This window comes from Rutidosis leptorrhynchoides, chromosome 10, assembly GCF_046630445.1.
Source record: "Rutidosis leptorrhynchoides isolate AG116_Rl617_1_P2 chromosome 10, CSIRO_AGI_Rlap_v1, whole genome shotgun sequence".
NCBI classification, from domain to species: Eukaryota; Viridiplantae; Streptophyta; class Magnoliopsida; order Asterales; family Asteraceae; genus Rutidosis; species Rutidosis leptorrhynchoides.
In genome coordinates this window covers 254,844,097-254,905,044 of record NC_092342.1, presented here as the reverse complement: position 1 = coordinate 254,905,044, position 60,948 = coordinate 254,844,097, and the positions used below count along the sequence as shown (strand labels likewise).

General features: G+C 37.4%; 3 protein-coding genes across 3 annotated transcripts; 1 reads left to right on the top strand and 2 right to left on the bottom strand.

The window, feature by feature from the left end:
* Positions 1-7,620: 7,620 nt before the first annotated feature.
* LOC139870969 (uncharacterized) lies at positions 7,621-8,376 on the bottom strand. The gene has a single exon (XM_071858728.1). The coding sequence runs from the start codon at positions 8,374-8,376 to the stop codon at positions 7,621-7,623; it is 756 nt and encodes a 251-aa protein (XP_071714829.1).
* An 8,784-nt stretch (positions 8,377-17,160) lies between these two features.
* On the bottom strand, positions 17,161-19,104 carry LOC139873263 (probable ribosome-binding factor A, chloroplastic). Its single transcript, XM_071861196.1, has 3 exons — positions 18,626-19,104; positions 17,815-17,988; positions 17,161-17,460 (listed from the first exon to the last, which is right to left on the bottom strand). The coding sequence occupies exons 1-3, from the start codon at positions 18,998-19,000 to the stop codon at positions 17,314-17,316; spliced, it is 696 nt and encodes a 231-aa protein (XP_071717297.1). The 5' UTR covers positions 19,001-19,104; the 3' UTR covers positions 17,161-17,313.
* A 232-nt stretch (positions 19,105-19,336) lies between these two features.
* Positions 19,337-22,220, top strand: LOC139873037 (peter Pan-like protein). The gene is made up of 8 exons (XM_071860971.1): positions 19,337-19,467; positions 19,562-19,628; positions 20,066-20,251; positions 20,364-20,594; positions 20,724-20,816; positions 20,895-21,082; positions 21,374-21,567; positions 21,869-22,220. The coding sequence occupies exons 2-8, from the start codon at positions 19,611-19,613 to the stop codon at positions 21,973-21,975; spliced, it is 1,017 nt and encodes a 338-aa protein (XP_071717072.1). The 5' UTR covers positions 19,337-19,467; positions 19,562-19,610; the 3' UTR covers positions 21,976-22,220.
* The last annotated feature ends 38,728 nt before the right edge of the window (positions 22,221-60,948 follow it).

Genomic DNA, 60,948 nt, shown 5'->3' with positions numbered 1-60,948 from the left:
CTGCCCCACTCTCTGCACTTAACAATCAAACAGAGGCCATCAAATCCCTCACGGATAAGATGGAATCTCTTGCTAAACAACTCGGAGAACTGAAGACGCAGCCGCAGCAGGTTAACCAAGTTCAAGCTTGTGTTAATTGCACCAACCCGCAACCTACTGAAGAATATCAAGCAGAGATGTTTGCTATTTCCACCAGACGGATCACTTCCGATGACGAGTCTTCACCACCAGCCGATGATGTCGAGATGGGTGTCGAATCACAGTTTGTAGACGACCCAGAAATGGAAGAAGAGGATCCCAGCGAAGAAATAGAGGAAGAGGAGGAATCTGAAGAGGAAGAGGAAATGGAAGACGTAAAAGAAACTGCGACAATACCCGTTCCAAGCACTGAGCATCATGAAGAAATAATGAGGCTTGAGACGGCAAATCACAGTTTAATCATTCGCTTCAAGAAGAAGACCGATAAGGCTGAGATTAAGGACATAGAAATTGATCCTGCAAGTATCAAAGTGGAGAATCAGAATACTAAAGAAACCCGTTCATCAGACGCATCCTCAGAGGAACAAGATACCGATGATGACGAGGAAGAACAACATGAAGACATTCTGAATAACTCGCACTCTCCAACCGAACCAGGTCAAGGGGAGCCGGACTCTTCCTTAGATCGAATTCCGGTTATATCCACACACGCAGACATGATTACCTTCATCAATGATACCGATGAATTTGAAGACATTCTCGAAGCCATCCGAAAATCAACCATTGATTTCTCGCTACGCTTAACCGAACAAATTATGGCTATCCGAGAAGAACACCACCTCTATCTCCGAAGAGAAGACAATGATGTTGAAATCCTAGAAGAACGCATTCAAGACTTTATCAATTCTCTTCACGATCATATCTATCACGAAGAAAGGCAACGAGAGCACAATTCAGTGGTTCGCATTATCCTTGAGACAAGATTCTATCGAGATCAGAAGATCATTTACTCTAGGGTTTATAACGCCTTAGCCGGATCTGCACTTCCGTTCTCACGAAACCAACGAGCACTACTGACTCTCATCCGGAAGCATATGGATCTTTACACCGGACGCCCGACTTATCACTCTGATTTGCAAATGATCGAGGATATTCACAGCTTTTTCGCTCTTTTGGATAGAGATAATTTTGAAAGCACACCAGACAGACTAGTGATTTACGTAACAATTGATCACCACGCTGATCTGATTATCAAAGAGTTACGAGACGCTGTTATAGAAGAAGCAAGGCAAAACAATCCGTTCTCTCATCTTGAACCATATCGAGTCAACATTCCCACCTATGTTACGAAGCAGCTATCACGTATCTTTCACGAATCCACAGATCCTAGTTTCACATTTAAAGTTTGATGTCGGGAGATATACTCAAAGACTGTGAACCTAATACTCGGATCAGGATTGCTGTTCACTTCTTTCCAGCTTCGTCTCTTAACTAATTTGTGCAAAGCAACAGACTCTTACTGTGGAGATCACCGTTTCGAAGACTTCAAAATTCTAAAGATACAGTTTCTGACATTGTTTGAAGACCTCTGAAATGAGCATCCCATAAGAGAAATCATCAACACCAGCACTACTTCTATGATTGACATTCATGGGTCAACCAGCAGAGCTGTGGACCATATTCTCATCGGACTTCAAGACTTATCAAGAATCGAAACTGCGCACTACTTATCTTTCAGAAGATCTTCAAGAGAAGTACCGGATCTGTTACCACTATCGGTCCGACACTTTCTCAGGATTTATCCACCAAGACTCACATTCCCTCAAGAAGACTAAGATCACAACCATCAGCGAGGGATGTTTGCATTTTGAAGCATCACTACGGTCGAGCCAACGACCTTAAACAAAAGCGCTTCTCGGGAGGCAACCCGTGCAATAAAGTAGAGTAGAAGAATAAAGGATGAAAAATGAGCCAATAAAGACGCAAGGATTGGAAACCAGCCGCATCTGCTAGGGGTATTTCTTTCTTCTCACTACTAGCTCAAGATTCAAACTATGCCACATCCTAGCTTATCACTAAGTGTGGGATAACACAAATAAAAACACTAGACAAATATTCCCAAATCTTCAACTAAAACTCCTAAGTGTGGGATACACTAGGAACATTGAGGACAATGTTCGTCTAAGTGTGGGATGTTGGTATCTTTTTATGCTGTATTATAATAATCCATTACGAAGATTCCAAGTCCTTAAGCCAAATTTCAAAAATTTTGCAAAAGAAACCCTTTTCAAACGAGTATTTTTGAAAACCTGAAACGTTTGTCAATAAAAATGAGGCTTAAGTAAGGTGGAAATCTTGTTAGATTAAAATCTCTAATAGAGCATTGCATGACTAAGGCATTATCGACCAAAATTGATTATGGTGAGGCACCCCAAATAAGACCAGCATTCATCTTTAATGCTTCACTATTTTCCGTTGAGAGTGCCGATGTCTGTGCTCAGAATCAGAACTTGCTTTAGATCTACATCTCCAAGAAGTGAAACGTGATTCGGTTGTAATCAAAATAGCTAGCCATTTGTCAAACATAAACCTTCCACACCTCCACTACTTCTACTCCACCACCACATCCACATCACTATTTCTCGAAAAATTCAGAAAATGAGATTCCTTCCGAAAACTCGATGTTATAAACCTCTCTAGTATCATGGCAAAGGTCTTGAAAAAGTTTACCGGCTAAAAGTGTCTCGAGATGAAGTCTCCTAGAAAAAAAAAATTTGAATGATTTTCAAGTTCTGAAAAAAGGAGCAGAACTATATAAGAGAAACGCCGAAGAGAACTCGACCGAAAATGATTATTAAACGAAGAAAAGTTCAAAAGTGCTTCTCAAAATACTTCAGCACTCCTATCTATCCGAATAAAAGTCTGTATAAAGACTACATCACCCTTTATTTCAACTTCACCACCACTCCAAAATTCCTTTCCCATCATTGACAAATGACCTATAAAAGTTGAGATTACTACCGTTCTCGCATTAGCAGCAAGGATTTGAGTCTTTATCAAGCCTATGACGATGGGTGCAGCATGACTGGCTATGAGTGTATTCATTTCTTAGATCTATAGGGAACCCTAAACACTTGAGTGATTTCAGTGACCCGTGAAAGCTAGCCTATGTCATGTAACCTCCTCGCATGCTGGCAGAGATAACTTCAAACCTAATATAGATGACTCACCTTATCTTTTTGCTCTTATAATAAAAGCAATCGCTTAGGCTATTATAAAAGAAACGCTGAAAAGATTCTTAAAAAATGAGAGTTTGCTTGAGGACAAGCAAAGTCTAAGTGTGAGATATTTGATATCGGCTAGGAAGTCACGTTTTTACCCCGGTATTAAGGCCCAAAAACAAGAAAGATTCGAACTTTGTCGGCAAAATACCCACTTCATCGGTTAGAATTGAAGAACAAGTAATTACGAAGGTGGTACAAAAAGAATCAAGAGAATCGGAGCTAAAATGAAGATTCTAGAGCAAAAACGGTGAAAGACAAGAAATCAAGTTACGATCCAGGAAATCAAGGCTGACCAGCACCAAAAACGGCCTGCCATACGGCCTGTCATACGGCATGCCAGTATGGGGTACGGCCTGCCAAACGGCCCAGCAAACGCCCCGAAGAAACGGGCTGCCAAATACGGGCCACCATACGGCCTGCCATACGGCCTGCCAGCCGTATTTTGGCAAAATCCTAGTCTATTTAAAGGGTCTTTGTCATTCATTTCAACACACACTTCAATTCACTTCTTTCTCTCTCTTGTACAATATTAGTCATACTCTCAAGGCCTTCGACTCCGTGCTGGAAACCTAGTACCCGGAGAAGAACGCTGAAGATTGTATTAGGAGCGGTCTGGAGTCTTGAAGTTGTCACTTCTGTATTCGGAACTCGTTTAATCTACTAGTACTTCTATCCTTTATCTTATATAATGTTTTATGATATTGTTGCCATGATTAGCGAGTAGTTATCTTTAGTGTTTGCTATGATGTAAGCAGTTATAATGCCGAAATAATATTATGGTCTGTGTATGCTGTTGAAATGCTTTTCGATTATGCTTTAAACTCAATCGCTTTTCCAACTAATAGAACGTAGTTATATGCTCTGTTATTGGGAAGTCGCGAACCCTGATTCAGAGTACACTATCTGTGTCATCCCTTAGTAAGAGAAGTCTATCGGATACAATGTAAGATCGACCGAGGCACACCGGTTGTAGTAAGTCTATCAAGCTTTGGATTCCGACTGAGGACTCTTTCGTAGTGAAACATCTGACTAGACCCTTAGTACATTGTCGGTCCTAGACCATGCTAGTGTAGTCACCAAGCATATAAACTTCGTACGTGCACGCTGAAGCACGGCGGTTGTTGTAAGCTGTACCTCTGTTAAGTAAGGCCATGGAACCCGGTTAGTGTTGACCAGTACACTGCACCATAACGCGGTCTCAAGCATTGCACCCCGCTTGAGGGATTCTTAGTTAATTAAGGAACTGTTTGTTTAGACACATAAAGGATTAGACCGTTAGGATAACCGAACGTGTTCATGGAAGTCAGCTTGACTTGGCCATGGTGTTCTTAATGGTTGAACTCTTTTTAAGGGCCTAACTATCTTTTACCAATCATTAACGAAAGCATTGAAGCACATCACGTCTCTCGGATATGGTAAACCATGTATTCTATTATGCTTAAGAAATTTTAGACCATTTTGTAATGTTAATACATCACTCAACCGAGTCGCTCAATTGGATGAGCCGTCTGAACGTGTATGCCTGTAGTCAGACTGCACGGGCGTCGGGGGTAAGGGACGTTGCTGTCTATTCAGAATCTTCAAGCCTAACGCAGTACCCAGTGACATGTCTTATGACAGGGGCGTTTAGGACCAGTGTAATGAATACAGGGCCTCTGCTTATTCATGAGCCAGCATTCCATAATCTCGGCAGAATAACTGATGAAATCATAGTATGCACTCACTTTAACCTTATCTGAATTACGAATTTTATTGCATTTACTTTATCTGTCTTATTAAATTAGAAAATCCAAAAATAAATATTCACTACTCCCTAACTATCTTAGGCTTAAATATAGGTTCGATTCTACTGATATCTCAAAAATACGACTCAGTCATACTTCCCTTACTTATAAAGAGTAGTAAGATTTAGGTCCCGCTAAATATAAATTTAAAACAGTACCTTCCTCCCACGAGTGGCTGATCCTGGCGAGCCGCGGCCTGACGACACCGCGCGAATAAAAACCGTCCCTTTCAGCCATATCACTTCATCAACAGCTTCATCTACAGGTTATGAATCTTTTAACTTTTTTTCGATTACAACTTGATTTTTGGTGTTAGGGTTTTAATTCCATTTTTACATAGACAATAACGGGATTACTTCATGCTTTTTCAATTTTATGAAGTTTTGGACATATTCTAAATCGATTTCCATCTAAAATCAGGTTTGATGTAGCCTTCGAATACTGATTATTATTATTTTTTTATTATTAGTTTTTGTGCTTTGTTAGTCTGATTTCGTACTTTTAGATTTTTATTTGTTAGGTTTAGATTTTTATTTAGTATGTTTACTTGGTGTTTGTTGCCGATTATGATGGTGGTTTTGTTGGTGCGATTTTAATAGTTGAATTTTTAATTGCAGGGTTGAAAAGGACGATGATAGAGAACACAATTTTAGCCTGATACTATTCAACGTAAGTTTTAGACTTTGTATAAGCAATTTGAGGTACTTTTATCTGATAATTGTAACAAATCTACTGTGTATTTTTTGTTATTCATGCCATTATCAAATAATTATAATTTAATTGGATATAAGGATCATGAATTATTTTGGAATTATAATTTTAGGTGATAGAGTTGACTGAAATTGGAAGCTTAAATAAATATAAGTGATATGAACTTTTGTTGTTTTTTCTTGGTATTCATTTCTTTACCGAACTGATGTGTAGATGGGAATCAATGAACTTGGTTAGACCGATGATTTAATCACATAAGAACTTGACGAGAGATTGATAAAAGCGCAAGTTCTTTCTTTTCAAGATGAATCGTATTTCAATCCATTGAAGAAACAATCAAGGAACGTTTGACAAAGATCCAACTCATTGTTTAGTTTATGGGTAATCTGGTATGTACAATATTTTTTTATGCAAAAAGTAATATAGTTTTAATCTTCGGTTTTTTACAAAGATCCAACTCATTGTTTACATAATAATAATAGAACATGATGGTAAAAACTTTGCTAATAATATTGGTTAATTGTATGATAGTTTAGAATGTCTTCACCCATGAGGCCTTACATGATGCATCACTTGGTGCTAAAGAACATACAATAAGTGTTTACTGTTGTAGTAAGGAACTTTGCTAAACATTAGTTTATATGCTAACTTAGTTTGCATTAGTTTATGTGCTAATTTAAAGATAAATCATAGAACGTAGATAAAGGAACAGTTGATTCCAGACTTGGAGTTGTGCTGGAGATGATGGTGGTATTGTTTCATGTTATATTGTATTAAAACTTTGATTTCTTTAGATGTGGTAATCTTTACCCATTACCATTTTATAAGTTTGATTCCTTTAGATTGGTTATTGTTTGTGGGTTATGTTATGTAGGTTTCTTGACTTTAATTCAAGATAAATATTGTAGCTCTATTGTAAAATCGCATATTCATGTTTGGAAATCCAAAATAGTTATAATTGTACAAATAGAATGTTGCGGACTCAACTAAGGCCTGCAACAATTAAAGCCATAGATCTAACAGTAGGATCGACTTTTACATTTTAATCTTTAGTTGTATCTTAATAGTTCGTTTTTGCAACTTTAACCAAAAGCTTGATATCCAATTGTGTATACCAGTGTTGTGATGGGCAGTTGCACAAAAGATTCAAACTTTGTGTATGATCTCACTGATGGGAAGAGGATTGAACATACAATTAAGAAACAAAAAGACAAGGTACTTCATTTGATTTTAACATATTTAATTATATAATTCATTGTATGGTACTTTATTTTCTTTTTTATATTAGATCAACTAATAGTTTTTTATATATATTATGATTAAAAAATAATTTTATATATCTAATTACGGGTTCTTTTTGAGACATAATAATCTTTTATTATTTAGTCAATTTTTGCAGGGCCGGATTAAAATACAGATATAAGCCAAACTTCTATCCATTAATCTGGTGCTATCCCTGTTTCGTAAAAGAAAGGTATTGACAAAACGGTTCTTCGTGTGGTTGAAGGGTTTAAGAAGATGGCTTGACCCGTTAAAGGTCGTTTGTAAGTTCCATGTACTATCTATTCTGAGTAATAGCTGATTTGAGCTATAAATGATATAGTTAGAATGATATTGTTCGTTAATATGTTTTTTGATTTCTATATAATGTTTTTAATTAAATTAATTTAATGAAGATGTTTTAGATTGTTTTTTTTTTTTCGAAAAGCAAGCTTGTATTAAACAAAAGAAACAAGGAGTCGGGGAGGGCAATTAGACCCGCCCAAAAGTACAAGACAAAAAACGAGGAGAAGAGTTTGTGAGGATTCAAACTCATACACACTTAGGAACTAATGAACACAATTACATACAAATACACACAATTACAACGAAAAGTAGGAGCTCGGATTAGTCAACCAAGTAAGCCAATCCAACTTCCTACCGCGCATACGATTGGAGATCCACTCGAAGGACTTTAGTTGTATTTCGCTTAGTGTCACCGGAGCGGTCCAATTCTTATCTCGAAACACTTTGTTATTGCGGTTCTTCCAAATGTAGTATGCTCCGACCCACTCGATTGCCTGCCACACCATCTTACCAATACACGACATATTACAAGGAGAATTGCCACGTAGGATCTCACCGATGCTAAGATTCGAAAAATTTCCCAAACCACACCAACTATAGATACGATCCCAAACGTCCAAAGCATGCTTGCAGAAAATCAATGAATGATCAACCGATTCCAACTCATCATCGCAAAGTGGACATCTAAGGGAGTGTAAATCAATTCCCCGCTTATCGAGTTCGCACCTTACCGGTAATCGTTTTTTGATTGCTCTCCAAACGAAAACCTCAAGTTTTTTTGGTACTAACCGATTACGAAGAGATTCCTGATTCATATTCACCGAAGGCAGCACGTGATCTTCAATTATTCCTGTAAGTTCACGAACAGAAAAACAACCCGAAGCCGACAAGGACCACGACCAGCTATCTACCTTTGAGACGTCCATCACAATACTCGTGCATATATCAGAAAGTTCGACAACCTGTTGAATCAGCCTACCAGTTAACACCCGCGACCAGTCCCAGTTGAGTCTTCGTACAGCAGCATCGTTTGATTCCACGATCCGATCCATTAAACTGCAATGCTAGTTATTTTCTAACCTGAAAAGTCTTGGGAACCGCTCACCGAGTTTGGAAGTTCCAGCCCAGCAGTCGTTCCAAAAGCTAGTGTTGGCACCGTTTCCAATAACCCGCTTGAACGAGTTTCTGAATCCGACGCCAAGACCATCGATGAGAGAACCTGTAACAATGATATTATGCCAAGTGCTTGAATACGAGGGCAGCAGGTTAGCCGACCCCGAATCCAAACCGCCATCAGACCTGAAAATACTTTTAATAATTTTCACCCACAGGGAGTCGGTTTCGGTTTTAAACCTCCACCACCACTTCCCCAAAAGTGAAAGGTTTTTGTGTTTTAAAAGCCCAATATTTAACCCCCCTTATCATAAGAAGAAACAACCGAGTCCCATTTAACCCAATGGATTTTTTTCTCGGTACCCGACCCGCCCCAAAAGAATTTTTTTCTCACACTCTCTAAATAATTGAGAACACACGGCGGGGCACGAAACAATGAGAAATAATACAACGGAAGACTATTTAGGACCGATTTGATAAGGACTAATCTTCCTCTAAAAGACATCGAACGCATCCTCCAATCCGAAAGTCTATTCTTGATTTTTTCTATCACCGGAGACCAATCCTTTAATTTATTCATTTTAGACCCGATAGGCAACCCGAGATATGTAAAGGGGAAAACACCAACTTTGCAACCAATGCGATTAGCTAAAAGAGTGAATTCATCAATACCGACACCAACCCCATAGATACAACTTTTGTGGAAGTTGACTTTAAGACCCGAAGCTAACTCAAAGCATTTTAGGAGATTCCGGAGACTATAAACGTTTTCACGATTCCATTCACCTATGAAAAGTGTGTCGTCCGCATATTGGAGATGCGAAAGTAACACTTTATCATTCCCGACTTCCACACCCGGAGATGCGAAAGTAACACTTTATCATTCCCGACTTCCACACCCTTAAAAAGCCCTTTGTCCGTAGCCGCCTTTGCTAGTATGTTTAAACCTTCCGCCGCCAAAATGAAAAGGAAGGGAGAAAGTGGATCGCCTTGCCTAACCCCCCGGCTTAGCGAGAATTCCTCGGTTGGCGAGCCGTTAATGAGAATCGAAATCGAGGCGGAACTTAAACACGAATAAATCCAATTACGCCATTTTGAGCCAAACCCCATGCTTGTCATAATATCCATGAGAAAACTCCAATTAAGGCAATCGAAGGCCTTCTCGAAATCTACCTTAAAAATCACACCCTTTTGTTTAACGGATTTAAGATATTCAATACTTTCATTAACGATAAGAGCACCGTCTAAAATGAATCTCCCTTTGATAAAAGCACTTTGCTCGGAACCAATAAGATCAGGAATCACTTTCCTTAGTCGATTAGAAAGAATTTTAGCAATAATCTTGTAATAGCTCCCGATTAAACTTATCGGACGATAATCCCCGAAACACATAGGATCTTTTTTCTTTGGGATCAAGGTGACAAAGCATGCATTGCACCCTTTTGAGAACTCGGACTTCTCCCAAAACCATTGAATTGCATTGATGACATCCGCTTTAATAATATCCCAATATTTCTTGAAAAAGCGCAAATTAAAACCGTCCGAGCCGGGTGCTTTTGTGCTTCCACATTCAAAAATGGCATCATGAATTTATAATTCATCAAAGGGTTTCTCAAGTTGACTCGCATCTTCAATCGATATGGACGGATAATTCAGATCTTCAAGACTCGGTCTGTACAAATCAGGTTCAACAAAAAGTGATTTGAAATGGTCATGGGCTGCTTTTTTTATACTAGTGGGCTCATCAACCCACTGCCCGCTAACTGAAACACCACGGATATTACGCCTACAATTATTTCGGTTGATCACCGAATGAAAATATTTGGAATTTTCGTCCCCTTCGAGAATCCATCGGACGCGTGCTTTTTGTTTGAGCATCTTTGTTTTGAGTTCCTCTTTATGAAGCCACTGTTTTCGTTTGTCTTGCCATTCGGATATCTCGCTGCAATTCAACATGCCCATCTCGGCTTTTAATTCAAGATCAGTGGCCGAAGCTTTTAATGAATCAATCTCATTATCAAGTGTGTTGAATTTATCTTTGCTCCATTTTTTCAGCGCCTCTTTCACTAACTTAAGTTTGTTTCTAAGAACACAGTCAAGTCTATTGCCCGAGACTTGAACATCCCACGCCTCTTTGATGATGTCATCAACCCCGTCTTCATCAAGCCACGCATCGAAAAGCTTAAAAGGTTTTGGACCGAAATTTTTAACCTCGTCGTTTAACATGATAGGACAATGGTCAGAATGTTTTCTTTCGAGGGCGGTAGCCGAAAGAGTTTGCCACAAATCCATGAATTTTTCGCAAACAAGGAAACGGTCCAGCTTACTAAATTTGACCCCGTCGTCACTTACTCTTGTGAAAATTCTACCTCCTAATGGTATATCAATGAGACTACAGTTTTCAATGAGATCATTGAACCAAGTTGCACGATAACAAATGAAATCACAGTTTAAGCGTTCACTCGGATCCCTCACTTTGTTAAAATCACCGCCAATCAACCATGCTTCATCCCTGTTGTTACAAATTAAATTTTCGAGTGATTTCCAAAGTAGCTGCTTGTTGTGATCATCATGTGGACCATGAATGTTAAGAATATTTAGCTTAGCACCATTACCTTTCCACACACCTTTTATCCCAATAACAGAATCTATATTAATTATATCTTCTGCAACGAATTCATCAGTGTCCTAAATCAGTAATTGCCCCCCTACCTTACCAACCCTAGGCCTTTGAATAAACTCACAATTAGGACTTCCCCAAAGTGAACAGATCCATCTAAATTCAACCGAGAGAAGTTTGGTTTCCTGGATTGCTAGGAAATGTGGTTTTTCTTTAAAAATCAAGTTTCGTAGCCACCCAAATTTGTCTTCAACCCCACCAATTTTAAAGCTTCTGATATTTATGGAAATTATCTTCATGGTAACAGATAGTTCGAAACAAGGGTGAAAACAGCCGCTACTGAGAAGGGCGTGCCTTCCATTTAAGCCCCAATTTTGTCCCATATTCTTTAATGACAACAGAATCATTCGAATTGAAAGAAGAGTCAGAACGATTACCTTTATTGACACCAGATGATTCGCTAGCCATGGAGGATTTCACTTTACACGAGGTGCATTTGGATCTCAATGGCTGAGAGGAATTGGATTTCCTAGCAGAAGATTTGATGTTTAGCATTCTCGATGAAGACTTCCACTTCCTCAGATTCGACCAACAGCAATCAGGTTTCTTATGAGTAGAATTTTTCTTTACCAATTTATGTCCAGAGGTCTTCTTCTTCGCTAATTTTCCTTTATTCCCAGATGTGAAATTCGATTCTTTTAACCCTGTCCCAATTGCACCTGAGTTGTTACCACCGATATCTTTGCTTCTAGGCCCAACAGATGGCCCGCCCAGATAAATATTAGACCCCATGTTATTTATATTGACATTGGGCCCGTTGGGGATTACATCAAAATTAGGAGAATGCCTAATGTCATTACGGCCCAATCCATCAGGCGAGTTGTTTTGTAAACGTGCACCAGTCTTGGGAAACGGAGAGGCACATGGGGACGTGGGGGTATTAGGGTTACTGCACAAGCCGTTATCTTTTGCACCCCCAATGCAGACATCATTAATGTTATCTTGGAATACGTGCTCAGTACCCACGTAACCAGACTCTTCATCTTCATGCACCATTTTCACCGGAGAGAGTGACTGATTTACCTTCTTTGCCGGAGACATCGTCGGCGTCAAAATTTTGACCGACGGGAGCTTTTTCAAGGATAATTTCTTCATCGTAGTCAGAGTCAGAGAACGAATCTTCAACGAATTCATCATCTTCTTCGTCATCCTTCTCACTGTTATCAAATGTGTCAACCACAAAATTATTGCCAATACTGTCCTTATCATCAATGGATTTACAGTCTTCTTCGTCCCTTATATCTAATCCCACCTTTAGATTCAAGTTTTCTGAAATGACAACTTTGAAGATATCCATCTTAGTTTCCACCATAAAACACCCATCAATCACTTTTGAATCGTTTGTAAGAATTAAGACACTGCCTGCTAATAAGTTTTGATGATCCTGGGTGATCTCGCAGTTTGCCGTATCAAGAACTTGACCCCAACGACTTGCAATATTCTTGAAAGTGGTAGTGTTCCATGAAGTAATTGGAACCCCGCGAATATCCAACCAGGTGAGACGATTAGACACATACCAAGGGGTTTTGAGTTGTTGAACCATACTACACCACTTGTGAATCGAGTGGTCTTTGTTGTCGATGACCCTTTCAGCTTCGATGGACGAGTAGAAAACCCATAAAATGTCAAGACCACCAAGATACTTGATATCACAATTTTTCATACCCTCGGCATCGCACAATTCTTGCATCACTTGAATATATTTCCAGTCATTTAGCTTACCAACAATTGTTCTTTTGAAAAAATGCAAGTTGTGACAACTATCTCGAATGCGAATCTTTGAAGTAGGATTATCCACCATGGCATTACTTCTCCTATCAGTTAACATGTTTCTAAGATCTTTGGGGGGAAGAGTTCTACGTAGATCAGGAGCAAAGCCATGATTCCCCAGAACCTCGTTGAATCTTCGCTCATCTCTACCCTGGAGAACCGACCTGTTAAGTGGAGGAAACTGCTCTTGGAAAGAGGTTGTTACGATGGATTGCCTCAGCAGGTCTGGGATTTTTCCTATTGAACGCCTTAAACACCCTAATTGGATAATCTTCAAAGTGTAATTTCCTTAACTCCTGGAACAGCCCATCTTCATCCCTAACGTTGCCAAATCTAACAAAGGCGAATCGTTGCCCACTCTTTAGCCTTTTGCCTGCCATATACACATCCCTAACATCTCCAACCCGTTTGAAAGAACGCCATAAATCCGTCACACCCCAACTTTCCGGAAAATTGAAGAACATGAACGAGGTTAATTGGATTCCAAAAAACCTTGTTAATCGATCCTCTAGTCCGCCGTTGTAGTGTTCTCGAGTTTGTTTCATGCCTGCCCATTTGTTTTGATTCTCTCTCCTCACTCTCTCTCTCTCTTCTCTCTCTCTCACACACCCCATTTTAAAATTCTCTATATTGTTAGAGTTAGATTGTTAGTTGGAGGATAACTGTAATCATGGTTATAATCACACACACGAATTTTGATTAAGGCAGTTTCTCAAGCTCTTGAACCTAATGGGTTGTTATATTTGTTTTAGATGGAAGTAGATGCATTGAAGGCGAATATCTTGATTGTAAGAACCATTACTAGTTAACTTATTGTATGTTATTCTATTAATCTACTTTTATCTAGATGATTATGTTTTTTTTTTTTTAGTTCGTTTTTAGGTCCCGTTGGAGATAATGCGGAAGATGAAGAAACTGTAATCAAAAAAATTTGAGGAAGGTGAGCTGGGAGCATGTTTATGTGTTATTATAAGCTTAATTTCTTGATGTAATTATGTCATTGTTAGAAAGTAGTGGATAACTAGGAGCATGTTTATGTGTTATTATAAGCTTAATTTCTTGATGTAATTATTTGTCATTGCTAGAAAGTAGTGGATAACTAGTATATGTCATGCATCTAGGTTTATGTCAATAGTGGATACCTGGTATGTGGTCTTTTAACTAGTTACTTGGTAAAGTATCATAATACGAACATTTTCAATTTCACTCGCGTTGAAAATATGAAATATTTAAAAAATTTCCGTTGCCGGGTTTTGATCCTAACCAACTAGACTACAACGGATTGTTGCAAGCTGAGCTAGTTAATTGTATTTAGAAAATCAGCATCTACCCATAATCGTTGAACATAGAAGTAGAACATATACGTAAACATGCAATACACATACTCTTCCAACATAATGTAAAGTTTGCTATACGTGTATGGAGTAATTGATTTTCTTGTAAAATTCACCTCCCCATAGAACTACATTCTACATTATAACGGAGGATATTAGTTTTTCTAATGCACCAAAAAACTTTTACGGAGTATATGTATACATATACATATAGATGGCCGTCTTATTAATTTTTAAGTTGTGCGAGATCTAAATAATGGATCATTGTAAAAGTTAATTTTATCAATGCATATAAAAAGATTATATTATACTACTAAACAATAGTCATTATAGATATATAGTCATTATAGATAGAAAGTGTCCAAAACAATATCAAGATCGGAAGACTTTAACTCGTCAAAAGTAACATGAAAAGGTCCCTGACCAATCGAATAATTGATCAACTTTCAAGAATTCTAAGAAAGATTCCTCAAATTTTTTTTTAACGGCAGACGTCTCTTTTTGGTGACTACTGTTTGGGGCAGTCAAATATCACATAGTAATACTTTTTTTTTTTTTTTTTTTTTTTTTTTTGCTTTTAAGATCTTTGATTTAATAGAATGAGCAAGTAGAAGTATTAACTCATTTTGGAATACTATCACCAAGATAACGATGATACATCTCATAACTCGTGATATTTCGCAGTCCTTTAAAACAGGTTCAATATCTTTTATCATTTAACAATTTAATCTAGAGCTTTGTTACACATATTCTATGAACTTTTATTATATTAAATTAGTCCAACAAAATATTTAATTAACTTAAGCTCAATTATTATTTAGCCAATATAAAATAAGTACTACGTATTTGATTTCACTTTAATAACATAAAATATGTATATGTAAGGGGTTTTTTTTTTTCAAAAAAAAATTGGGCCCTACCAAAATTTTAAGCCATGGCGGTTTCTTATCTTGCACACCTTATAAAACGACTTCGATTACTTATTTTGCACACCCTGTAAGACTCTACGCATAGTGTTCATATTATGCTCTTCATTTCTCTCCTTTTTTTCCTTTCCTTTTCTACACTACGCTAATAAAAGACGAACACAACATGTAACTATCGCTTTACACTTATGCAGGTATTCCTTTTTCGAAGTGTAAATACTGACCAATGATAACCCCAGAGACATTTTGACATTTGTACATCCAGATTAATCTCCAATTATCGAAGAAATCACATATCACATACTCTCTGTATATAATAAGATAAGAGAACAACAATTACTATACTCTCATCTCTTACATCTTACACCCGATCAGTCATCCCCCTCGTTCTTAAGATTTATTTTTTTGTTATTTACACATCATTACAAATTACAAAGTGCATTCGCGAATCATGCGCTTACTCAAGACATGCTATCTTAAAAACTGACCTACGGAGATAGAAAAAGAAACATAAACTGCTGCTGGAAGAAAGGAATTGACAATTTGGACACGTGAAGGAAGCAATTGGTTGCAACTTGATAGTTGATAAACAGCCTTGAATCCCGATACTGCACAAAGTAAAGCAGAGTCATCAACTTAAAGCACAGCATCAATGATTTCACAAGAGATCAAATGTGATAATGTATAATGCGTCTTAGATATCAAACATTTTCTTGGGTAAATTAGCTACTTGAGTAGCAAACTTGCACCATTGGAGTAAGAATTACCAGGTTATACATTAAAAATATACTAAGAAGACACCACGTTCCATATGGTTGTAATATTAGATTAACCATAAAACAACAGGGAAACAGTAATAACAAAGATGGCTCTAAGAGCTATTAGAATTCCAATGAAGATATTTGACATAATAATGTTACAATTTTCTGCTTAGGTATATAGTATATTGGTAGCGTTTGTCCTTTGGCTCCTCGTTCTAAGAAAGACAAAAACAAGAAAAAGAAGGATAGAGTTTCATTCGTACTTCGTGATGAAGATGAGGAGGTTCATTTTCCAAGGAATAGCGGATGATCTAGCAGACAGTGGAGTGATTCTACCTTATGTCCCGGGTAAGATTCTCAACGGTAACGCGGCTGAGGTTAGCTCCTTCAATTTCTATTCTAGGAGAGGTAAGGGTATACACACTGACAAGGTTGACGGAATGACTTCCCGTCCTGACGAGAGGAATAAAAAACGCTCGTCCAAAGCCGGTTAATCGGATTTAGTCTGTGTTGTCGCTCATGGGGCTATTTTTGTGGTTTTTGTGCTTTGATCATTTTGGCAGTTCTGATCTTCAGTTTTTGTGTTTTGATAGGTTAGTTTGTGTTGTGTGGTTTTTGGCATAGTTGGGCTCGTATTGAGTTAGTGGTTTTTTAGATTTGTCTAGGTTGGTTACTCTCTTCAAGCCTATTGTCGTTTAGTTTGTTTTCTTTTCTTGTACGGTTTAGGATTCTTTCATCTATTGATGAAGTTTCCTTTTATTTTAATAGTATTCGTTATTTTAGCCACAAAAAAAAAATATATAGTATATTAACCGTTGATGCATAATCACTTTCTAGTTTTCATTTGAAGACGGTAATTTAAACCTAATGTAATTATAATTTGGTTGATAGGAGTTGTATGTTACTGTATCTCATAAGGGTCATATCAAAAAAGTTGATTAGTCGGAAAATAGGTCTAATGAGTCGACAAGGTAAAACAGATAGAAAGTTGTCCAAAGTCTATTAAAAGTGCACATAACCTTCTACATAATTGTACTCATAGATTTTAATTATATATACATAGAAGTATTTTTATAACCATACTGAACACGTGAAAAAAATCTTTATATTGTTAGAAATTAACAGCAATGTTTGCAAGTACCAAACCTGACCCGACCCATTTTAACGATTAGTAAGGATGACAATTTTCAACCTAAATCCATTCTGATCCATTACCCAACACTCATGACCCGCCCATCTTACCAAGCATAGTTTTAATGTATGAGGGAAACACACACCATGATTCACATAAATGATAAATGTATTGTACACATTCAGAATTGATTGATGATGAGAACTAACCATAGGAGAGGAAGTGTGCAAACAAGCTTAGTTCGGAAGAAAAAAGCAAAATACCACGAGCCAACTACTTCACATAGATGATGTCATCATCAGGTTCATCATCCTCCCAGTCTTCATCATCTTCATTTGAATTGGTTGACTCATTTTGATCACCCACTAGATTTTCTACAGTCTTCTTCTCACCCTTAATCTTATCTAATATAGCAATCACCTGAACATAAAAATCAGTTATCAAATGGATTGAAAAACATGAATACATATGAGATATTAGTTGCTGATCCTCCTATATTAGAAACCCATTCACCATTACAAATTGCTACATCAAAGCCCTATTGATGTAACGTTCCTACGAGGATATACAATACATAATATATATGTGACAACATGCTGCAGTATATAATGCTATGCAATAAAGCATTAACAATAAATTAAACTAAGTCAAGGAAAATTCAACATAGGAAGCAATAAAAGAATTAGAGAAATTTCTACAAACTTTTTTATAAGGCATGTTATTTGTTTCGACGACATACATACAACTAATATTCAATAATTCATAAATTCTTACCCTGCTTCCTCTCTCTAATGATTCATCTTCGATAAAGCGTATCTCAGGAGTCAACCGTAGTTTCATACGCTTGCCCAATTGACCACGAACATATTTTGCTTTCGACTTTAACCCGGACATGGCTACCTCCTTTCCTCGTTCATCACCAAAAACAGATACATATACCTTAACCACCTACACAACAGAGAGAACAAATGGCCCCCAAATGAGTAACCAAAGTCGTAAAACAACCGTCACTCATTGTAAACGGGTATTAAGGTTGCAAAAAAAACACTACTAGAGGAGTACTTGGTCGAGAAACGAGTACTAGGCAACTCGAGGAGTACTCGAATGTTGACCAGACATTGACCGATTTTGACCAAGTTCTGACCACTTTTCTGAGTAATCTCAAGTTTTGATCCCGAATTTGATTACTTGGCTCAAAGTTCTCCAAAAATCGAGTACTCGCCGAGTAAATTTCGAGTTATGCTACCTTGACTTGTTTCCTAACCTTATTTGGTTAAGTGCATTTAGCACAAGCCCCAACTTTATTAATACTGAATATCGATTAAGTTGTAAACCATATGTTAAGATTTATTGTATATTTACAGATACACAAACTGCTTCCAATAAGAACTCAAATACTATAATTATAATAGTAAGAACCATACCAACTAATCAAATATAGAATTATATGCTTCAAATTATTAGTTTTCAATTCAATATTACCAATTCATTCAATCAATTACACAACAATCAAACCCTAATTGTAGTACTCAGTGATAGTATCAAACATATATATCAAATTCAACAAAAATCTATATTAAAATACCTGTAAATCTGATGAGATTTCAACATCACTAATGGTAGTAATAGAAGACAAGTAGCGGTCAGCACCAAGAGCAGCTTCAGGCAGGATAGCGTACTGTAAAACCTGGTCAGTCAGCAACATATCAGAAAGCTCTCTCTGTATCTGTTTGGCCACCATTTTCACTCTCCTTTCCTTCGCCATACAAATTATTAAATTGTTTGTTTTTTTATATGGTGAGTGAGTGAGTGTGGTACTGAATTTCGCAATAGGGAAATTAATTGAAGGTGTTGATGAAGGTAGGGTCGGTGGAAATACGCGGCAGCATGTTGCGGTGGTTGATGGCGGTGGAAGATGGTGGTGATTGGTGGTGGTAGTAAGGATAGAGTATGGCGGCATTACAGAATTAAATAATTGTTTATCTTCGTTAATTTGAAGCAGATATAAGAAATGAAATGAAGAAAGGAAGGATTGTTTGTAACTGTCAGGATGAAGAAGTTAGTAATATCTTGTTGCCTGGAATCTCGTGTACTGTTATTGCAAATAACTCCTCCAAGATTTGACAAATAGTCAATAGTTTCCTTAGTTTGCTCTCAGTATGAGACCCGCCTTCACGGCCAAATGCTGGGTGGGCCTAAATTCGGGCCCAAAACACAAGGCCCAGAAATAATCGGATCACTCTCTAAACCTAGCGATCCATCCAGCACACCATTAACCTCCTCCGTATACCAACTCCCCATCTTCAACCTGCACGTCGTTAATCTCCTTCATCATCTCGTCATCTTCAAAACCCCTAATTTATCGTCTCTCCTAAACCCCCTTTCAAAACCCTTCACAGCCGCCTCTCTTACACTCATCGAATTCATGTATGTAACTCTATTTTCATGTTTACTTTTCATCAAATCATATTCATCTTTCTTAATTTTTGCATTTACCAATCACTTGTATGTTTATATGCAGTTTGAGTTTTAGGGCACCGATTTAATCACTTATATTTATCTATACATAGATGGCTCGTTTCCGTAATGTAAGTAATTTCAGCTATTAAAGCTTTTATTCTTTATTAATATATGCACGGATACTAGTTTACTGTTATGCTAATCTGGATTTGTATAAATCTGAATTGAACTAAAAAAATTAACCTGAATAGCCAATGGTTTTGACTTTATTTTGTCTTAATGGTTCGTCTAACAATTACAACAGAAAAAGAGATAAATTGATTCACATTTCATATAAGCTAACTATTTTACAGTGATTTAATCGACTATTTATCCTACTAAAGTAACGAATTAATTCTGTTAGGCCGTCGTGAGTTGGTCACACGGCTTTCATTCTGTTAATTCTGTTGTAAGCATTTACATATAATGAATGTGGATTATATTATATAATAAGTTAAAGTTATTATATATATATATATATATATATATATATATATATATATATATATATATATATTTGAATCAGAAAAAGAAGATGGGATTTGTGAAGCCAGCAAAGAAGCAGCCACCACAACAGAACGTCGATCCTGTAACTGGTGATAAAATACCAAGAAGTTTTGTTTTTTCAAGGTTGAAATTACCTGGTTCTCTTAAACAATTGCAAGCCGATTTGCGTAAAATGATGCTTCCGTATACCGCTTTAAACCTAAAGGTAGGTATAAACTTGTTGTTATTTATTAATGTCCGACTGTATGTATGTACTGGTTTATTTTAATTAGTTAACCTTTTTTTTTTTTTTTTTTAATTGGTGGTTTAAACTGCAGGAGAAGAAGCGTAACAACCTTAGAGACTTTTTGAATGTTGCAGGGCCAATGGGAGTTACTCATTTTCTCATGTTATCAAAAACAGGAAGTTCTCCGTATTTGAGAGTTGCACGAACGCCACAGGGTCCCACTCTTACGTTTAAAATTCAAGAGTACTCGTTAGCTGTCGATATTGCTAATTCTCAGTTACGTCCAAGAGTTCCGAAAGATTTGTTTAAAAACTCACCTCTGGTAACTCCCTAGTTTAAGTACATACTTACTGTCATCGTTATGATAAAGTTGTTTTTTTTTTTTCTATGTGGATTGCAGAAGATACCATTAGCTACATATTTAAGGTTTTACTTTTTTTTTTTAATTCAGATTGTGTTGTCTGGTTTTGGGACCGGGGAACAACATTTGAAGCTGGTGACTATCATGTTTCAAAATATCTTTCCTGCCATTGACATTAATACAGTGAGTGTATATCTTTTTAAATTATGTTTGTGTGTGTATCTATAGCTTCTTTTTATAATGCTGGAACACATATTGCAGGTTAAACTATCATCATGTCAGAGAATTGTGTTACTTAATTACAACAAGGACACAAAGCTTATCGATTTTCGGCATTATTCAATTAGATTGCAACCAGTTGGTGTGTCTCGCAGAATAAGAAAGTTTGTGCAAAATCATCAAGTGCCTGATCTCAGAAGCCTTCAAGATGTGAGCGACTTTGTCACAAAGTACGTACCCATCTCTTGCTTGTTATTGTACAAAGTAGTATACATTTCGGTGATTCATTTGAGATGAAAAGAAGATAACTTATTTTGTAGATACGCATATGCCACTAAAAAAATCTAAAAATAAAAAGGTTCAAGGAAGTTCACTCCCATAAAAAATAAAGTTATCTCAGTGGTTTTCTTTCTTATAGTTTGTTTGTGCGTATCAACTTGAGTGAGATTTCAATGGAAATTATACTGATGGATTAATATGATGATCTTTTTCTGATGCAATATTGAATTTTTGTTAAAAAGGGCCGGTTATGGATCCGAAAGTGAAGGAGATGATGAAACGGCAACTGTAAGCTTAGCATCTGATCTTGGTAGAATTAATAAGGCTTGTACTAAAAGTGCTGTGAAGCTTCAAGAAATTGGACCCAGGATGACTCTTCAGCTTATTAAGATCGAGGATGGATTATGTGCAGGCACTGTAATTTTTAGCGAGCAAGGTAACTTATTACTTGCCTAATCACATTACATACTGTATTAGTTATCGTTATTTTTTTTTTCTTTTTTATTTTCTTCTTTTTTTTTTATTTTTTCTTTTTTTTTTATTTATTTTTTTATTTTTTTTATTTTTTATTTTCTTTTTTATTTTCTTTTTTTTTTTTTTTTTTTACTTTTTTTACCCAACTTACACTTGGCTATTAGTATTCAACTATTAATAAGTTGTCTAAATATTATTAAGATAAATTTGTGATCTGCAAATTGCCTATATTACTACTCAGGATTTTCTTTTGTTTATTGCAGGAATTAGTGGTGAGAAGAAAGAGGTAACAGAGAGTGTGGAGCAGGACATGGATGGTGATGATTCAGAAGGAGATGGTGAGGGAAGTGAGGAAAGACAACTCAGATGAATAGCGTAGAATATTTATCTTTCGTGTATTAAATTATCAGATTCACAATACAAATTAATAGGGTATGTTGTTCATTCGCTGCATTAGGAAGTGAGGTATGCAGAACCATTTTTATTTTTTTTTTTTGCAGCTCCTTTCAGGATTTTATTTGAGTGTTGTTTTTTTTTTAGCTAGACACTATAAAAGCTAGTGTCTTCTATAGTCAGCTAAAAGAAACTGATTTTTTGCTCTCGTAAACCGCAATTCATGCCTAGTTTACAAAAGCATGTCGTTAGAGTTAGAGTTAGAATTAGAATTATATGAAACTAGATTTATGAGCTCGTGCGTTGCACGGGGACTCATCCGCAAATATTATTGGTTTTAAACTTATATATGAAATTATGATATTATAGAAAAAGTGTCAAAAGTATTGTTGTGGTTGAATTAGTAAAATATGTTTATATAACCCGCGAAATCGCAGGATTTTTTAAGCAAAGACGTTGAAATTGCATTAGTAGTTAAAGAACTATATAAATCTTGTATGCGTAATTGTTATTATTGTTACGAAGAAAATTCTTTTAATCTGTGTTCAAAAGTAATTGTGAGCGTTCGCGTAAACTAAAGGGTAACATGTATGAAGATTAATTTAAGATCAGATATTTAAGAATGTAATGTACTTACACGTATGTGAAATTACAGTCAACACTTTTGCAAGCGTTAAACCCATAGGTCATTAGTTGTACTTACACAAAATCAATGATTAGAAGAAAGATGGTATCGAGATTGCAATGATCTTGGCTTTTTGGATATGGAGGACACTTTGCATAACACTACAATGGGGCAAAATGTCCCATTGACCTTCTTAAATGTCCCATTGACTTCTTAGATCTTCATTTGACATCAAAGTGAACGATTGTTGATGTGGCATGGCCATCCATTAAAGACATAGCAACACTCAACCACTCAAGACGGCTGACCATGATTATTCAAACTCTTATGGATCATAATCTTAACCGCTTCAACTGCATTACTAATCAATCCCCATGTGCGACCACCACTTGCACAAACACCAACATAAAATAATCATTTTAGCAATGTCTTATTTTTCAACTTCTGTTTTAACAACTATTTATAAGTAAAATGATAGGTTAGTGCATTTGATTTGTAAACATGCAACATACAAAGTTAAAGAGGGAATGGGTCAGATAGGTGAAAAATGAGTCAAACGAATAAAAAACGGCTTATTGCATTCGAGTAAGCACATCATGTTTGTGTTTCTATCGTAAGAAAAGGAAACGATACATGAAAATATGAAACACACTCCTCTGATTGTACATTTATAAAATATTTATTAAAAGCACCATATCTCTAAGAGATGAAACAGATGCAGAGGTTTCAATTTTGGCCCATTTACGTCAAATTTTAAGACATTTGGATGTGTTTTATTTAAAAGGGGTCAAACGGGTCAACCATATAATCTCTTATATCATTCATTATTCCGGTGCAAGTCAGCAGAGGCGGAGACAGGGGGATGCATGTGGATGCTTTGCATCCCCCAACTTTTCAAATAAACGAATTATAGTGTGTTAAAAATTGTATATTAGTTGTCAATATCCCCCAATAATAAACACAAGCATCCCTAAAATATCTCATAATTGCGATGCATATATGAAAATTTTATGTTGATATTTAATTTTTGTGAAATGCATCCCCCATACGGGAATCCTGGCTTCGCCTCTGCAAGTCAGGACACCAAATCATTTTTGAATGTTTGCATCCAGCCCAGTAAGTCTACACCAAATCATTTATAATTCAATCTTTTGGTTTCATACCATTTGACCTCAATGACACATTTGAAGCCTTTCACATTTAACCGAACTTTTCATTTAAAAAGAATCATTTGTAACATTAATTGGAAAACTAAGAAATTAATATACCTTGTATAGATCCATTGACATATGAGGGTAGCTTGATGTAAGATCATCAATAGTATGTATAACACCCCGCCAAAATACCATCTGACGGCGTGTTAATTCCGGTCCCACAGTTAACAGTTACGCCCTCTATATGAGACGTTTAAAGCAATCGCATTTAATTTTATTTAAATTAATAACTTTCAAAAACAAAAGTCAGAAATCCCAAAATAGAAACACTGTTGTGATCGTAACCACAAGCCAACAGTATTTAAACAGTATAAAAGTTTTAAATGCGAAAGTAAATAATGTTCTTTAAAATCAAATGCTGACTCCACGGCCAGACATGCAGCAAACACAGCGGAAGCATACCTCTTAAGGACCTGAGAATACAACACGCAAAAACAGGTCAACAAATAATGTTGGTGAATCTACAGGTTTAAAGTAACGTAACAATGTCTGAAAAACAGTTATCAGAAAAATAGTTTAATTTCATTGACCACAAGATTCTATCGCAAGCATAAACCGAGCACCTGAATACTAGCATTAACCCGAGTATAGAAACCACTACACCCGACCTTACCACGTAAAATGTTATACATTGTTCATATGTATTAAATGTTCAAAGTAAATGCACCACTGCTTTTATAGTGGGTGAGGTTGTCAACCTAACGGATCCGTCCATCTAAATTGTGCCTACCAAATGGTATTAAAAGTATTCAAGCTAGAGGCTTTTTGAACAAACTCAATATGCATATGTGTAGTACTCATGTCAATATAAAGCATTTGAAAATGTAAATATAACAGCGTGTATTCTCATCCCTGAAAACATGTAAAAAGCGGGACTGTAGACTCACCTTCGAATAAGCTCGGAATGAAAGACAAATGACTTGTACGGTTTAGACCCGAGTAGTGTAACCTAAGTATACGTATGTAGGTTGGTCAATATATGTATCTTATATAAGTGTGGTTTCATAGTGTACGTTATCTTATTGCTCGACTCGACGCGATTTAAAGTAAAAGTCAACTATATCATGCAAGTCAAACAAAGTCAACCGAAGTCAAACCGAAAATCAAACTTGGTCAATGTAGTCAACTAAAGTCAACATCAGTAGGTTCATGTCAAATATTGGTTAACATGTCAAAACTAAGTCATACAATACGTTTTAGGTCATGAATAATCATTTTCACAATATCAGTTTATCGTCATGCACCAAATTTACGAACACGTAGCACACTTAGCACAATATCTCATAGTACAAAATTCAAGTAAATATGACAAACTCCAGATCATAATTAGACTCAAAATCAATTCCAAAAAGTCTGGCCAGGGACTCATACGACAATTAAAAGTCAGGAATCAGAAGGAATACATTTGGGGTTTGCCAGGTCAGTTTCTGACCGCGCACTGATTTCATTTCGGCTATAACCGGAGTTAGAAACATGAAATTGATACAAGACCAGTGGCCATAGTTCAAGGACAAATCAAAGTAACACATATCAAAAATCTAGCCACTTTTGTTTAGCCAATTTGTACAGTTTATTCGTGCAAGTTGAACATTCAGTTTTCAGTTTAAATCAGAATTCACATAAAGTATGGCTCTATTGTGCCCAATGCATAAGGTTTCAGAGATTGACATAAACTAACAATTATTCACATATCATATTAAGTTTTATTTTCCAGAAGCATACATGCTCAATCAATATACAAAATTCACAAAGTACAAAACCGTGTTCAATTTACAGATTCAATTCCCATTTCGTTAGTCACATTCGCATACGATTATCTGAAGATCTAGATACAATTAGCCTATGATATCTACATGAAAGATGAAGTAATTCACGTCTATTTTTCAAATATGCAAAGCTTCAATCACAGAAGTTAACACATTTTATCATACAAGGTTATTTTCATGCAAGTGCTGTATAAAAGTTCATTTACACTAATTCTAGCATATCTCGGGCTATACATAAGCAAACGACATGATAACCTAGTCTAACTTGAGTGTTTTTAAATTATCTTTCCAGTGGTATAAGTCTCACATGCCAATTCATTTTCTATCAATACCAGATTTCTGATCAAGCAACAATAACACAACGATAATTCAAATCGACATAACTTAATCATACGGAAACGAAATCAAGCGAATCCAAAGCCTAAACTCAATAGTTTTTCGCAAGGAATCTGATTATAACATAATAATTAACATTTGAAAAACTTAAAATCACTGATCATGCAATAACAAATTCGTTTTTAAACCCTAGCGCATCAAACAATCAAAATAACGATTACAATTAACACGTATGCGTATAGACTTGAGCAATTGACAACATAACTATGAAACTTTATAAAAATCAGATTTTTAAGAATTAGGGTTCATGCAATTATACCTTTGATCGCTAAAAGAATTATATCAACGCGTAGAGGAGATCGAGAATTGCAACTTTCGTGTTCAAGGTTTAATCTAAAAATCAAAAATTTATGGTCGACGGTTTTGGGGAGATGGAGAGAAGAAAACTGCGTTATATTTTTATTAATGCTATTTAGGTTAAACACAAGCCTTAAATACTAGCCCTAATTATCCTAAATTGCACATAAGTCCCTCCACTAGTCAAAAATTAACAAAATAAGGGGGTGAGGGGGAGGGGTCGGCCGAATGGGGCCCACCATGGGTTCCCGGGATCTCATTTTGTAATCCAGTGTATTCGTGGTCCGTTTTAAGTGTCGTTTTGTCGTACCGAAGGCCCGGAACGCTAATCCGATCGTTAAACGCAACCAATCGCTTAATTTATTAAAATCCCAATAAATTAAATATTTTAAAAAGTTAATAATTAATAAAATTAATTATTAAAATAAACCCGAGCATTTCGTTGCTCAAAAATCTATTATCAAAATCGTATCGTTTTTATCGTATTTTATTATCCGAAATATTTATTTGAATTAATATCAACCCATATCAATTATTGAAACCCTCCAAAGGTCAAGTACGCATTTAATACATGTAAACACATAAAAGTTAAATAATCGCCGTTAAATAAACTAACGGAAGGTTAACGAAAGTAACGGAAAAATCAGGGTTGTTACATTACCCACCTGTTATTGAAAATTTTGTCCCGAAATTTTAGTGATCGTCCGCTGAAGTGGTTTCCTCGGGAAACAATTGCGGATACTTCTGCCTCATCTGGTCTTCACGCTCCCACGTGAACTCTGGTCCTCTTCTCGCGTTCCACCGAACTTTAACGATAGGAATTCTGCTTTGCTTCAACTGTTTGACCTCTCGGCCCAAGATTTCAACAGGTTCTTCAATGAAATGAAGTTTGTTGTCGATACGTAGTTCCTCTAAAGGAATAATCAAATTATCATCGGCTAGGCACTTCTTTAGATTGGATACATGGAAAACGTCATGAATACCGCTGAGTGCTTGTGGTAGTTCCAATCTGTAAGCTACAGGTCCAACTCTTTCTGTGACACCGCTAATTTTTTTTTTTTTTAAACGTACGTGGCGGAAGCATTATATTATTTAAATAAGATATCAACATTTGTACAAACCGATATCACGTGTCATTACAACAAATTCCATACGTAACTGAAAAAGACGTAAATACATTAAGTTTTCAAAAGAACATAGTTCAAACTATAAAAGACCACATCAGAGTTAACCCTGTCAAACATAACATCACCATGCCTGTCTTCTCCCAAAAGCACTATCTACAAAAGCTATCAACCTGCAGGGAGGAGATGGAGGGGAATTAGCACGAAGCTAAGTGAGTACGACTAACTACAGACCATAGCATACATAAGTGTTATACTAATCATGTCACAATAGTCTAACACACAAACATCACCCAAGTGCCGTCTACAGAGACTCTGGCGGCTCGGCCAAACCATTAACCACCAGCTGATCGGACTGGGGTTTACCAGAAGTTCCTCCACCACCGTATGTATATACATAATCCACACGCGACGGACGCGTCATTCACATATATATACACCACGGCTGTCTAGGCTACCACAGAGGAACCCAACCCGCAGGTTGATCTCTCCTACCGAGGCTACCACACAATAGGGACGGACTGGGCTCCAGCAGACAAGCATCAACTAACATGCAGTCATCACAACAACTAACTAACCACAACAATAAGTATATCTAACAAGCATGGCAATCATAATATAACATGCTTCTATATACTATATTCTCCAATTAGTCCCACTCACCAAATACCAGTAAACAAGAAGGTGTTCAGCTATCTAATCACTGAACCTTCTCTTTCTCCTTTTCTCCTGAGAAATACATATACACGAGTTAGTTTATGTCCATAAATACCAAATTACACAATACAGAAAATTTTGTCAGAAAACTGTCCGCTAAAAATTTTCTGCTTAACACTTATGCACTTTCAAAATTTACATCCTAAACACCAAAATACAAACGGGCAGCATAACGGCTAAAAATCAACACTTAGGTAAAATATTATGCCCTGGACACTCAGTCGGTCGACTGATGTAACATCCCGCCTTTTTCCGTTTACCTTTCCGTTATACTATTTTAAACTCCGTTATATGTTTATAACATCTCCCGTTAATACGCGTTTTAAATTATCTCGTTTAGGTAATTCACGCACCCGTTTCCAAAGTTGAGGGACTAAGTTTGACAAAGGAGCAAAGAGGTGACTAGGTCAAATAGTCAACACTCTTCCTCCTCCATTCATTATTTCTTTTCTTTTCCATTTTTCTCTATTACTTTCACAAATTCTCTCAAACACCATTTCAAAGATTTATCATCTAATCAAAATCTAGCAAGCTTCAATCTAAACTAATTACATATTTGGAATCCTCTCATCTTCCTCTTCGATTCCATACCGATTTTATCAAGTTTGGGTAACTTTCTAAAATCACTAGATTTTGTGTTCTTGATGTTTTTAACTTATAAAGTTGTTAATTAGTGTCTATGGCTCAAGTCTAACATGATTATATGATTTATATGCTCGATTTCGTTATTTGAAGTAACTAGCTTGAATATGAACTTTGGTGTGTTTGATTTGGTAATTTGGTTGCTTAAATGTTGTTGTTATGGTAAAGTTCAAGTATTAAATGTGTTACTAGTAGCACTAGCTTCAATTTGATGTGTGGGTTGTTTTAGAAAACTTCATAAACTTGATTATTGGTTTTGGTGGATTTGGATTAGGGTTTGATGAACTTGAAATGAACTGTTGATGCTTTGAATGACATGAAATGTTATTTGTAAGTGTTAGGTTGTATTGTATGCTTGATCACCTTCGAAACGGCATATCATTCATGTAAATTGGTTGCCGAATCATCGAATTTCATTTATGAACTTGAATGCATTTAATGAGGAGCTTTGAATGTGATTTTGGTTGTTGTAAATGTAAAAGTGATTGATGAAATGTGTTTAGTTGTTTTCCTTGTCAAAATACCTTTCCGATGATATAAGATACATGCTTTGGTTGTTTGCGGGTCATAAATGGTGATTGTTTGAAGTTAGGTTCGTGCATAAAACTTAAAAACTGACAGTTTTCTCTGCACAGGTAATGGCGCGGCGCGCCATATACCCGCGCGGCGCGGCGCGCCAAAGTAGGCTGTCTAACTTTGTCCATTTTTGGAAAATGTTTGCTATGCTACGCACCTCCGATTCACATGTAACTTGTTCTAACATGCTCATATATGATTAAAAACCTCAGAAAAATAGTTCGGGACCCGACCCGAATGTGTTGACTTTTTCGTTGACTTTGACCGACCAAAGTTTGACTTTTTGTCAAACTTAACCAAATGATTATGCAACATTCCTAACTTGTTTCTATACTTGTATCTTGCATGAAACTTGACAAATTGATTCACATGCTACGTAATCGAGTCGTAACGAGCCATAGGACTAATCGAACATCTTTGACCTTTTGTGTTTACCGTTGTTGATACGACCTGTTTGTTTAGGTCAAGGCTGTAACATCCCGCGTTTTTCCGTTAAATTTATTTTTAACACCGTCTTTTTCTTTTAAATAATACCTTTCGTTATTTAAATTCGTAGTTTCCGTTGACTAACGTTCATAATAATTCCGTCATTTAATTATAACATCTCTTGTTAACTTGCGTTTTAAAAATATTCGATCGGTTAAATCCCGCACCCGCTTTGAAACTCGAGGGACCGGAGTTGCCAAATGGGCAAACTAGTTGACTAGGTCAACTAGTCAACCCATTTCCTCCATTTCCATCATCTCCCTCATCCCTTTTCTCTCCATCTCAAGAACACACACACAAACCCATTCCATTCATTCATCATCTAAATTCAATCTTGGAAGCTCACAACAAATCCGATTACATATTTGGAATCCTCTCTTCATCCTCTACAATTTGATACCAACTTCATCTCGTTTGGGTAACATTTCTAAAACTCTAGATTTCTCTAAATTCGTGTTTTTGATTTGAAATGGTGTTAGTTAGTGTCTATGACTCGAGTCTAACATGAATATATGTTTGGTTTGCTCGATTTGTTGTTTTTGGAGTAACTAGCATGAACTTGAAATGGGTGTGCTTAATCCTTGATTTTGGATGAGTTAATGTTGTTAGATTGTTAAAGTGCATGTTTTAATTGTGTTACTAGTATCACTAGCTTCGTTTTGATGCGTAGGTTGATTAAGAAAACTTCAAAAACATGAATATTGATTTTGTGATGTTTGACTAGGGTTTGATAGTTCTTGACATGAATTTTTGGATGCTTGAATGCCATGGAATGTTAATTATTAGTGTTTAGTTGTAATGTATGTTTCATTACCTTCAAAACGGCATATTATATGTGTGAATTGGTTTCCCGAAACTCAAATTGCATTTGAAGAACTTGAAACCTTAAAAATGAACGTTTAATGATCACTTGATGAGTTTTCGGCTATTATAAATGATGTTTTTGTTTGGTGAAACATGTTTAGTTGTGTTCCTTGTCAAAAGAGCTTTCCAACGGTATAAGATACGTCTTCTAGTTGTTTACGGTTTGAGTTTTGCGTTTGTTTGAAAATTGACCAAGTCTTGAACAAGTGAAACAGGCCTGGGACCAGGCCACGGCCATTGTCGCGGCGCGACAGGCCTGGCCGCGGCGCGGCATATGCCGTGCCCAGCTTCTGTCCCACTTGTCCATTTTACCAAAAATGTTTGGGATGTTCTAGACCTCCAATTCACTTGCAACTTGTTTTAACATGCTTATATATGAATAACTAGCATAGAAAATTTGTTCGAGACTCGACCCGAACATGTTGACTTTTTCGTTGACTTTGACCCGACCAAGTTTGACTTTTTGTCAAACTTAACCAAATACTTATGCAACCTTTCTAACATGATTATTTACTAGTATCTTGCATGAAACTTGACAATTTGATTCACATGCTAATATAATCGAGTCGTAACGAGCCATAGGACTAATTGAACATCTTTGACCGTTTGTGTTTACCGTTATTGATATAGCCTATATGTTTAGGTCAAGACTAGCTTTGTCTTTGCACGCGTCTACTTGTTGAAGTACTTTATTAACTCTTGCACTCAAGGTGAGATCATAGTCCCACTTTTACTCTTTTTGAACTTATATTGGGATGAGAAAACATAAACGATTCTTTTGAACTAAGTGAACACAAGAACGGGAAAACAAACATTCTACATACGAGTTTAGAACAAAATCCTCAATTCGATTATCATTAGTTACACTTGCCGGGTGTAAGCGAGAACTTATGTTATATGGCCATATGGGTTGACAACCCTCATCTTTGACGGTTCGCTACCGTCTACGGATGAAATATATTTTCGAGAATCAGTGTTTGTTCTAGCACTAAGTGATGGGGTATACAATGGAAGGAATGTTAAGCTTTGATAATTGGGTGCTCGTGAAACAAACTTTTGGAATGTATTACTATTATTTCATTGATGCAAATCTTGTGGTTCACTTGTACTTACTTACTTAAACCTATGATTTCACCAACGTTTTCGTTGACAGATTTCTATGTTTTTCTCAGGTCTTGCACGATATGTGAAACATGCTTCCGCTTACTAATTGATACTTGCATCCGATGTCGAGTATACATGCATTTCATGGAGCGTCTTTTGACTTTACTTTAAACCGTGTCGCCTAGATTTCAATCGTATCTATAACGTTGTAACTTAACTTTTGGTTGAACAATTCTTGTAAACTTTGAAATAATCTTTATTTTGAAATGAAGGCGACATATTTTGGTCAAACGTTATCTTAAAGACTTATAATCAGGTAATGGGACCCACGTAGCCGACGCCGTCACTTGACGATTTGTCGGGGTCGCTACAGGTGGTATCAGAGCCTTGGTTGTAGGGATTTAGAGTTCATTTGTGTTCACCCCGAGTCATAGGGTACATAGGTGAATCTAGACTACAACCGGCATATAGATTGAAGTAGGAATTACTTGACTATTTGTGCATTTATACTCGAACTCTTCTATCATATCTAACTCGTATTCGATCTTGATCTTACGTTGATAAATTTTGTTGACGCGCCATCTTGACTTTATAAAGTAATGTTAAATGCACATGTAAATCAGGGTAATATAATTTCCGGGATTATATTACGGTGATTCACATGGACGTTCCGACATTATGACATAAAGAATTTAAGGCGAGTCAAGGAAAAATTTCCTCTTTATCTTGATTTCCACATCACGATTAGTATTATTGATAATACTAAACAACGGTATTCTTGTGTCATGAAGGAACAATGGCTCACCAAGGTCAACACAATACCCCTCCCGAAACTCTCGAACAAGCTCTTCAACGAATGATAGCCACCGCTGTGGGAGAGGCAGTGGCCGGTCACTTCTCCAACAACAACAACAATCATGGGGTCGGTAATTCAAACGGGGGGTGCTCCTACAAAAACTTCATGAAGTACTGTCATAACCCGTCCTTAACCATAAGAACGTGTTAGATAACGTATGATTTCATTGCGAGGTATTGACCTCTATATGCGACATTTTTAAAAGAGAAACTGCATATATTATACATTACAAACCATAACCATTATTTTTGTTACAAGATTTAGACAATAAAAAGATGATTATCGTTTAGCGATAATCTTCGACTTACAAACTTTACATATAATGATAACAACACGATTTCGAGCATATTTTACAACACAAATCCTTGGGTATGCAGTTTTATTTTTGACACAAATATGCGTACGCAAGATCCTGCTCAAATTCAACATAATGCAGCGGAAGCTTTAGTAATCACCTGAGAATAGACATGTTTTAAAAGGTCAACATAAAGTTGGTGAGATATAGGTTTAATGCCGGCAGCAATATATATATATAGACCACAAGATTTCGTATATAAACAGTTTAATAAAAATATTCTAAGTGGTTGAGCACTTGGTAACCATACTTAACATTTAATCACGTCGCATATTCCCTTTATTATGAAATCTTACTACACCGTACCAAGTGTAGTCACGAAACGAAGTACTGTGCAACCGTTGAATACTGGTCGTCCAGTCCGGTTGGGGTTGTCAGGCCCGATAGATCTATCAACAGGATTCGCGTTTACAATACCGCTGTAAATAACAGTTACCAAGCTACAGGGAAGTATGCCAGTGGTACAACTCAACGTAGAATATATTTTTCAGTTACTTGTGTCCATAACGTAAAACATAAAAATACATGTATTCTCATCCCGAAATATTTAGAGTTTAAAAGTGGGACTATATACTCACTTTCGTCTTGAAGATATATATATATAATTTGACTTGGTCTCCGGTTGATATCACGAACCTATCCATATATAATATATCAATACCTTTTCTTTTTAAACAAACGTCACATATATATACTTGTTATACTTTTAATACTTTGAATAATTCCTTAGTCCGTAGTTAGCAGTTCGTTGTTAGTAATTCAATTTTAATGGTTCATTTTTAGATGTTTAATATACCCGCAATGAAATAAATAAAACCCCCAATGAAATAAATAAAACCCCATCGTATATGTATTGGTCGAGATTAATCTTGACCCATGGTACCGGTGTTGTCAAATGACGTGTTGCGTACATAAAGTACCGGTGTTGTCAAATGACGTGTTGCGTACAATCATGGGATCTTATGATTAATCTTCTCGTGTTGGTTACGGGTGATCCTGAACCATATAAAATTGAATTATAAGTACATATATATAAAATATCATGTTAACTTAAAAAGATGTGATTTATTTAATTTTTTCCCAATTATTTTCGTGGCTAAACTAGTCTTGGATATCCGATTTTATTTCGGTCATAGTTTCTTCGTTACAACTCCGTTTTCGTTGATTCAACTTGCCATCTCCTTGGATCGAGTCCCTCTTTAAGACTATGAACTGTAAATACCTTAGTTTGTATTCAAAATCACACGGCATAGGTCAAACTTTAGTGAAACTTATGAAGTTAATCATTTTCCATCATGTAAACAACCTCAAATGATTATTTTTCTAAAAATACTTATACTTTGAGTTAAATCATGAAATTTTTATGTGTTATCATATTCATAGTAAAAATCATTTTTCCAGAAAATAAACCTCCAATTCAAAGTTTAAGATGGTTTTTAATTATCCAACCCAAAACAGCCCCCGGTTGCACTCCGACGTCGTAAATTCAGTTTTTAAGGTGTTCTTTGAAAAACCAAGTTATACCTTGTTAAGTTAGCATATAATTAAGATATGTTACAGGTCTTGAAGTATTTTAAAAGTTAAGTTAGAAGGATCTATTTAGTTTGCGAACAAGTTTGAAATCATTCAAACTATGTTCTAGTTTATAAACTCTTATATATATAGCTTTAAATATATGAATTGAAAAAGAGTTGAAGTAGAGTTTTTACCTCAAGTTTAAAATGTAAAGTTGCTGGAAAGAAGTAGTAAAATAAAAGTTGAGAGAGTTCTTGCAAGTGTGTGTGAAAATTGGAAGTAAAATTTGGAAAATGAATGTGTAAAAATGAGTTAGAAATGGTGCTTATTTATAGGCTTGAAAATTTGGTTTTTAGTGAAAATATCTAAGATAAGTTAAAATTTATTATGTCATGAATGACATATTATTCCAATAATTGAAGATTTCTATTGGTATATACCAATAGTAAATACTTCTAGAAGCTGTGTATAGTACCCTAGATATACGTATAGGATTATTGAGGAAACGGAACGAGAATTCAAATATAACTATCTTTTGTAAATATACTTATATTGTTTTATGTATAAAAGCCCTTTAAAAATGATTAAATACATTACTTATACGATATATGTATAAACATTATAAATCATCAGTATTTATGTCAAATAACGTTACGTAGGTTATTGTTTTGAAAACTTAAGTTAGTAGTTTCAAAATATACTTATGACTTTTTGCTATTAATACAAAATGAGATATTAAAACATCCTTAGATCATGTTAAATATGTATGTATAATTATCATATATTGTATAGTTCGTGATATCATCGGTCAAACTAGACGGTCAAACGTTGTGTAAAACTCTTTTCAAAAACATAAGTCTCAACAATTTGGATTGCTTATCATGTTGGTAAGGTTTAATTTATGTAAATATTAATCTCATAAGTATAGAACGATCGGAAAAGTGCGGGTCGTTACAGTACCTACCCGTTAAATAAATTTCGTCCCGAAATTTTAAAATTGTACCTATTTTGCGTCATCGAGAAACAAGTGTGGATACTTTTGTTTCATCTGATCCTCTCGTTCCCAAGTAAACTCAGGACCTCTTCGAGCATTCCAACGAACCTTAACGATCGGTATGTTGCTCTGCTTGAGCTGTTTAACTTCACGGTCCATGATTTCGATTGGTTCTTCGATGAATTGTAGTTTCTCATCGACATGGATTTCTTCAAGAGGAATGGTGAGATCTTCCTTTGCTCCACTTCTTAAGGTTCGAGACGTGAAAGGTATTATGTACTCCGGCGAGTTGTTGCGGTAACTCGAGTCGATAAGCTACCGGTCCAATGCGTTCAATAATCTTGAACGGGCCTACGTATCTTGGGTTCAGTTTACCCCTTTTGCCGAAACGTATTACACCTTTCCATGGTGACACTTTTAACATAACCATGTCACTGATCTGAAACTCTAATGGTTTCCTTCGAACATCGGCGTAGCTCTTTTGGCGACTACGGGCTGTTTTCAATCTCTCCTTGATTTGTACAATCTTCTCAGTCGTTTCGTGTATGATCTCGGGACCCGTTAATTGTCGATCTCCTACTTCATTCCAACAGATAGGAGATCTACACTTCCTTCCATACAATGCTTCGAATGGCACAGCTCCAATGCTCGCATGATAACTATTATTATACGAGAATTCTGCTAACGGTAGATATTTATCCCATCCGTTTCCAAAATCGATCACACATGCCCTGAGCATGTCTTCAAGAGTCTGAATTGTTCTTTCACTCTGCCCGTCGGTTTGCGGATGATATGCGGTACTCATATCCAAACGAGTTCCTAGTGCCTCCTGTAGTGATTGCCAGAACTTTGAGGTAAATCTACTATCACGATCAGATATAATGGAAATAGGTATTCCATGCCTTGAAACTATTTCCTTTATATATAATCGTAATAATTTCTCCATTCTATCCGTTTCCTTTATAGGCAAGAAATGTGCAGATTTGGTAAGACGATCAACAATTACCCAAATAGTGTCGTATCCCCAGGCAGTCTTTGGTAACTTCGTGATGAAATCCATGGTAATACCGTCCCATTTCCATTCTGGGATTTCTGGTTGTTGAAGTAATCCTGACGGCTTTTGGTGTTCTGCTTTGACTTTGGAACAAGTTAAACACTCCCCAACATATGTTGCAACGTCTGTCTTTAAATTAGGCCACCAATAATGCGTCTTAAGATCTTGATACATCTTTCCAACTCCAGGATGTATCGAGTATCTTGTCTTATGTGCCTCATTCAATATCAACTTCCTTAATCCACCCAACTTCGGTACCCAAATACGGTTTGCAAAATATCGAATTCCGTCTTCCCGTATAACGAGTTGCTTCTCATACTTCTTCATTATTTCATTTCTTATGTTTTCTTTAGTAAGTGCTTCTCGTTGAACTTCTTTGATTTGTGAGTTGAGATTCATGCGAATTTTTATGTTCATCGCTCGTACTCGAATTGGTTCTCGTTCCTTTCTGCTTAGAGCATCGGCCACCACGTTCGCCTTCCCGGGATGATAACGAATTTCACAATCATAGTCGTTTATCAGCTCGACCCACCTACGTTGCCTCATGTTCAGCTGTTTTTGATCGAAAATATGTTGAAGGCTTTTATGATCAGTAAACACAGTGCATTTAACCCCATGCAAGTAGTGTCTCCATATCTTCAATGCAAACACGACTGCTCCCAGTTCTAGATCATGCGTCGTATAATTCCGCTCGTGAATCTTTAATTGTCGGGATGCGTATGCAATAACTTTCTTCCGTTGCATAAGAACGCAACCAAAACCTTGTCGCGAAGCGTCACAATATATTTCAAAATCATCGTTCCCTTCTGGTAACGATAAAATAGGCGCCGTAGTCAACTTCTTTTTCAGTAATTGAAATGCACTCTCCTGCTCAGAAGTCCATTCATATTTCTTCCCTTTTTGCGTTAACGCTGTCAACGGCTTAGCTATTCGGGAAAAATCTTGAATAAACCTTCTATAATAACCGGCTAAACCCAAAAATTGGCGTATCTGCATTGGTGTCTTAGGAGTCTCCCATTTTTCAATGGCTTCAATTTTTGCTGGATCAACCAGAATTTCTTTGCTACTAACAACGTGGCCAAGAAATTGCACTTCTTTCAACCAGAAAGCACATTTAGAAAATTTAGCATATAGCTGTTCTTTTCTTAACAACTCTAATATCAACCTTACATGCTGCTCATGCTCTTGCTCACTCTTGGAATAGATAAGAATATCATCAATGAAAACGATAACAAACTTATCTAAATATGGACTACAAACTCGATTCATGAGGTCCATGAATACAGCTGGCGCATTCGTCAATCCAAACGGCATAACCAAAAATTCGTAATGACCGTAGCGTGTCCGAAAAGCAGTTTTCGGTATATCTTCTTCTTTGACACGTAATTGATGATAGCCCGATCTTAGGTCAATTTTCGAGTACACACATGATCCTTGGAGTTGATCAAATAAGTCGTCAATTCTCGGTAGTGGATACCGATTCTTGATAGTTAACTTATTTAATTCACGATAATCTATACACATTCGGAAAGATCCGTCTTTCTTCTTGACGAATAAAATTGGAGCTCCCCACGGTGAAGTACTTGGTCGTATGAATCCACGATCCAGTAATTCTTTTAACTGACTCTGAAGTTCTTTTAACTCGGACGGTGCAAGTCTATATGGAGCACGGGCAACCGGTGCAGCTCCTGGTACAAGATCTATTTGAAATTCTACAGATCTAAATGGAGGTAATCCCGGCAACTCTTCCGGAAATACTTCAGGAAAATCTCTTGCCACAGGCACGTCATTGATGCACTTCTCTTTTTCTTTCTTTTCGACTTTATTAACATGTGCTAAGATAGCATAGCACCCTTTCTTCAAGCACTTTTGAGCTTTCAAATAACTAATGAGTTTTAGCTTTGAGTTACCCTTCTCTCCATAAATCATTACTGGCGTTTTATTCTTACGAGGAATGCGAATTGCCTTCTTGGCGCACACAACTTCAGCTCCTATTTTGGACATCCAGTCCATGCCGACTATTACATCAAAACTTCCTAATTCTACGGGTATCAAATCAATCTTAAATGTTTCTCCGGCTAAATTTATTTTACAATCACGGCAAATTTTATCGGCTTTAATTAGTTTACCATTAGCTAACTCAATCATGTACTTAGCATCTAGAGGTAATGATGAACAATTCAATTTAGCGTGAAAGTCTCTACACACGTAACTTCTATCAGCACCAGTATCAAATATAATAGATGCGGATAAGTTATTAATGGTAAACGTACCCGTAACAAGCTCCGGGTCTTCACATGCCTCTCTAGCATTAATAACAAATGCTCTCCCACGTGCAGGTCCGATATTCTTCTCTGGATTCGGGCACTGGCTCTTATAGTGACCTTGTTTTCCACACCCAAAACAAGTAATGGTAGCCAAAGCAGTTCTATTTGCATTGGTGGCAGGAGTCTTGGTACCATTTGTATTTGTAACGAGAGCCCTACAATCTTCAGCAAGATGACCCTTTCGATTACATTTGTTGCATACCACATTACAGTAACCAGAGTGATGTTTGTGGCATCGGTTGCATAAAGGATTTTGTCCTTTATAACCAAAGCTTAAACCACTACCCGCACCTTGCGTGTTTTCTTGTTTCTTAAAAGATTGTTGTTGGTTACCTCGATCATAATTTCCATTCCACTTTCTTTTGTTACCTGATACCTTCACATCAGTATTGGATACTTTCTTATCCATGATGACCTGATCCATTAGCTCGTTTGCCATGGTTATAGCTTCATGAATTGTCTTAGGTTTCGATGCTGTAACATTTGCCTTGACCTTTTTGGGCAAACCATCTTTGTACATTTCAATCTTCCGTTCTTCGATTGGAACCAATTCAGGACATAGCAAAACTAATTCCATGAATCGCTGATTGTAGTTGGTGATTTCAGTACCAATAACCTTCAGACTTCGTAACTCATCTTCCAACTTCCTAACCTCGTTCCTTGGACAATATTCGTTGATTAACATTGTTTTGAATTCTTCCCACGGAGTATCATAAGCTACATCTCCTCCTACAGCCTTCACATAATTTTTCCACCACGTGAGTGCACTATCTTGTAAAGTGCACGATGCATACTTGGTCATGTCCTTTTCAACACAACCACTGATTTTAAACACAGTCTCCATCTTTTCTATCCACCGGGTTAAACCGATCGGTCCTTCTGTTCCACTGAATGATGAGGGCTTGCAAGCTTGAAAAGTTTTGTAAGTGCACCCCACACGAGGATTTGGGTTAACTGCAGCACCTCTTGCAGCCTCGACCCATAACATTCTGTCGTTCACTCGTTGATTGATGAGTTCCTGGATTTCTTGTTCCGTCATTCGGTTCAATCGCGCCATATTCTTTTATAAGAATGAAAAGAAAATAATTATTCACATGGAATATTATAGATGTAGTGTATATTTACAGTACATTATAGCTTATTAATAATATGAACCAGGTATTATTATAAAAGCCTTTTCTTCTTATTAGCGTTTTATAATTATATCTAGGGTAGTACCTACCCGTTAATGTCCATACTTAATAGCTTAGTACAGAATCAATTACTACCATCTAAATAATACTTAACCATGGAAAATTATTGCATTTCACACTTCACTATTTTACATATGCTTATCTTACATCGAACATTAAGCAAACCACACTAATAATATTATACAAAACATTATATGATCCCATGGTTTAATATGGCAGCGCATCGTTTGGTCAATTTTCTAGGACCTTTAGGTTCAAAGAATCGCTTAACGCTTATCCTGGCTGTCTGCCTATATTTTGGCTGTGGGACTGAAGAACTGGATGCCGGGATAGAACGAATAGGAATAGCGGGAATAGGGGTGGTAGTGTCTAGTGGAGTTGGTGCCACATCATCCTTATTAAACTCAGGATTTGAATTTTCTAATTCATTAGCCTTTCGTTTCTTTCCTAGTTCGAACTCGTCTTTTGTAATTTCCTGTATTTCTTCCTCGGGTTCACTTTCCTCCTCGGGTTCACTTTCCTCCTCGGGTTCACTTTCCTCCTCGGGTTCACTTTCCGGGTTCTCTATAGTTGGTTCATCCGGAATTTGTGAGTCTTCCCCAAAGATATTATTTTCGTCATCGGATAGGTTAATGACTGGAACACCATCTGAAGATTCTGGTTCGGAGTCGCTGAATGTGATAACAAGTTTTGAGCCCGACATCTATCATACAACAACTAACCCATTAGTACTACATAATATTTACATATAAATTTTAACCAACAATGATAAGCAATGGTTTTTAAATCAGACCCGGTCAAAGTCCAGACTTACTAATGTATCCTAACGACTTATCGGTTAGACACACTAATGCAAACCTGGTTCGCTAAGACCACCGCTCTGATACCACATGTCATAACCCGTCCTTAACCATAAGAACGTGTTAGATAACGTATGATTTCATTGCGAGGTATTGACCTCTATATGCGACATTTTTAAAAGAGAAACTGCATATATTATACATTACAAACCATAACCATTATTTTTGTTACAAGATTTAGACAATAAAAAGATGATTATCGTTTAGCGATAATCTTCGACTTACAAACTTTACATATAATGATAACAACACGATTTCGAGCATATTTTACAACACAAATCCTTGGGTATGCAGTTTTATTTTTGACACAAATATGCGTACGCAAGATCCTGCTCAAATTCAACATAATGCAGCGGAAGCTTTAGTAATCACCTGAGAATAGACATGTTTTAAAAGGTCAACATAAAGTTGGTGAGATATAGGTTTAATGCCGGCAGCAATATATATATATAGACCACAAGATTTCGTATATAAACAGTTTAATAAAAATATTCTAAGTGGTTGAGCACTTGGTAACCATACTTAACATTTAATCACGTCGCATATTCCCTTTATTATGAAATCTTACTACACCGTACCAAGTGTAGTCACGAAACGAAGTACTGTGCAACCGTTGAATACTGGTCGTCCAGTCCGGTTGGGGTTGTCAGGCCCGATAGATCTATCAACAGGATTCGCGTTTACAATACCGCTGTAAATAACAGTTACCAAGCTACAGGGAAGTATGCCAGTGGTACAACTCAACGTAGAATATATTTTTCAGTTACTTGTGTCCATAACGTAAAACATAAAAATACATGTATTCTCATCCCGAAATATTTAGAGTTTAAAAGTGGGACTATATACTCACTTTCGTCTTGAAGATATATATATAATTTGACTTGGTCTCCGGTTGATATCACGAACCTATCCATATATAATATATCAATACCTTTTCTTTTTAAACAAACGTCACATATATATACTTGTTATACTTTTAATACTTTGAATAATTCCTTAGTCCGTAGTTAGCAGTTCGTTGTTAGTAATTCAATTTTAATGGTTCATTTTTAGATGTTTAATATACCCGCAATGAAATAAATAAAACCCCCAATGAAATAAATAAAACCCCATCGTATATGTATTGGTCGAGATTAATCTTGACCCATGGTACCGGTGTTGTCAAATGACGTGTTGCGTACATAAAGTACCGGTGTTGTCAAATGACGTGTTGCGTACAATCATGGGATCTTATGATTAATCTTCTCGTGTTGGTTACGGGTGATCCTGAACCATATAAAATTGAATTATAAGTACATATATATAAAATATCATGTTAACTTAAAAAGATGTGATTTATTTAATTTTTTCCCAATTATTTTCGTGGCTAAACTAGTCTTGGATATCCGATTTTATTTCGGTCATAGTTTCTTCGTTACAACTCCGTTTTCGTTGATTCAACTTGCCATCTCCTTGGATCGAGTCCCTCTTTAAGACTATGAACTGTAAATACCTTAGTTTGTATTCAAAATCACACGGCATAGGTCAAACTTTAGTGAAACTTATGAAGTTAATCATTTTCCATCATGTAAACAACCTCAAATGATTATTTTTCTAAAAATACTTATACTTTGAGTTAAATCATGAAATTTTTATGTGTTATCATATTCATAGTAAAAATCATTTTTCCAGAAAATAAACCTCCAATTCAAAGTTTAAGATGGTTTTTAATTATCCAACCCAAAACAGCCCCCGGTTGCACTCCGACGTCGTAAATTCAGTTTTTAAGGTGTTCTTTGAAAAACCAAGTTATACCTTGTTAAGTTAGCATATAATTAAGATATGTTACAGGTCTTGAAGTATTTTAAAAGTTAAGTTAGAAGGATCTATTTAGTTTGCGAACAAGTTTGAAATCATTCAAACTATGTTCTAGTTTATAAACTCTTATATATATAGCTTTAAATATATGAATTGAAAAAGAGTTGAAGTAGAGTTTTTACCTCAAGTTTAAAATGTAAAGTTGCTGGAAAGAAGTAGTAAAATAAAAGTTGAGAGAGTTCTTGCAAGTGTGTGTGAAAATTGGAAGTAAAATTTGGAAAATGAATGTGTAAAAATGAGTTAGAAATGGTGCTTATTTATAGGCTTGAAAATTTGGTTTTTAGTGAAAATATCTAAGATAAGTTAAAATTTATTATGTCATGAATGACATATTATTCCAATAATTGAAGATTTCTATTGGTATATACCAATAGTAAATACTTCTAGAAGCTGTGTATAGTACCCTAGATATACGTATAGGATTATTGAGGAAACGGAACGAGAATTCAAATATAACTATCTTTTGTAAATATACTTATATTGTTTTATGTATAAAAGCCCTTTAAAAATGATTAAATACATTACTTATACGATATATGTATAAACATTATAAATCATCAGTATTTATGTCAAATAACGTTACGTAGGTTATTGTTTTGAAAACTTAAGTTAGTAGTTTCAAAATATACTTATGACTTTTTGTTATTAATACAAAATGAGATATTAAAACATCCTTAGATCATGTTAAATATGTATGTATAATTATCATATATTGTATAGTTCGTGATATCATCGGTCAAACTAGACGGTCAAACGTTGTGTAAAACTCTTTTCAAAAACATAAGTCTCAACAATTTGGATTGCTTATCATGTTGGTAAGGTTTAATTTATGTAAATATTAATCTCATAAGTATAGAACGATCGGAAAAGTGCGGGTCGTTACAAGTACAATCCTCCCACTTTCAATGGAACCGAAGGACCGGTTGCTCTCACCCGATGGTTCGAACAAACAGAAGCCGTTTTTAGTATAAGCGGTTGTCGGGACCAAGATAAGGTCAAGTTTTCCACCCTCACTCTCACCGGTATTGCTCTCTCATGGTGGAACACGTATGTACAATCGGTGGGTATCGATGAAGCCCTTACACTCTCTTGGACCGAATTAAGAGAAAGAATGACCACCGAATACTTCCCGCGCGAAGAGACTCGAAGGCTCGAACAGGGGCCAAGAAATTTAAAAATAGCCCGAGATGACCTCGAAGCTTATAATCAACGGTTTGCCGAACTAACCTCCATTTGTCCAAACCTCCGGGCTCCCGGGCCCCAAGGAGTTGAGTTTTACATGGATGGCCTCCCTAAGAGCATTCCACACGGGGTAATGCCATTAAGACCCGCCGACCTACAAGAGGCTGTGATGATAGCCCGCCGATTTATAAAAACGGTGGATGAAATTGAAGCGCTGGCACCAACGGCCGAGGCCCAACCAGTTAACAACAAAAGAAAACAGGAAGCCTCTCCATCAAGCAACCACAACCACAACGACTCCACCAAGAAGCCTTTCACCCCCGGCGGCAGGAAAAATTATGCTGGAACACGACCTTTTTGCAACACGTGCCACAAACATCATTATGGAAAATGTGGCGGACCATTTTGCATCAAGTGTCAAAGAAGTGGCCATGTGGCCCATAGTTGTAAGGGTGCCGCCCCCGTCACTAAAAAGGTGCCCAGTGCACGCAGAAGGGGTGCTTGTTTTGAATGTGGACAACTGGGTCATTTTAAGAATGCATGTCCCAAGAAGAACGCCCACCCTAATGTACGCGAATGAGCTTTCAACCTTAACACATAGGGTTCCCGGAACGACAATTAGTTACGGGTACGTTCCTTCTCAACGACTCTTATGTTTCATGTTTATCCGATTCGGGTATCGATAAATGTTTTGTATCCAAGGCTTTGGAGCCTACTCTTTGCACTCCACCCCTCCCCCTAGATATTACTTACGCCATTCAAGTGACCAACGGGAAACCATTGCGTATCGATAAATTTTATCGGAGGGAGTACGTTAGACTTATTGGGTAGGTAATTTGAACTTTGATTTGACATCTATAGAACTAGGGAGCCCAAAACCTATACGTTAGGAAGGGAATGTTTTCCCCACATATATGTGATTCTAGTGAACTAAATGATTTCCGTTTAAGAACCGATATCCTCTTTCCCGTATCAACAACCTCTTGAACTGTTACACGGATCTCGCGTATATTCTAAAATCGACCTTCATTCTGGTCATCATCAATTGAGGGTTAAGGGAGAAGATGTCTCCTAAACCGCTTTCCGAACTCGCTACGATAGTTATAAATTTCTTTTAGTGCCGTTCAGTTTAACTAAGGCTCCGCCCGTATTCATAGACCTCCGGAACCGCGTATGCAAACTTATCTAGACAAATCCGTTACCGTACTTATAATTGATGTTTTAAGCTATACAAGCGGAAAGGAAAAACGGACAACGTCTCCGTCTTACGCTCGAACTCTTGAGAAAAGAGCAACTCTATGCCGAATTCTCCAAGTGAGAATTTTGGTTAAACAAAGTCCAAATTCTAAACCATGTTATTAGTGGTCAAGGTAAAAAAAAAAAAAAAAAAAAAAAAATTAATTAATTAATTAATTAATTTTGGAGAAACCCTCACGACTCCGACTTGTATTCGTAAAATTTTGGATCTCGCGATTATTACCAAAGATTAATTTCCAATTTTTCCCGTATCGCTCGTCCTTTAACCTCGTTAACGTACTAAGGGAAAGAATTAAACATTTTTCGTGTCCGGACTTTGAACGTGATTTATTTTTTTTTTTCACACCAACCTTACTAGATAAATTCGTGTGGCACAAAATGGAACTCAAATATAGAAATACTTCTACGTGAACGCCTGAAAGGCAACCCCTCTCGACTCGAAATCAAGGAAGCTGAAATTCGTTATTTTACACGGAGAATTTGAATACTTATTTATGGATCCGATCAATCTTCTCGTTATCGCGTACCACGATACATAGCTCTGCTATTTCACCGTTACCGTCTGATATTACTGGAAATTAAGATAACACACAATCCAACGATACTTCACTCTTCTTTGACTTAACGCCCTTGTGTTTCTGATAATCGGTCAACTATTATTCAACCCCGAACTATACAACTACGTGTACTACCTCGTTTCTCTTTCAGACTTCAACTTTTGACAACTAGAGGCACGTTATAGCAACCTCGAGATGTAAACTCATCCTATTCTAAGTCCTCATTTCACTACTATCTTTACCGTTCGCATTTCCGTTTAAAGAAACTCCTTGTAACATTTCTCCATGGATAGAGAAACTCCTCATATTACATAAGTATTCGCCACGAGGGTGAATAGTCCTAATGAACATTTCTCGAACCCTAACTAACTTGTTCAAACGTATCTTAAGAGATTCTATTCCAACACGGTGTATCTTTGTCAATTATTCTGTATCGAAATACTCGTTTCACTTCTAGTTTTACAAGAAACCTTGGGAACCCGCTTAGACATGAGTACCGCGTACCACCCACAAACTGACGAACCGAGCAAACGAACGATTTACGTCTTGGAAAGACATCTCACAAACTCGTATTGTCACCTTTAGTAGATCACTCTTACAACAGTAGTTACCACTCGTGTGTTCACGCGCACTTTTCGAAACCTTATATGACCGCTAATGTCATACCCCTGTTCATTTAACCAAAGCATCAACCACCGAAATCTGAACTCCATCAAGAAACAACAATTGAGATCGTTCAAGTCCGAGAAGGGCTCGAGACAACCCATTGTCGCCAGAAGAGTTAAACCAAACTTAGAGGAGAACCTCACAAATCCCAGTGTGTAACCGCGTAGTATTGAGAACCCGCACCTTGGAAGGGTGTAATCCGTTTCGGGAATCAGGGAAAGTTAAACCCGCGACATGTTAACCCTTTTGAAACCTTGGGGCGTATTAGAACCGCTCCCTACCGTTTAGAACTTCCGACTCAATTAAGTTTCCGTTTACCCTACATTTCGTGTAACAAACTTAGAAACGTGTCCTGCGGAACAGGAACGTGCAATCCTGCTGGATACATCAACTATCGATGACAAACTTCTCTTCATAGGAAAACCAGTTGAAACTGGGGATCGTAAAAACCGAACCTTAATGCAACATAAAACCCTGACTATCCAAATTCATGAGAACCCTCAAGAACGTACTTTCACTTATTCATAGCATTGACAACGTAAAGTCTCGAGTAAGAGATATCGACTACTACTTCCAACTAAATTTCGGGACGAAATTTCTTTTGAGTTGTGGATAATGTAACATCCCGCGTTTTTCCGTTAAATTTATTTTTAACACCGTCTTTTTCTTTTAAATAATACCTTTCGTTATTTAAATTCGTAGTTTCCGTTGACTAACGTTCATAATAATTCCGTCATTTAATTATAACATCTCTTGTTAACTTGCGTTTTAAAAATATTCGATCGGTTAAATCCCGCACCCGCTTTGAAACTCGAGGGACCGGAGTTGCCAAATGGGCAAACTAGTTGACTAGGTCAACTAGTCAACCCATTTCATCCATTTCCATCATCTCCCTCATCCCTTTTCTCTCCATCTCAAGAACACACACACAAACCCATTCCATTCATTCATCATCTAAATTCAATCTTGGAAGCTCACAACAAATCCGATTACATATTTGGAATCCTCTCTTCATCCTCTACAATTTGATACCAACTTCATCTCGTTTGGGTAACATTTCTAAAACTCTAGATTTCTCTAAATTCGTGTTTTTGATTTGAAATGGTGTTAGTTAGTGTCTATGGCTCGAGTCTAACATGAATATATGTTTGGTTTGCTCGATTTGTTGTTTTTGGAGTAACTAGCATGAACTTGAAATGGGTGTGCTTAATCCTTGATTTTGGATGAGTTAATGTTGTTAGATTGTTAAAGTGCATGTTTTAATTGTGTTACTAGTATCACTAGCTTCGTTTTGATGCGTAGGTTGATTAAGAAAACTTCAAAAACATGAATATTGATTTTGTGATGTTTGACTAGGGTTTGATAGTTCTTGACATGAATTTTTGGATGCTTGAATGCCATGGAATGTTAATTATTAGTGTTTAGTTGTAATGTATGTTTCATTACCTTCAAAACGGCATATTATATGTGTGAATTGGTTTCCCGAAACTCAAATTGCATTTGAAGAACTTGAAACCTTAAAAATGAACGTTTAATGATCACTTGATGAGTTTTCGGCTATTATAAATGATGTTTTTGTTTGGTGAAACATGTTTAGTTGTGTTCCTTGTCAAAAGAGCTTTCCAACGGTATAAGATACGTCTTCTAGTTGTTTACGGTTTGAGTTTTGCGTTTGTTTGAAAATTGACCAAGTCTTGAACAAGTGAAACAGGCCTGGGACCAGGCCATGGCCATTGTCGCGGCGCGACAGGCCTGGCCGCGGCGCGGCATATGCCGTGCCCAACTTCTGTCCCACTTGTCCATTTTACCAAAAATGTTTGGGATGTTCTAGACCTCCAATTCACTTGCAACTTGTTTTAACATGCTTATATATGAATAACTAGCATAGAAAATTTGTTCGAGACTCGACCCGAACATGTTGACTTTTTCGTTGACTTTGACCCGACCAAGTTTGACTTTTTGTCAAACTTAACCAAATACTTATGCAACCTTTCTAACATGATTATTTACTAGTATCTTGCATGAAACTTGACAATTTGATTCACATGCTAATATAATCGAGTCGTAACGAGCCATAGGACTAATTGAACATCTTTGACCGTTTGTGTTTACCGTTATTGATATAGCCTATATGTTTAGGTCAAGACTAGCTTTGTCTTTGCACGCGTCTACTTGTTGAAGTACTTTATTAACTCTTGCACTCAAGGTGAGATCATAGTCCCACTTTTACTCTTTTTGAACTTATATTGGGATGAGAAAACATAAACGATTCTTTTGAACTAAGTGAACACAAGAACGGGAAAACAAACATTCTACATACGAGTTTAGAACAAAATCCTCAATTCGATTATCATTAGTTACACTTGCCGGGTGTAAGCGAGAACTTATGTTATATGGCCATATGGGTTGACAACCCTCATCTTTGACGGTTCGCTACCGTCTACGGATGAAATATATTTTCGAGAATCAGTGTTTGTTCTAGCACTAAGTGATGGGGTATACAATGGAAGGAATGTTAAGCTTTGATAATTGGGTGCTCGTGAAACAAACTTTTGGAATGTATTACTATTATTTCATTGATGCAAATCTTGTGGTTCACTTGTACTTACTTACTTAAACCTATGATTTCACCAACGTTTTCGTTGACAGATTTCTATGTTTTTCTCAGGTCTTGCACGATATGTGAAACATGCTTCCGCTTACTAATTGATACTTGCATCCGATGTCGAGTATACATGCATTTCATGGAGCGTCTTTTGACTTTACTTTAAACCGTGTCGCCTAGATTTCAATCGTATCTATAACGTTGTAACTTAACTTTTGGTTGAACAATTCTTGTAAACTTTGAAATAATCTTTATTTTTAAATGAAGGCGACATATTTTGGTCAAACTTTATCTTAAAGACTTATAATCAGGTAATGGGACCCACGTAGCCGACGCCGTCACTTGACGATTTGTCGGGGTCGCTACAAAGGCTAGCATTGTTCTTTGCACACGTTACTTGTCGAAGTACTTATTTACTCTTCCGCTCAAGGTGAGATCATAGTCCCACTTTTACTCTTTTGCACTTACATTTGGGATGAGAAAACATAAACGTTTCTTTTTACTAAGTGAACATAAGTACAGGAAAACAAACATTCTACATACGAGTTTGAACAAAAATCCTCAATTCGATTATCATTAGTTACACTTACCGGGTGTAAGCGAGAACTTATGTTATATGGCCATATGGATTTGACAAACCCTCATTCAAACGGTTCGCTACCGTTTACGAATGAAATGTATTTTCGAGAAACAGTGTATTTTCTAACACTATTGTGATGGGGTTCTATGGAAGGAATGTTAAGCATTGATAATTGGGTGCTCGTGAAACAAACTTTTGGAATGTATTACTATTATCTCATTGTTGCAAATCTTGTGGTTCACTTGTACTTACTTACTCAAACCTATGATTTCACCAACGTTTTCGTTGACAGATTTCTATGTTTTTCTCAGGTCCTTGAACATTTGTGTGATACATGCTTCCGCTCATTACTTTTGATACTTGCTTGGATGTCGAGTATACATGCATAGTTGGAGCGTCTTTTGGCTACTTTAAATTGTGTCGCATAGGTTTCATTCGTATGTTAAACATTGTAATGTAACTAGTCTTTTGAACTACATTTGTAAACTTGAAACATCCTTTTACTTATGAAATAAATGCGACATATTTTGGTCAAACGTCATGACAAAGACTTATGACCACGTAACGGGACCTAAGTAGTCGGCGCCGTCAAACATGATTTGGTCGGGTCGCTACAGATGGTATCAGAGCGTTGGTTGTAGGGATTTAGAGTTCATTGGTTTCGACCCCGAGTCATAGGGTACATTAGTGAGTCTAGACTACAACCGGCATATAGACTTGAAGTAGGAATTACTTGACTACTTGTACATTATACTCGAACATTTCTACTCACATCTACTTTTATTTCATCTTAATCTCACGTTGTTTAATTTGATTGACGCGCCACCTTGACTTAGTGAAATGATGTCGAATGCACTTATGAATCAGGGTAATATAATTTCCGGGATTATATTACGGTGACTCATATGAACGTTCCGATATTGTGGCATAAAGAATTTAAGGCGAGTCAAGGAAAATTTTTCTCTCTATCCTTATTCCATATCATGATTAGTATTATTGAAAATACTAATCAACGGTATTCTTGTGTTTTGAAGGAACAATGCCTCCTCGTCGTGTGCCATGCCATGAGACTCCCGAACAAGCTCTACAACGAATGATAGCCACCCCCGTGGAAGCGGCCATGGCCGATCACTCCTCCAACAATAACAACAACCACAACAACAACAATAATGGAGCCGGTAACTCAAACGAAGGGTGCTCCTACAAATCCTTCATGGGGTGCAAACCTCACACTTTTGATGGAACCGGGGGACCGGTCGTGCTCACCCGATGGTTTGAGCAAACGGAAGCCGTCTTTAGCATAAGCGGTTGTCGGGACCAAGACAAGGTCAAATACTCCACTCACACCTTCACCGGTGTCGCTCTTACATGGTGGAATACTTATGTACAATCGGTGGGTACCGATGAAGCTCACGCCCTCTCTTGGGCCGACTTGAGGGAAAAGATGATTGTCGAATATTTCCCTCGTGAAGAAACCCGAAGGCTCGAACAAGAGCTAAGAACTTTAAAGGTGATCGGAAATGATCTCAAGGCTTATAATCAACGATTTTCTGAACTAGCCTTGATGTGCCCAAATCTTGTGAACCCCGAAGCTTTAAGGGTTGAACTTTACATGGATGGTCTTCCAAAGAGTATCAAACACGGAGTAATGTCATCCAAACCCACTAATCATCAAGAAGCTTTAAACATGGCCCGCAAATTGATAGAAACGGTTGACGAAATTGTAGTTCCGGCACCTAAGGCCGAGGATAAATCGGGCGACAACAAAAGAAAGTGGGAACCCTCCCAATCAAGCAACAACAACTTTGCTAAGAAGCCTTACACCTCCGACGGCAAGAAGGGTTATGCCGGGAACCTACCTCTTTGCAACAAATGCAACAAACATCACTTTGGTGAATGTGGCAAGTTAATTTGCCACCGGTGCCAAGGAGTTGGTCATAAGGCCAATGAGTGTAAAAGTGTTGCCCCCATCGCTCGAAAGGGGCCCAATGCACCAAAAACGGGCACTTGTTATGAATGTGGCCAAACGGGCCATTATAGAAATGCATGCCCGAAGAGGAAAGATAACCCCAATACGCGCGGCCGAGCTTTCAACATCAACACCGAGGAAGCCCGAGATGATAATGAATTAGTCACGGGTACGTTTCTTCTCAACAACACTTATGTTACTTGTTTATTCGATTCGGGTGCCGATAAGAGTTTTGTATCCAAGACTTTGACTCATTCTTTTAATACTCCACCACGTCTACTAGATACCACTTATACCATTGAAGTGGCCAACGGAAAACTATTGAGTGCCGACACATATTACCGGGGGTGTACGTTAAACATTTTGGGTAATGAGTTTTAAATTAACTTGATACCCATGGAACTAGGTAGCTTCGATGTAATAATCGGTATGAATTGGCTAGCCAAAGTGAAATCTCACATCCTTTGTGATCTTAACGCAATCCGAATCCCTATCGAGAATGGTGAACCTTTGATCGTCTATGGCGATAAGAGTTGCACCGGACTCAACCTCGTTTCGTGTATTAAAGTTAGAAAACTACTCCGTAAGGGTTGTTTTGCGATCCTTGCTCACGTTAAGAAAGTCGAGTCCGATGAAAAGCACATCGATGATGTGCCAATTGTTATTGACTATTCCAATGTATTTCCCGACGAATTGCCGGGTCTTCCACCTCATCGACCGGTTGAATTCCAAATCGATCTTATTCCGGGAGCCGCACCCGTAGCACGTGCACCATATAGACTCGCTCCATCCGAAATGCAAGAATTGCAAAGTCAAATCCAAGAACTACTTGATCGTGGTTTTATCCAACCTAGCCATTCACCTTGGGGCGCTCCAATTTTGTTTGTTAAAAAGAAAGACGGATCCCTACGAATGTGCATTGACTATCGTGAACTAAACAAATTGACGGTTAAGAACCGATATCCTCTTCCTCGCATCGATGACCTCTTTGATCAATTACAAGGGTCTTGTGTATATTCAAAAATCGATCTCCGCTCGGGTTATCATCAATTGAGGGTTAAGGGGGAAGATGTCTCCAAAACCGCTTTCCGAACTCGTTATGGTAGTTATGAATTTCTTGTAATGCCATTTGGTCTCACTTACACACCGGCGGTGTTCATGGATCTTATGAACCGCGTGTGCAAACCGTATCTTGACAAATTCGTTATCGTGTTCATCGATGATATTTTAGTCTATTCAAAAAGCGAAGAAGAACACGAGGAACACCTCCGACTTGTGCTTGAACTTTTAAGACAAGAACAACTCTATGCCAAATTCTCCAAGTGTGAATTTTGGTTAAAGGAAGTTCAATTTCTTGGTCATGTTGTAAGTGACCAAGGTATTAAAGTTGATCCAATGAAAATCGAAGCCATTAGTAAATGGGAGACTCCTACTACTCCTACTCACATCCGTCAATTCTTGGGTCTCGCCGGATACTACCGTAGATTCATCAAGGATTTTTCTTTGGTTGCTCGTCCTCTAACCACATTAACTCATAAGGGAAGAAAATTCGTTTGGGCAACCGAACATGAATCCGCATTCCAAATCTTGAAAACGAAGCTAACCACCGCTCCTATCTTGTCACTTCCCGAAGGCAATGATGACTTTGTTGTATATTGCGATGCCTCGAAACATGGTTTTGGGTGTGTATTGATGCAACGAACGAAAGTCATTGCTTATGCTTCTCGACAACTCAAAATTCATGAACGAAACTGCACGACGCATGATCTCGAACTCGGAGCCGTTGTCTTTGCACTTAAAATGTGGAGACACTATCTTTATGGAACCAAGAGTACTATCTTTACCGACCACAAAAGTCTCTAACACATTTTCGATCAAAAGCAACTAAACATGAGACAACGAAGGTGGATTGAAACCTTAAACGATTACGATTGCGAGCTTCGTTACCATCCCGGGAAGGCAAATGTAGTAGCCGATGCCTTAAGTCGAAAAGAAAGAGCGGTGCCTCTTCGTGTCCGAGCCTTAAACATCACCATCCATACAAACCTTAATAGCCAAATTCGGGTAGCCCAAGATGAGGCTCTCAAGGATGAAAAGCTTTCACACGAGCTCTTGAACATTCTCATCTCTCGATTCGAAATTAGGGAGACCGGACTCCGATATTACGCCGGAAGGATTTGGGTGCCTAGTTATGGGGACCTACGAAGCCTTATTTTAGATGAAGCCCATAAGTCACTATACTCGATTCACCCCGGTGCCAATAAGATGTACCACGACCTTAAACAACTATATTGGTGGCCGAACATCAAAAGGGACGTAGCTACTTATGTTTCCAAGTGTTTGACATGTTCCAAAGTCAAAGCCGAACACCAAAGACCATCCGAACTACTTCAACAACCCGAGATCCCGCAATGGAAGTGGGAAAGGATAACGATCGATTTTATCACCAAGCTACCAAAAACGACGGGCGGTTATGATACCATTTGGGTTATTGTTGACCGTCTCACCAAATCCGCACACTTCCTTGCCATGAAAGAAACGGACAAAATGGAGAAACTTGCACAACTTTACATTAAGGAGATCGTAGCCTGACACGGTGTACCTTTATCGATTATCTCCGACCGAGATGGCCGTTTCGTTTCTAGATTTTGGCGTACATTGCAAGAAGCGTTGGGAACGCGTTTAGACATGAGCACCGCATATCATCCTCAAACCGATGGACAAAGCGAACGTACAATTCAAACCTTAGAGGACATGTTACGAGCTTGCGTGGTTGATTTCAGAAAATCTTGGGACAAGCACTTACCTCTCGCCGAGTTCTCTTACAACAATAGTTATCACGCGAGTATTAAAGTCGCACCTTTTGAAGCGCTATATGGCCGAAAATGTCGTTCACCTCTTTGTTGGGCCGAAGTAGGCGACGTACAAATCACCGGACCCGAACTCATTCACGAAACCACCGAGAAGATCGTTCAAATCCGAGATAGGCTTCGGACGGCCAGGAGTCGTCAAAAGTGCTATACCGACAAAAGACGCAACGACCTTGAATTTCAAGTCGGTGACCGCGTCATGTTAAAAGTCGCACCTTGGAAGGGTGTAATCCGTTTTGGGAAATGCGGGAAGCTAAATCCACGGTATATTGGTCCTTTCGAAATCTTGGAGCGTATTGGAACCGTTGCTTATCGTTTAGATCTTCTGCCTCAATTGAACTCCGTTCATCCTACCTTCCATGTATCTAACTTGAAAAAGTGTCTTGCCGAACCCGATATCGTCATCCCTCTCGAGGAACTTACTATTGATGACAAACTTCATTTTGTGGAGGAACCGGTTGAAATTGTGGACACCTCCGTCAAGACATTGAAACAAAGCCGAATTTCGATTATTAAAGTCCGTTGGAACGCTAAAAGGGGACCCGAGTTTACTTGGGAAAGGCAAGATCAAATGCAAAATAAATACCCTCATTTGTTCCTGGCTCCGGAAACGCAAGATCCCGAGGAAGAAACAACGACTACTACGCCTACTTAAATTTCGGGACGAAATTTCTTTTAAGGAGTAGGTAATGTAACATCCCGCATTTTTCTGTTTACCTTTCCGTTATACTATTTTAAACTCCATTATATGTTTATAACATCTCCCGTTAATACGCGTTTTAAATTATCTCGTTTAGGTAATTCACGCACCCATTTCCAAAGTTGAGGGACTAAGTTTGACAAAGGAGCAAAGAGGTGACTAGGTCAAAGAGTCAACACTCTTCCTCCTCCATTCATTATTTCTTTTCTTTTCCATTTTTCTCAAATACTTTCACAAATTCTCTCAAACACCATTTCAAAGATTCATCATCTAATCAAAATCTAGCAAGCTTCAATCTAAACTAATTACATATTTGGAATCCTCTCATCTTCCTCTTCGATTCCATACCGATTTCATCAAGTTTGGGTAACTTTCTAAAATCACTAGATTTTGTGTTCTTGATGTTTTTAACTTATAAAGTTATTAATTAGTGTCTATGGCTCAAGTCTAACATGATTATATGATTTATATGCTTGATTTCGTTATTTGAAGTAACTAGCTTGAATATGAACTTTGGTGTGTTTGATTTGGTAATTTGGTTGCTTAAATATTGTTGTTATGGTAAAGTGCAAGTATTAAATGTGTTATTAGTAGCACTAGCTTCAATTTGATGTGTGGGTTGTTTTAGAAAACTTCATAAACTTGATTATTGGTTTTGGTGGATTTGGATTAGGGTTTGATGAACTTGAAATGAACTGTTGATGCTTTGAATGACATGAAATGTTATTTGTAAGTGTTAGGTTGTATTGTATGCTTGATCACCTTCGAAACGGCATATCATTCATGTAAATTGGTTGCCGAATCATCGAATTTCATTTATGAACTTGAATGCATTTAATGAGGAGCTTTGAATGTGATTTTGGTTGTTGTAAATGTAAAAGTGATTGATGAAATGTGTTTAGTTGTTTTCCTTGTCAAAATACCTTTCCGATGATATAAGATACATGCTTTGGTTGTTTGCGGGTCATAAATGGTGATTGTTTGAAGTTAGGTTCGTGCATAAAACTTAAAAACTGCTAGTTTTCTCTGCACAGGTAATGGCGCGGCGCGCCATATACCCGCGCGGCGCGCCAAAGTAGGCTGTCTAACTTTGTCCATTTTTGGAAAATGTTTGCTATGCTACGCACCTCCGATTCATATGTAACTTGTTCTAACATGCTCATATATGATTAAAAACCTCAGAAAAATAGTTCGGGACCCGACCCGAACGTGTTGACTTTTTCGTTGACTTTGACCGACCAAAGTTTGACTTTTTGTCAAACTTAACCAAATGATTATGCAACATTCCTAACTTGTTTCTATACTTGTATCTTGCATGAAACTTGACAAATTGATTCACATGCTACGTAATCGAGTCGTAACGAGCCATAGGACTAATTGAACATCTTTGACCTTTTGTGTTTACCGTTGTTGATACGACCTATTTGTTTAGGTCCAGGCTAGCATTGTTCTTTGCACACGTTACTTGTCGAAGTACTTATTTACTCTTCCGCTCAAGGTGAGATCATAGTCCCACTTTTACTCTTTTGCACTTACATTTGGGATGAGAAAACATAAACGTTTCTTTTTACTAAGTGAACACAAGTACAGGAAAACAAACATTCTACATACGAGTTTGAACAAAAATCCTCAATTCGATTATCATTAGTTACACTTGCCGGGTGTAAGCGAGAACTTATGTTATATGGCCATATGGGTTTGACAAACCCTCATTCAAACGGTTCGCTACCGTTTACGAATGAAATGTATTTTCGAGAAACAGTGTATTTTCTAACACTATTGTGATGGGGTTCTATGGAAGGAATGTTAAGCATTGATAATTGGGTGCTCGTGAAACAAACTTTTGGAATGTATTACTATTATCTCATTGTTGCAAATCTTGTGGTTCACTTGTACTTACTTACTCAAACCTATGATTTCACCAACGTTTTCGTTGACAGATTTCTATGTTTTTCTCAGGTCCTTGAACATTTGTGTGATACATGCTTCCGCTCATTACTTTTGATACTTGCTTAGATGTCGAGTATACATGCATAGTTGGAGCGTCTTTTGGCTACTTTAAATTGTGTCGCATAGGTTTCATTCGTACGTTAAACATTGTAATGTAACTAGTCTTTTGAACTACATTTGTAAACTTGAAACATCCTTTTACTTATGAAATAAATGCGACATATATTGGTCAAACGTCATGATAAAGAATTATGACCACGTAAAAGGACCTAAGTAGTCAGCGCCGTCAAACATGATTTGGTCGGGTCGCTACAACTGACTCTTACAGTCGGTCGACTGTCGACACAACCGGTCGACTGACCTTCCCAGTCGGTCGATTCATTTGGTATTACATCAATCGGCCGAAGGTAAATCTCAGTCGGTCGGTTCACTCAATAGTCGGTCGGTTGTCTTCGTCAATCGGTTGGTTCAACCCTCAGTCGGTCGACTGTCGACCGACAGTCGGCAGAGTGTGTTCATCTTCATCAGAAACTAAACAAAGGCTACGGACTTCACGATGAAATCCTCAAATCTCGATCTAGAGCTCGTTTTAAACACCAAGATCGACCACAACTTGTTCACTACTTGTTATAGACACAAAACCCACAACAATTTGACCATAACAACACTTAAATCACTTGTTTTGACACAAATTCAAGCTTTTTACAAAACTAACACAAAACCTTAAATTTCTCAAAGATTAGAGCATGGAAGCTTGTGATTCTTACCTTAAAAGAATCAGTGAATCACAAGGAACATAAAGATATGAACAATTTGAGCTCTAGCTAAAGATTAAGGATTAGGGTTTGATTGTAGATGGAAGGGAAGGTACCGGAGTGTTTGGGAAGAAGGGTCTAGAAATGGAAAGAAAGAACACAGACTATTCACTTAATTGTGGATAATTCCCACACTGTGTAACACACGGGTATTTATCAGTTATCTGATATCTTTCGTACATCATTTGGAGACCCAAACGAAGTCCAAATTAAATAAACAAACCTGTTCTATGACCCTTGTCACAAACTGGTCCTAACCACATCATTAAATAATAATAAATATTAAATAGAAATAAAAGCATATAATAACGCAATACAAACTTAAGGGCAAAATAGTAATCTTACAACTAGGCCCGATTGAGGATGTTACACTTTCAGTTATCTCAAACGGTCCAACATAGCGAGGACTCAGTTTACCTCATTTCCCAAATCGTACAACACCCTTCCAAGGTGATACTTTAAGCATAACTTTGTCTCCAACTTGGAACTCTATGTCCTTTCGTCTAACATCGACATAACTCTTTTGTCGACTTCGAGCCGTTCTCAGTAGTTCCTAAATCTGTAGAACTTTCTCAGTTGTCTCCTGAATAATCTCAAGACCTGTCGCCTGACTATCTCCCAACTCGCTCCAACAAACGGGAGATCTACACTTCCTTCCATACAATGCCTCGAAAGGTGCAGCTTTAATACTCGCATGGTAGCTGTTATTGTATGAGAACTCAGCTAGTGGTAAATACTTATCCCATCCGTTTCCGAAATCAATGACACACGCTCTCAACATGTCCTCAAAAGTCTGAATAGTTCGTTCGCTCTGGCCATCCGTCTGGGGGTGATATGATGTACTCATATCTAAACGAGTCCACATTGCTTTCTGTAATGATTGCCAAAACCTGGAAGTAAATCTGCTGTCTCGGTCGGATATAATGGATATAGGAACTCCATGCCTAGAGACGACTTCCTTAATGTAGATTTGAGCCAACTTCTCCATTTTATCAGTTTTCCTTATTGGTAAGAAGTACGCGGACTTAGTGAGACGATCCACGATAACCCAAATAGTATCATGACCTCCTGCCATTCTCGGCAGTTTCATAATGAAGTCCATGGAAATTCCTTCCACTTTCACTGGGGAATCTCTGGTTGAATTAATAATCCTGATGGCTTCTGATGCTCAGCCTTGACTTTAGCGTAAGTCAAGCACTTCCCGACATAAGTGGCAATGTCAGCTTTCAAGTTCGGCCACCAATAGAATGCCTTCAAATCTTAGTACATTTTATCTGATCCCGGATGAATTGAGTATCTCGACTTGTGTGCTTCCTCCAACACTAGTTCTCTCAATCCACCAAACTTTGGTACCCAAATTCGGTTAGCAAAGTACCATGTTCCGTCCTCCTTGATGTCAAACTTCTTATCCATCCCTTTGAGAAATTCAACATCAACATTCTCCTGTTTCATGGCTTCTTGTTGTGCTTCGTGAATTTGTGATGTGAGATTCGTACGGACAACTATGTTAAGCGCTTTAACCCTAAGAGGTTTCTCTCGCTCCTTTCTGCTCAAGGCATCTGCCACAACATTCGCCTTGCCTGGATGGTATTGAAGTTCACAGTTATAATCATTAAGTAGTTCCATCCAACGTCGTTGTCTCATGTTGAGTTGCTTCTGATCGAATATGTGCTGTAAACTCTTATGGTCGGTGAAGATAGTGAACTTGGTTCCAAACAGGTAGTGTCTCCACATTCTGAGTGCAAAGACAACAGCTCCTAACTCAAGGTCATGCGTAGTGTAGTTCTGCTCGTGAATCTTTAACTGACGCTATCCATAAGCAATAATTTTGTTTCATTGCATAAGCACGCAACCCATTCCTTGACGTGAGGCATCACAATAAACAACAAAATCTTCACTTCCCTCGGGTAGAGACAATACTGGTGCAGTTGTTAACTTCTCCTTCAACAACTGAAATGCAGTCTCTTGCGGTTCTGACCACTCAAACTTCTTGCCCTTATGAGTCAATGCGGTTAATGGTCGGGTGATCTTAGAGAATCCTTCAATGAATCTCCTGTAGTAACCAGCTAGACCCAAAAATTTCCTAATCTGCGTTGGAGTCTTTGGAGTTTTCCAATTCTTAACCGACTCAATCTTTGCTGGATCGACCTGAATTCCATTGGCCCCTACAACATGGCCAAGAAATTGTACTTCTGGTAACCAAAAGTCACACTTAGAGAACTTTGCATACAACTGCTCTTCTCTATGCATAGTCAATATCGAATGTAGATGCTGTTCGTGCTCTTCTCTGTTCTTGGAGTACACCAATATATCATCAATGAACACAATGATGAATTTATCTAGGTATGGCTTACACACACGGTTCATGAGGTCCATGAACACTGCTGGTGCGTTCATAAAACTAAACGACATCACTGTAAACTCATAATGCTCATAACGTGTTCGAAACGCTGTCTTTGGGACATCAGCTTCTTTGACTCTCAATTGATGATACCAGGATCTCAAATCAATATTCGAATAGCAGCTGGATCCCTGCAACTGATCAAATAATCATCAATCCTCGGTAGCGGATACCGATTCTTGATTGTCAGCTTGTTTAATTCCCTGTAGTCGATACACAACCTCATCGACCCATCCTTCTTCTTAACAAACAGGACCGGAGCTCCCCAAGGCGAAGAACTCGGTCTAATAAATCCCATGTCTAACAACTCTTGCAATTGACTAGACAACTCTTGAAGTTCTGGGGGTGCAAGTCTGTACGGTGCGTGAGCCACTGGTGCCGCTCCTGGCACTAAGTCTATCTAAAACTCAATTTCTAGATGCGGTGGGAGACCAGGTAATTCCTCCGGAAAAACTTCAAGAAATTCCTTAACTATAGGAACGTCTTCGGGTCTCCTTTCTTCTGGTACAATTTGGCTTACATGAGCCAAGAACGCGATACATCCCTTTCTCACATACTTCTGGACTTTCAAGCAAT

Bases quoted from the DNA above. Each gene is read 5' to 3' on its own strand.
- LOC139870969 (XM_071858728.1), bottom strand. From the start codon at position 8,376: ATGGATCGGATCGTGGAATCAAACGATGCTGCTGTACGAAGACTCAAC.
- LOC139873263 (XM_071861196.1), bottom strand. From the start codon at position 19,000: ATGCCGCCATACTCTATCCTTACTACCACCACCAATCACCACCATCTT. The intron at 17,989-18,625 runs GTATTTTAATAT...TCTGTTGTGTAG, and splicing joins AAATCTCATCAGATTTACAG to GTGGTTAAGGTATATGTATC. The intron at 17,461-17,814 runs GTAAGAATTTAT...TTTTATGTTCAG, and splicing joins CATTAGAGAGAGGAAGCAGG to GTGATTGCTATATTAGATAA.
- LOC139873037 (XM_071860971.1), top strand. The intron at 20,252-20,363 runs GTAGGTATAAAC...TTTAAACTGCAG, and splicing joins ATACCGCTTTAAACCTAAAG to GAGAAGAAGCGTAACAACCT. The intron at 21,568-21,868 runs GTAACTTATTAC...TGTTTATTGCAG, and splicing joins TGTAATTTTTAGCGAGCAAG to GAATTAGTGGTGAGAAGAAA.